The sequence below is a fragment of the Eptesicus fuscus genome, chromosome 13 (genome assembly GCF_027574615.1).
Source record: "Eptesicus fuscus isolate TK198812 chromosome 13, DD_ASM_mEF_20220401, whole genome shotgun sequence".
Classification (NCBI taxonomy): domain Eukaryota; kingdom Metazoa; phylum Chordata; class Mammalia; order Chiroptera; family Vespertilionidae; genus Eptesicus; species Eptesicus fuscus.
The window spans coordinates 27,134,176-27,206,264 of record NC_072485.1 but is presented as its reverse complement, the minus strand read 5'-3'; the positions used below and the strand labels follow the sequence as shown (position 1 = coordinate 27,206,264).

At 41.6% G+C, this 72,089-nt stretch overlaps 3 protein-coding genes across 3 annotated transcripts; all 3 read left to right on the top strand.

Moving 5' to 3' along the window:
* Positions 1–14,031: 14,031 nt before the first annotated feature.
* LOC129151169 (tripartite motif-containing protein 64-like) lies at positions 14,032–20,343 on the top strand. The gene is made up of 6 exons (XM_054725130.1): positions 14,032–14,442; positions 15,018–15,113; positions 16,425–16,655; positions 17,412–17,434; positions 18,301–18,398; positions 19,850–20,343. The coding sequence occupies exons 1-6, from the start codon at positions 14,032–14,034 to the stop codon at positions 20,341–20,343; spliced, it is 1,353 nt and encodes a 450-aa protein (XP_054581105.1).
* A 16,408-nt stretch (positions 20,344–36,751) lies between these two features.
* Positions 36,752–37,849, top strand: LOC129151168 (speckle-type POZ protein-like). The gene has a single exon (XM_054725129.1). It carries the CDS (start codon positions 36,752–36,754, stop codon positions 37,847–37,849), a length of 1,098 nt encoding a protein of 365 aa, XP_054581104.1.
* Positions 37,850–47,427: 9,578 nt separating this feature from the next.
* LOC103304654 (protein FAM170A-like) lies at positions 47,428–63,921 on the top strand. The gene is made up of 6 exons (XM_054725127.1): positions 47,428–47,615; positions 53,229–53,378; positions 58,395–58,544; positions 60,046–60,174; positions 61,835–61,984; positions 63,302–63,921. Exons 1-6 carry the CDS (start codon positions 47,546–47,548, stop codon positions 63,919–63,921), a joined length of 1,269 nt encoding a protein of 422 aa, XP_054581102.1. The 5' UTR covers positions 47,428–47,545.
* Positions 63,922–72,089: the final 8,168 nt, after the last annotated feature.

Below are 72,089 nucleotides of genomic sequence, written 5' to 3'. Positions count from 1 at the left end.
AAAAATAAACTCAAAATGGATAAAGGGCTTAAATGTAAGACGGGAAACCATAAAAATATTAGGGCAATCCACAGGCAGCAAAATCTCAGACATATGCTGAAGATACAGCTCCTAGGGCAATGGAAACTAAAAAGAAAATAAACAAATGGGACTACATCAAAATAAAAAGCTTGTGCACAACAAAAGAAACCATCAACAAAACAACAAGAAAGCCTATTTGCCAATGTTATTTCCGATAAGGGTTTAATCTCCAACATTTAAAGGGAACTCATACAACTTAACAAAAGGAAGATAAGCAATCCAATCAAAAAGTGGGCAATGGACCTAAATAGATATTTTTCAAAAGAGGACACAAGGAAGGCCAAGAGACATATGAAAACATGCTCAAAGTTACTAATCATTGGAGAGATGCAAATCAAAAGGACAATGCAGTACCATCTCACACCTGTCAGAATGCCTATCAACAAATCAACAAAGGACAAATGCTGGATAGGATGCAGAGAAAAAGAAACCCTAGTGCAGTGCTGGTGGGAATGCAGACTGGTGCAGCCCCTGTGGAGAACAGTTTGGAGTTTTCTCAAAAAACTAAAAATGGAACTCCCATCTGACCCAGTGATTCCCCTTCTAGTAATATATCCCAAGAAACTGGAAATACCAATTAGAAAGGATATATGCACCCCTATGTTCATAGCAGCACAATTTACAATAACTAAGAATTGGAAACAGCCGAAACCGATTTGGCTCAGTGGATAGAGCGTCGGCCTGCGGACTCAAAGGTCCCGGGTTCAATTCCGGTCAAGGGCATATAGTTGGTTGCAGGCGCATCCCCAGTAGGGGGTGTGCAGGAGGCAGCTGATCGATGTTTCTCTCTCATTGATGTTTCTGGCTCTCTATCCCTCTCTCTTTCTCTCTGTAAAAAATCAATAAAAATAAAATAAAAAGAAAAGAATTGGAAACAGCCTAAGTGCCCATCACCAGATGATTGGATTAAAACCAGTGGTACATCTACACAATGGAATGCTATGCTGCTGTGAAAGGAAGGAACTCCTACCATTTGCAACAGTATGGATGGAGCTGGAGAACATTATGCTAAGTGAAATAAGTCAGTCAGAGAAATGAGTCAGGATCTCATTCATTTGTGGATTATAATGAACAACATAAACTGATGAACAAAAACAGATCTAGAGACAAAGAAGCATCAATCAGATGCTCAAACATCAGAGGGAAAGTAGGGAAGGGTGGGGTAAAGGGGAGAGATCAACCAAAGACTTGCATGCATGCATATAAGCATAACCAATTGACAGAGACTGCAGGGGAATGAGGGCATGTATGGGAGTAGGGTGGTGGAGGCAATGGGAGGATATGGACACATATATAATCCCTTAAGCAACAACAACAACAAAATAAATAGAAAAATGTAAAAAATTGACATAAAACTGCTTTAAATGATGTGAGAAGTCAGCTCAAATAACCTCTTAATTTTTAAATTACTTTGTGAAATACATTTATTTCCCCGATTGAACATGAAGCTTTCAGTACAATGTTACAAATATGCTCATTTTCAAAGGACACTCATCTCTTTTGTTGTGTCGCCTAGCATTAGCTACAGTTTGTCACTTGCTTTTCTACACAACTCTACAAGTTATTCAAAACTTATTACATCATACAATTAAAGCTGATAAGTCTATCAAAACAGCTAAATAGAAAGCATGTTACCATTGTAAAAAATGTAGAGAAAGATGAAAATAAAGAGAAAGGGGAATAAAAGAATAAGAGAAAATGGAAAGAACAGATCACAGATATCATAGAGTTTTGGGGTTTGTACCTGATTCTGGGCTTTCTGTATTTTTCAAGCTGATAAAATCACACACACACACACACATACACACACACACACACACACACAAACAGAATAAAAACCAGACTATAGCCAGGCCCAACTGCGACCTTCTGGCTGACATCTATGCCACCTATCTCTGCTAGGGCCTCTGTAGCATGGCCAACACCAGGCGGTTCAGATGCTCCTGCAAGTGAAGCAGGGGGAAAGGACACCGTTCCAGGTGCTCAGACACATCACCAAGCCCTCCTCCTGGATCCACTCTGAGCCCTGGAGAGTCTGAAGGCACTTCACCTGGAGGGGTGGCTAGTGGAAGTGAAGTTTGGCCATGGAGGCCGAGAGCATATTCCACAAGTTGTGTGTTTTGCAGAACCTGCTTCAGGTCAGTCAGGGGTATCCTGAAGGTGAGGCTGAGATCTTGATATCTGGGCGGCCTTCTTACCAAAAGGATGTGTCCAAGATGATCCTGACCTTGGCTTACTAACACAACCAACTCAGAGTGCAAAGCTGAGAGAACAACGGTGTCCAGGAGACAGAGGCCCAGAGCTCCCCTGGCTGCTGTCCTGGAGGCACAACCCAGAGAGTTCCCCAGACACTACCCAGCCAGGTTCCCAGGTTATGAAGGCATTTATGGGCCCTGGAGTGAGAACCAGGCAAGGTTCAAGAGCAAACCCCTATCTAGAGCCCTATGTTCTAGGTCCTGCTTCTGCAGCAGAAACTGGGGGAGGATGGTGTGAGTTGTTCTGGTCTCCCCTCCTGAATTCTATTCCTACCAGGATCAGCACATTGGGTTGTGGTAGGGTTTTTGAGGTGTTCAGAATCTAAAGACTCAGAATTACTTTAGGCAAAGCACGATGTACTAAAAATTGGGTAAGTCTATCCATAAGTACTTCAGGATTATTTAGAATATACTTTAGTTAAATCATTCTGAATCAAGAAAAGTGACTAGAGGAATTTGAATCAGATGGACAGAGTCTCAATGGTTAAAATGGTGCTACTACTGGGGACAGTTCCTGCATCTGGTGTCCTGAGCCTTGTAACTTAAACTTCCATGTACTCGCTTAAATATTTCTTTCGTTTCATTTAGTGGTATTTCATTCACTGAGCTATTTAAACAAGAAATGTATGAATTGTCTTTGGTTCCTCTCAACCCATTGTCATTCAAAACCAATCTCATATCAAGACCTGCATACATTTGAATTTTTATTTAATTTTTTGCTGCTTCTGTCCCTTCACTCTAAGCATATGGGCTGCTATATCAGTCAAAGAAAGACCCAATTCTGACATCCTGAGTGGCAACTGTGCTGCTGAGAAATGCTGATGCTCCTTCATTGCCAACTTATTAGTGCAAAGTCCTCAGCTGACCATTGAAGGGCCTCCACCGCCTGATCAAAGCTTTCTCCAGCTTTCTCTCTTGTGCTTTCAGTATCTCTCCATCAGACGTCAGCCAGACTCCTATTTCTGAACACACCTTCTTTGTCCCTTTCCTTAATGTCATTACCTCTGCAAAGAATTCTTTTCTTCACTTCCATGTGGGAAAATTCTATTTATCTGGAATAACAAATATTGTAAAACCATCATTTTAGGATTATTTCTGTATAAAGTCACACAAATAAAACATAATTTGAACATATTTTTAAGATGAGGAAAAGTAATGTTTAAACATGAAGGATTTTTTTTAAGGTGGAATTTTGTGGGTGAACATCTGTGTTATCTTAAACACCTTATGATCACACAAATATCAAATCCTTGGGGATCAGTGCACAATTACATAGAAAGAGCTCTGCATCGAAAGGTTGCTGGTTTGATACCCAATCAGGGCACATGCTTGGGTTTCAGGCTCCATTCCAGGTAGCAGCTGACAGAATATCTGTTTCCCTCTTTCTCTCCCCTCTCTCTAAAAAATCAATAAAAAATATTTTAAAAACTACATGCAAATATAAGAATAGATGGTCTGGAAATAAGCTAGTGCTCTATAAGGATGTATTTGTAATGAAGGATACATAAAAGATCAGTGGGGAAAGAAAGACATATTCAAACATAATGTTGTATAAGTTTCTTTATCAACTGATAGAAAAGTGAATTCCAAGTCTCACTTCACATTGCATCCAAACATAAGCAACAAGTGTGGAAGAACTCTTTGGTCAAATTTTAAAAATTGGAAGTAAAATTTCAAGTTTAGAAGTCACAGGGAAATGACAGTACAACCAGTCTTGAGCACAAAGCAGTGGTTAATTATATGAAAACTAATGATCAAATCCTATATAATAAAAGAGTAATATGCAAATTGACCATCACTCCAACATACAGGATGGTCGCCCCCATGTGGTCAAAGATGGCTGCCCCCATGTGGACACAAGATGGCTGCTATAAGATGGCCTGCAGGGAGTTGGGAGAGACCAGGCCACCAGGGGAGGGCAGTTGGGGGGACCAGGCCTGCAGTGGAGGGCAGTTGTGGGGACCAGGCCAGCAGAGGAGGGCAGTTGGGGGTGACCAGGCCGGCAGAGGAGGGCAGTGGGGGACGACTAGGCCAGCAGAAGAGGGCAGTTGGGGGGGACCAGGCCTGAAGGGGAGGGCAGTTGGGAGGGACCAGGCCTGCAGGGGAGGACAGTTGGGGGGAGACCAGGCTGGCAGGGGAGGGCAGTTACGGGCAATTGGGCTGGCAGGGGAGCAGTTAGGCATCGATCAGGCTGGCAGGGGAGTGGTTAGGGGGAATCAGGCTGGCAGGTAGAAGCAGTTATGTGCAATCAGGAATGCAGGCAGGCAAGCGGTTGGGAGCCAGCAGTCCTGGATTGTAAGAGGGATGTCTGACTGCCTGGTGGGATCGGGCCTAAATGGGCAGTCGGACATTCCTCAAGGAGTTCCAGATTGGAGAGGGTGCAGGCTGGGCTGAGGGATACACACCCTCCCCCACCCCCGTGCACAAATTTCGTGCACCAGGCCTCTAGTACAAAGATAAAAGAGTGGGAAATCTCTTCTGAACTCCCTGATGGACAGCCTGTCTCCTCACTAATGCCAGAGGATGGAAGAGGGGGATCTCACATTGTCCTAAGAGTCCCTGCTCCTTCCCCTACCCCAAAGACAGGAAACCTCCTTTTCAGCAAATATGGTTACAATAAAACCATTACAAAAACATTTTTTTTTTTTGTAAAATCAATAAGAAAATCCAAAAGCTCAAAGTTCGAAATACTACTGGCCATGACCAATACCAATATAAACAAATCTAAAAGAGGATGCCACCAGTACAGAAACAGATATTAAAAATATTCAAATTCATTAATAATTCAAAAATACAAATGAAAATAATGTTCTATTATGTGGATTTCAAATTAGTAACTATTTTAAAAATATATATATTTGTATTGATTTCAGAGAGGAAGGGAGAGGGAGAGAGAGAGATAGAAACATCAATGATGAGAGAGAATCATTGATTGCTGCCTCCTGCATGCTCCCTTCTGGGCATCAAGACCACAACCCAGGTATGTGCCCTTGAATGGAATTGAACCCAGGACCCTTCAGTCTACAAGCTGACACTCTAACAACTGAGTCAAACCAGCTAGGGCTAAAGTCTTAATATTAACTTCAGAAACACAAGAATTCAATTTCCAAGGCTTTAGAAAAAATTCCTTATGAAGGTGTTACTATTACGTTCTTTGTTAGACTGGTAATTGGAGCACTTTTGATATCATTTCATCATTTCACCCCGGATCCAGTGCCTGGATAATTGGCCAGAAGTAGCACATGGGATTGTGGATAAATGAGAGTCTCATACTCATATTAATCCAAACGTAGTAAGTAAATAGCACTTGTTTCCCGTTTAATGAAATGCAGTTTCTTTTACTATTCATGGGAGCAATAAGCCTTTAGATTCCCATTTTCCCCAGACAGAGAAGAGCCACTCAAGTGCCTTTGTCCTAATACCTTTGAGTTTTTGTCAGGAGCTAAAACACTGGCTGCAGTATCACCACAGGACTCCTTATCTGATGCCCATAAAAAGGTCTCAGAAGGTGCTTTAACCCTATATTTGGCTCAGTGGATAGAGCATCAGCCTGCAGACTGAAGGGTCCCTGGGTTCAATTCTGGTCAAGGGCACATGCCTGGGCTGTGGGCTTGATACCCAGTAGGGGGTGTACAGGAGGCATCCCATCAATGATTCTCTCTGACCGTTGATATTTCTCTCTCTCTCTCTCCTTCTCTTTCATCCCTGAAATCAATAATATATATATTGATATATATATATATATAAAAGAAGGTTCTTTACTCTGTTCTTTCATGTACCAAATTTACTTGGCTGGTCACAGGTAGGCAGGTAGAAAAGGGGTAAAAATTTTGCAATTCACAATAAATTTGTACCCAAGTAGGCTAAGATTGTTAGTGTAGGCAAGGCAGAAGCACCTGAGCCAGCAGTCTTCTCCAAGGAGGCCTTGCACTCTGAAGTCCTGACAAAAGCCATCCCAGCGGCCTTGTGTCTCCAGCCAGGTGTGGGACTGCCCCATGAGCCAAGCTCACAGCAAGGTCACCAGGCTCTGGCAGTCCTTGTCAATGGTGGCTCCCCACTCCTTCAGTGCCCACATGTGGCATGGCCACTGTCTTTCCAGCAGGAACCTGTGAAAATCAGGAGTGCCAGCACTGGGCCCCAGTTGGGGCCTGGGCAGTGTTGACATAGCACCTGCATGGCCTGTGCCACCAACTCCACATGGTTTCTCTGATTTAGGCGATCGCGGGTCCAGGAGAGCTGTACCCGGGAGGTGATGCAGCACATCACAGCAGTCACAGGCCTGCACAGCAGCCCCAGGGCAGTGGCAGGCCTCCTGGGGCAGTCTCCAGGCAGTGGGTCATCTGCCAGAGGGTGCGTAACCTTAACTAGTTCTCCATAGCCAGGTGTCTAATCAGCTCAATATTCATAATTCAATTCCAACTCTCTCCCCTAAGGGTGAGAGTGTGGTGTGTGTGTGTGTGTGGGGTGTGTGTGTGTGTGTGTGTGTGTGTGTGTTCACGTTAGGAGATAAAAACAACAGGAATAAGAACATAAAGCCAAGACACAAAGAAGCATAGAATGGAAATGCAGACTGTTAAGACCTCTACCCTTGAAATTCAGTCACAGCCATTCTAGAAAGATAGAATTATATATATTACCAGGGGATGCAAAAACTATCATAATAATTAGATTAAGACAATAAGATTGCCAGCTTAGAAGCAGAGTAAAGAGGATTACTGAACAAGAATAAATTAGGAGGATGAGAGGATCAGGTCACAGTAAGGGTTAATGTAGTGACCCAGAGTTGAAAGGACACCTTTACCAAAAGACACTACTCAGCCTGACCCACCTCATCGAAAATGTTTTGATTGCTTCTTGTTTTTTATAGTTATAGGAAATTTAGATAATCTTCAGGGAAGCTCATCAGCCCTCTGCAAACTTTTGATCTATAAAATCATTGTGCTCAGCGATTTCAGAATTTTTCTAACTCACTACAACTAATTTATGCTTCAAGATACAGGTCCCATGATCCACAATGGTTGTAGTTTCAGACCAATAACTCAGCACCCATAGATGGTACTGCTATTGAGGAGTAAATATGTCATCAAAGTCATTCAAACTCTTCTTGTTTTGTGACATGTTTCTAACTTTTAAAATGTTCACAAACAAAAACAGTTCTTTCAAATAAAACTTATACATTCCAAGTGCTTATAAACCACTTCAACCTAAAGGACTATTTTTTGACAGAACTCAGAGTTTGTTATTTTCATGAGAAAATATCTCATTAATATTTTTAATATTTATTTTTAATTGACTTATGAAAATATTCTCCACTATAAAAAGATTTATAATTAAATAATGAATTCAAGTGCAGCAGAGAGAATTTTTAGGATAGTGAAATTATTCTGTATGATACATTATGGTGACTATATTTCATTTTAAATTGTCTAAACCAATAGAATGTATATTGCCAAGCGTGAACCCTAAGGTAAACTATGGGTTCATCTATGGGACTCTGGGTGATAAAGATGTGTCATTGTAGAGTCACCAATTATAATAAATATACCACTCTGATGGGGGATATTCAGAATAGGGTGGTCAGTGGGCATATGGGGAAACTCTGTATTTTTCCCTCAATTTTACTGTGAATATAAAACTGTTCTAAAAAGTCTATTTGGAAAAAAAATCTGTGCAAAAGACCTATTGTAGTTAATATATTTTATGTTTTGAGTGAAGGGTCATTGAAAGTCATACATGGTCACCTTATATGGGTCTAAAAAATGTAAGATCAAGCAATGGAATGAAACCAACTGATCTCTTTATCTACTGCCCGCAGGTATCTGTTCTTTCCATTTTAAAAAGAGAAAAAGATTACGCAAATCCCATCATATTGAGAAACTCCTGTTTGCACCTATCATAACTTCATCTCTGCTTAAGAATGTAGCTCAAAACGTTAAGAAAATTATCTAGTCTTTGGAAATTCTACAGAAGAACCAAGGAATAAAATTCAGTCCTCCACATTTTCCAGAAAACAAAGACCCTCACTGGGGGTTATTAGGATGCAGAGTTACATCGTCCCGTGAATCATGCTCTATATAGCAACCATGCTGGCTAACTGTGACAAAGTTTCCTCCAAAATTATTACCATAAGACCATTTATATTGGCCTTCTGTGGAATTCAGAGAGTGTGGGTTTCTACCTGCCCTCTCTTACTCAGAGTCCTTGAAGTTGTCCTGTCAGCTAAGGATTGGAAAACCAGGTGTCCCCAGTGTGGATGGGTGGTTTGCCTAACTTGGTTTTGTCTAGTTGGGTGGTCACAGCAGATCTTGAGCACTTGAAATGTGAGTAGTCTGAATTGAGCTCTGTTGTAGGAGTAAAATGAATGCAGAATATCAAAAACTGTAGGAAAAAAGGTAAAATATCTCAATATTTTTAATAGTAATGATATGCTGAAATGATAATGTTTTGGATGTATTAGGTTAAGTATATCATTAAAATGTATTTTAAATGTTTTTTTTATGTGGCAACTACAAAATTAAAAAATACATATGGGATTCAGAATATTTTTTTGTAATAAATTTCATGATTTCAATATTTAAATGAATTAAGCATTAAGTTCTATTTTATTAAATCTTGTAATTAAATCCACCATGTCTCCCAAATTATTTGGTGTTTGCCATCCTTCTTATTATACAATTATTCTCCTTGGGAGAGGCCTCAGTTGTCCTATTTTGGTTCACTCCAGATGCATAGAACCATGCTAAGATGAAAACAAGTGTTTCATATAAATGGGTTGATTGTGTTAAATCAACTGGGAATACAGGTAGTGAAATGAAATTCTTCATATATCTTTAAAATCTTTAGTTTGTAGATATAGCTTAAAAAAGACTTTCAAACTTACTGATTCAAAGCTCACAGTTATGCATAAATCAAATCTCTGACAAGCCCTATCTGGTTTGGCTCAGAGCCTCAGGCTGAAGGTCCCAGGTTCAATTCAGGTCAAGAACAATCTCCATTTCAGGCTCCATACCCAGCTCCTGATGGGGCATGTGTAGGAGGCAACAAATTGATGTATCTCTCTCACATCCATGTTTTTCTCTTTGTTTCTGCTCCTTCCTTGCACTTTCTATAAAAATCAATTGGAAAAATATCCTCAGTAGGTATTACAAAAAAAATGACCAAAAAAAAGAGGAGAAACAAAATATGTTTTCATCTTGGAAATACAAATAGCGTACACTGAATTTACTTTTGAACAGATTATAGCTCAGCATTTATTTTATTTTTTAAGGTATAATTTGTTACACAGTGCTGTATCTCATTATAATTTGTCTTGAGGCTTAAAAATATGGAAGGGAGCCGAAACCGGTTTGGCTCAGTGGATAGAGCGTTGGCCTGCGGACTGAAAGGTACCAGGTTTGATTCAGGTCAAGGGCATGTACCTTGGTTGCGGGAACATCCCCAGTAGGGGGTGTGCAGGAGGCAGCTGATCAATGTTTCTCTCTCATCAATGTTTCTAACTCTCTATCCCTCTTCCTTCCTCTCTGTAAAAAATCAATAAAATATAGTTTTAAAAAATATGAAAGGGAGCTAGATTCTCTAAGAATCTAAACAACAAAATGAAAATTAATCAGGGCATTTAAAAGAGGGGATATAATGCAAGGAAGTGGTTATACTGGTGAAGGAAGAGTTGAGAGCCAAACAAGAGACAGGGAAACAACCAGACACTAGCATCAGCAGGGAGACACTACCATCCCAGAACATGGAATAAGAGTGTAAACGTGTTACCAGCCCTCAGGGCCAAAATCCAGGAGGGAACCTGGAACTTTGAAGGAGATGGTGCTCCAGGTAGAGAGGGAGTGGAGAAATACAGTGCCTCTCCCTTCCTCTTGTCTTCTAATGTCCTTCCAGTGTCTGCTAGAAGCCACTTGGTGAAAAGCTTGGGAGTCTCAGCCTGTACTGTGGGACTACCTGTGATAAGGAGCAATGGAGGTGAGGAGAGAGGCTGAGCTCATACAAGTCCCAGCCTGGCATAGTCTATCCTTGTTGGCACAACATTTATTCTATGTGGTTCTCATGGAACTGCATGGATTAAAGGCAAAACAATGATGCAAATATATGTTGGGAATATTTTTAATTGAGTAAAATTAAGGATGCATCTAAACAAAATTTTGAGTTGCAATTAAAGCAATGCTTAGAAAAAAATGTGGGGTACTAAATGAATTCTATCTAATAAAAGGGTAATATGCAAATTGACTGTCACTCAACACACAAGATGGCTGCCCCCATGTGGACACAAGATGGCTGCCACAAGAAGGCCAGCAAGGGATCGCAATTGGGAGGGACCAGGCCTGCAAGGGAGGCAGTTGGGGGTGATCAAACCTGAAGGGGAGGGCAGTTAGGGGTGAGCAGGCCAGCAAAGGAGGGAAGTTGGGGGTGACCGGGCCTGCAGGGAAGGGCAGTTGGGGGGACCCAGGCCTGCAGGGGAGAGCATTTGGGGGGGATCACGCCTACAGGGGAGGGCAATTGGGGGGGGACCATGCCTGCAGGAGAGGGAAGTTGGGGGTGACCAGGCCTTCAGGGAAGGGCAGTTGGGGGGAACCAGGCCTATAGGAGAGGGCAGTTGGAGGGACCAGGCCTACAGGAGAAGGCAGTTGGGGGGGGACCAGGTCTGAAGGGGAGGGCTGTTTGGGGTGACCAGGCTAGCAGGGTAGGGCAGTTAGGGGTGACCAGGCTGGCAAGGGAGGGCAGTTATGGGCAATCAGGCTGGCAGGAAAGCAGTTAGGCATTAATCAGGCTGGCAGGGAGTGGTTAGGGGGTGATCAGGCTGGCAGGCAGAAGCAGTTAGGGGCAATCAGGAAGGCAGGCAGGCAAGTAGTTGGGAGCCAGCAGTCCTGGATTGTGGGAGGGGTCCCAGATCGGAGAGGTTACAGGCTGGGCTGAGGGACATAACCCCCATGCACGAATTTCATGCACCGGGCCTCTAGTATATTATAAAAGAAGAAAAGCCTGTCTCAAGGAGTTGCAGAAAAGCAAACTTGCCTGGCCAGCATGGCTCATTGGTTGAGTGTCAGTCTATGAACCAGGAGGTCACAGTTCGATTCTAGATCAGGGCACATGCCCAGTTGCAGGCTTAATCCCCACCAGCAGGGCATACAGAAAGCAGAAAATCAATGATTCTCTCTCATCATTGATGTCTATCTCTCTCTCCCTCTCCTTTCCTCTCTGAAATCAATTAAAAGAAAAAAAGGAAAGGAAACCCATGCCAAATAAATTAGGAATAAAATTATAATAATAACCACAGAAAATACTGAAATTGAAAAAAATGCAATAGATAAAATGAACAACTTAAGAAATTGGCTCTTTGTATAGAGAAGTTAAATTGATAAACATCAGAGAAAAAGGAGGTGTTCAAATTAAGAACATTAGACCAATAAAAAGAAGGCAAATATTAATGAGGTAATATGAGGATTTTATGAACAATATTTTGACTATGCAATTGACAATTTAGATGATTATAAGCATATTCCTTGAAAAACATATCTTACAAAAGCTATCGTTATTTGGGGTTTTTGAGTACCTCTGAAACATATATCTATATATAAATTTGTTATTGTTGAAAGTATTACATATGTCCCTTTTTCCCCTTGTTGTCCTCTCCCAGCCTGCACCTGCTCCCCAGCCCTGGCCTTCACCCCCACACATTGTCTGTGTTCATTGGTTATGCTTACCATATATGCATACAAGTTCTTTGGTTGATCTCTTCCTCCCCTCCTCAACTGCCCCCTCGCCCTCTGCCTAATCTCCCCTGCCTTCCCTCTGAGGTCTGTTCAATGTTTCTGTGTCTTTGGATCTATTTTTGTTCATCAGTATATGTTGTTCATTATATTCCACAAATGAGTGAGATCATGTGATACTGATCCTACTCTGGTTGGCTTATTTCGTTTAGCATAATGCTCTCCAGGTCCATCCATGCTGTTGCAAATGATAAGAGTTCTTTCTATTGTACAGCAGCGTAGTATTCCAGTGTGTAGGTGTACCATGGTTTTCTAATCCACCCATCTGCTGGTGGGCACTTAGGCTGTTTCCAAATCTTAGCTATTATAAATTGTGCTGCTATGAACATAGTGGTACATATGTTCTTTCTGATTGGTGTTTCATGTTTCTTGGGATATATTCCTAACAGTGGAGTTACTGGAGTTTCCAGAAACAAATTAAAAGTTGAACTCACATTTAACCCAGAAAAACCTCTGAAATATTTTCAATTGAATCCCAAGTATGCTAGTGAGCAGTAAGTATTTGCATAGCTGATCTATTATGAGATATGCTAGGATTTACTGTGCTCTGAAGAGATATGAAATAGCATCTGAAGATGCGTAACATACTTTACAATGTTCACCTGAAACCCAGTCCTGATAGAGCTTGAAGCTCCTGCCTTCAGGCTGTTGCTACCAGCATATTGAGGACGCCAGGTTCATAACTGGCTTAAGGTCTGTTCTGGATCTTCCAGTCAACAGTGGCTCCTATCAGCTGAAAATCAGATGACCAGGTGAACCTGATGGGGGCTGTTTTTCCTAAGTATCTGTTCACGTCTCTCTATTTTCCCAAGGAGTCCTGAGAGGAATTTTATAACTTGTTCACTCATCCCTCCAATCATGCTAATATCAACTGGAATTCATCAATGGTTGTTAATAGCAAAGTCAAGCGGCTCTGCTCAGGGTGTGCGGGTGCAGAATGTGAAGGGAGCCTTGCATTGGACTTGTTAAAATCCTTGTTCTAGTTCAAAGGGCTGTGTTGCTGCTTCTGCCCTGGGTTCTCAGAGCACTCCCCACCTGTCCCCTCCCTGCCATGTGAGGTGAACTGAAGGTCCCTTTTTATTGACCTGGTGCCATGGAGCTTGGTGCTTCTGTTAAAAATGATTTTCTACAGCATCTATAAGATAGTGACTATAGTTAATAATACTGTATTGCATAATTGGAAGTTTCATGGATATTATCTCAAAACACACTTACATTTTGTTAGGGTGTCAGCCCCCAAGTGTTGTTTTCTGTAAGTTCTAGACTTAATCAGTTACCCTAAAATCCCCGTAATCATACTAACCCAGTAACCCTACTATCCCAGTAATCATACCATCTCATTACCTTTTGAAGACATAACCAATCTCAGCAAGTGGGTGTGGCCTTTGGTGGTTATAAGAGGTTAGTCTTTCCAGAGGCCACTTCACTTCTTCTCCAGGGTAGACTGACTATCGTTGGAGCTGCAAGTTGAGCGCAGAGTTCCTACTGACTCTGATTTCAAAAGAACTCCCAAAGGTGAGTCCACTAATTTTAAAATCTGGTGAGTATGGAATTTAAAGTAAATATCTTCATGCCTATGTTCTCTCATGAAAATACTTCCAATTTATCTGTTGGAATGCATGGATTTTCTCCCAGCTAACAAGTAGATTTCCTAGTTAATTGAATTGACATCAATATTTAAAATATCTGTGATTAGAGCATTGCAATATATTGATATTTGCTATAATAGATTACTTAATTATTTTTTATTTTATTACCATATGGCTACTGGATTTTTTTTTTTTTTTGCTGATTAAAAGTATAGTTTGAACATTCACCAACTCAAAAGGTGACGAACTAAATAAACTGACTTGGAAAAAAATATTTTCCTGAACTAGAAATAATAGTTCATTTTGTCTGCCTTTTATTTTAATTTTAGAAACATGAATCCAGACACCTTGCAAGTCTTGCAGAAGGAACTCACCTGCTCCATCTGCATGAACTACTTCCTAGATCCGGTCACCTTAGACTGCGGGCACAGCTTTTGCCGTTCCTGCCTCTGGCTCTTCTGGGAGGGGTCCCCATCTCCAATGTGCTGTCCTAATTGCAAACAAGTGTCTGAGAAGCCAAATTTCAAAACCAACATCCAACTCAGGAACATGGCTTCCCTAGGCAGACAGGCCAGAGCTGACTCCATCAACAGCTCTGAGGAGCAGATCTGTGTGGCACATGATGCAGGAAATTTGGTCTTTTGTGACGCTGAAAGGAACCTGCTCTGTTGGAACTGCTCTGATTCCCTGGAGCACATGTTTCACAACCATCGCCCAACACAATGGGCTGCTGTGGAATACAGGGTAAGTGGTGCCTCTTATGCAATTTGGTAGTTGTATGCTCCTAAGTGAGAGAGAAAGATGAGGATGATGATAAAAAAATATTGATGAGAATGGAGCTGATAGAGGTGGTGATGTTTCAATGTAAATTGCAAAATATAAGTATATCCGGGCAATGCTATTGGTCAACTTGGACACTATAATCATAGTGGTGCTTTCCCTTTGCTAAGGGAGATTTCCTTAGATATGTTGTCCAAATATGTAGAATTGGTGCTCTTGTGGGGCAGGCGGCTAGCACAAAGAATACTGGCTTCTGATGCAGGTTTGACTTCTTCATAGTCAGGATAGATGAAAATCTGGGTGCCAATTTCTCAAGAAATGGTTATTTTCTGTAAGGTCTCCCCAAACTCATTGTTATGTTTCTGTCACTGCTGATATTCCAAATATAAGAATAAAATTAGATTAATATGAAAAGATCAGACCTCTCCATTTTAACTTAAGGTGACAGTGCTATCAACATCTGTCTTTAACCATAAAAAAGACGATAAAATTTACAATAACCATCTTAGGTGTCACTAAATCTCATGGTTATTTTGCAGGAGGAACTTCGCAAGAGAATGGGCATCTTATGGAATATGGCTCAAGAAATGCAAAACAATGTGAAGATAGAAGGCAGCAAAGCTGAGTCATTGAAGGTAGGAATGAACATGTTCACAATCCTGGACTGCTGGTTCCTAATTGCTCACCTGCCTGCCTGCCTGATCATCCTTAACTGCCCCTCCCCCTCCATTGGCCTGATCGTCCCTCATTGCCTCTGCATGCTGGCCTAATCTCCCCTAACTGCCCCCCTGCCAGCCTGGTTGCCCTCAACTGCCCCCTTGATGGCCTGGTTGCCCCTAACTGCCCCCCATAGGCCTTAATGCCCCTGATAGCCCCCCACTGGCTTGGTCGTCCCACCCAGCCTGCTTGTTTAGTCGTTTGGTTGTCCTTCACTAACCCCCCTGCCGGCCTGGTCACCCCACACAGCCTGCTTGTTCAGTCCTTTGGTCATCCCTCTCTAACTCCCCTGCTGTCTGGTCATAGGCAGCCAGCCATCTTATGAGGGCATGAGGGTTAATTTGCATATTACCTCTTTATTATATAGGATTGTGTAAAACCATGCACACAGTTGACCCTCTGCATTAATGGATTTGCAACATCAGGTCAAAGATATAGTCTTTGGTCTTCCACGGATACATCTTTGAAGGAAACCCCCACACATAGGTATTGTTCAAGGGTTAATCAACTGTGTGTATGCAAGGCTTGAGAAGTATTCCCAGGTAAAATATGAAGGTTTGATAAATCTTTTCAGAAATGGAGTATAAGACAAAACCACACTAAGTTTGACTGTGAAGGAGAGGAGAGAAATAAAGTAGGACCAAAAGAAAAAAAATAGAGAACTTAAAAAATTCTGTATATTATGGTTTATGCCTAAATACTTAATAGAAAATTCAAGCAAAGGAACAATAGAAAAAGAAGGTAATGGAGAAGAAATAATTGATGCAGTAAGAACTGTGAAGAAACATCCCAGGGACTATTTATTTATTTATTTATTTTTAAATTTTTATTGATTTCAGAGAGCAAGGGTGAGAGAGACAGAAATGGCATTAATGAGAGAGAATCATTGTTGGGCTGCATCCCTAACCACCCCTACTACAGATCAAACCCTGGCATGTACCCTGACCTGGAATTGAACCATGACTTCCTGGTTCATAGTGGACACTCAACCACTGAGCAATACAGGCTTGGCTAGCATTGGAGCCTTAATAAGGCTTGATTTAACAAGAAAGGAGACCAGGAACATAGGGTCACGGTGAGCAGAAGGTCTTGAAAATACTCAAGACACTTTGAGGTATGAGGCAAAAAGTTTCTCAAATATTTTCTTGAGGAGACTAAGGAAAAAATGGAAGTTTGACAATCTCTTCAGAGTGAGAATGTGTAATCCCTTTGAGTCTCTATCGGTGCAGGAGTATGTGGCCCTTAGGAAGGTGATGATCAGAGCTGAATATCAGAAGATTCATAAGTTTCTATATGAGGAGGAGCGCCTCCAACTGGACACGACAGAGAGAGAATCAAAGGAGATCTACCAACAACTGGAGGAAAGCAAAATCAGAATGACCCGACAGACCGAAAACCTGAGAGAAGTGTTCAGAGAGCTGTTGGAAATATTCCAAAAGCCAGATGTGGAAATGCTCCAGGTGAGAGGGGAGGGTCCATCAGTTGAGTCTGGAATCCTTTTCTGGACAATGTGGCTATGACACCAAAATGATATCTGCATATACCATGACCTTCAGCTAAGTGATTATGCTCCTTGACTCTCATAACCATGTCTGTCCAGTCAGTCACTTATTTTCTTGTATCCTGGTAATCTTTGGGAACTCTTTGGCCCAAGTAGCTGACGTAGGAGAAAGTGATGTCAGTGTAATCTGAAGCACCTCCTCCACAGACAGATTGTCCAAATTCAGGCAATCTCTGAGCAGGGCAACATTAACTTTTCTGTGGTAATTTTTCTATTTACCTTCTCCTAATCCACTGTCACTCTCTGCTATTGCCATAAAGCAACTTGCTAAAAACATTGAGATTTTGACCCTTGCCTAGACAAGATTTCTAGAATTTGGCAATCAATTTTACAGATCTCTCTGTTTTTCATTGGATGCCCTGTTTTGCTTTCATCGTTATAAATGGTCAGATCTCTCCTTGGGAATAACAGGGCAATGAGTGATATTGGAAACCTAGACCTGGTTGCATCACTTCACTTCTCTGCCTGACCTCCTTCCATCCTCAGAACACCTTGAGGAAGCTCTGAGTGTTTTAGTTTAAGTGCTATTATTAAGATGGCCTCTGATTGTTCCTTAAAGGGGAATAGGAAAAAGTACATGATAAAAACAAAATCTAGAAAATATGTAAAAGGACACAATTTGAACGTTTACCTGCTTTTTTTGTTTGTATTGCAGGATTTGGGAACTGTGATGGAAAGGTGAGTTTACACTAATATTTTATGAGAAAGTCATTTTCTTCTTGATGAGGGTGCTGTACATGTTTTGACCTAGAAAATTATCCTCTGTAGCTATTTTCTGTTTTCTTTCAAAAATACCTAAAACATCTGACCTTCCGGGTTTTCTTACAGCACGTCACTCCCATCCTCTCCCTATTTAGCACAATAAACATTACAGGAGTGATTTTTTAAGGTATCACAGAAAAAGTACCTACACTGCAGAGTTGGAAGGTGAAAAAGGCAGGAAAGAGGGAGTATTCCTATGAATGGATTGGGGTGGCTTTTGTTCCCATGACTAGCAATGACTCAGCCTGTTCCATTACTGCATGTCCCCCTTGTAGGCAGAGCTCAGGGGAATGACCTCCTGGTGCCCCCTAAGAAGTTAGACCTTCAGGAACAGAGCTGCCAGGCGGGAGTTAGGTTTCCTTGTTTGAAAAAAAAAGAGCAAACCTATATGACTCTGTGGACACTCCCCTTTCTGACTCTGAATGTCTCATTGGTGAGGACTCAAGTCCCAAAGGCTTTGCCTGGATATTCTGCTCCCTGTCAGATACCCAGGGGTTTGATTCCTTGAGGTGGAGTAGATGGAGGAAATGATTCTCAATCATTTTAGAAATGCAATAAAATCTGAGAAGAATAGAGAGGTAGGCACATGATATAATTTATAAATTTAGAAAAGAAGTAAGGTAACATTTCTTATATCCCCAAGAGGGTAGGCTATAATGTATACTCCATTAGCGCAGAATGAGAGGATCCTGATGAAATACCTTGGATGAAAAGCTGTGATTTTTAGACTGGTTTTGTGATTAACCTTTGCCTCCAAATGTCACTGATGTCATTCTTCACAGGACCGAATTGGTGCGGAATCAAAAGCCTCAACCAGTGAATTCGGACCTCACTTCCTGGTGCTGCAATGGACTCCTGGACTTGCTGAACAAGTTCAGAGGTAAGAGCTTGCCTGTGGCATTAGGCCTCAATTTATTTTTGGTTCTTAGGTTTATAAGGTTGTTTTTTTTCTATTTTAACTTTATCTTTTCTGTCATGAAGGCAGTCCATCACTTTCCAAAATTACATCTTCTTCCCTTGTGTAGTCATATCGCAATGAACTTTGTAACTTATATTGATATTTTCAATATAAGCAAGATACCTATTTTTATTGATGTTTGGTATACATAGAGGAAGAGAAGAGCAATGAGGTTGACCATGTGGTCACAAGGAGATAGAATATTTAGTTCTCAGAGTAGCCATCAATATTGTATGTTTACTCAGTTACCCCACTTTTGAATATTTTAATATGACACTGATGGATTTAACCTGTTATATATTATCAATGCATTTATCATGCATTGCACTAAGAATATTTATTACTTATAAAATCAGAAAGTCCAAAAAGGACTGAAAATGTCACAAGCAGAATAATTTTAGTGCTGTTAGAACAATGTCAAAACCACTGAGAGAGAAGGATCTGTGACCATGGTGCAAGCATATTAGGCTCATAGTAGAGAGCAGGTCTAAACCTCAGAACTGAAATTGAGATTAGACTTAATGCAGGGTCTGAACGGATAATAAAAATCCAAAGCATTTTCTTCAGGAATTACTAACTTATGCCTAATATGTATTTTAATCAAATACTTATATTCTTGAAAATGTAACAGATTCCACAAATATTCCAACTAGAGGCCCAATGCATGAAATTCCTACAAAGGGCTCGGCCCTCCCAGCCCTAGCTTTGTTTGGAAGGTCGTCTGGATGGTTGTTCTGCTGTTCAGTCTAATTAGCATATTAGCTCTTTATTATATAGGACTAGAGGCTGGATGTGTGAAATTAGTGCAAGACTAGGGTTTCCTTCCCCTGGCGGCTGGCACCAGCTTTCCTCTGGCACCAGGGACCCAGGCTTCCCTCTGGCCACTGGCAGGCACCTAGGACCCGGGCTTTCTTTGCAGCCCCAGCTTCGTCTGGAAGGACGGTGGAAAGACGTCTGGTCTAATTAGCATATTACTCTTTTATTATTAAAGATAACCCACATAATAGTAAAGTGCTGTCTATTTCTTAAATAGTGTCAGGGACAATTAACACAAGAAGAGTTTTCTAAAGGAAAGAAAAGGTTTTATGTGTGACCTGAAACAAACTACCCAGAGGTTGACATTAAATCTCTGCTTCACACTGTCACACTCTTTGTGATATGTGTGGAGGTATTGTTTTCTTCTTCTGTGTACTGTGAAGAACTTCTGTGTGCTGTAGACATAGTGATAACCTTGTTCTTTGTAGATGAGCCAATCTGCACTCTCTTTGCTGTCTTTATTTTGTATTTTTTTGGAGGAGGGACAAATGAAGAGACTCTGCCCCTCAGGCCATGGAAATTCCACTTATTGACCTTATTTTTGCCTCTCTCTGCAGTGGATAATGTCCTGAGTCATGGAACCATCAGTATGTGCATGAACCTTTCTGAGGATGTGAGGGGTATGCTGTTTGGAAATGGCCAGCCCAACACGTCCAGGGAGCCCCAGAGAGTGCGGAGCTTTGCGACATGGGGAACGCATACCTTCACCTTTGGTAGACATTACTGGGAGGTGGATGTGCCACGCAACTTGAGTTGGGTTCTCGGAGTCTGTAAAGATATCATCAAAAGAGATACCAATTTCATTATTGATTTTGAAGAAGCTTCTTTTCTATTTTCATTGAAGCTGAATGGTCATTATTATCTCTCCACTAACCGCCCACTCTTAGTTCATCATGTGAAAATGCCTGTGGGTAAGATTGGAGTGTACCTGGATTATGACAAAGGAATTGTGAGCTTCCATGATGCTGGCAATGGGTCCCTCTTATGTAGTTTAGCTACTTCCTCCTTCTCTTCTCCTCTGAAGCCTTTCCTCTGCTTTGAAGCTTCATGAAAAGTTATGTTTTGGCCATTTATTTGATGAATTTCCATGTCTCTGGAAACTACTTTTATGAAATGTCCTGTGAGGCACCAGGGGGATACCTAACACATTGTACTTTAAGGCACCAGGGGGATACCTAACACATTGTACTTTAAGGCACCAGGGGGATACCTAACACATTGTACTTTAATACATAATTACTGCACGTTTATAAAATAGCATAACCAGAATAAAGGCATAAGTGTGCTAATAAACTGTCTTTTCTGTTTTTTTTTTTAACATATATATAATAAATTAATTATATTATTGACTAAAGACCCTGTGCATGAAATTCATGCACGGAGGGGGGGGGGGTGTCCCTCAGCCCAGCCTGCACCTTCTCCAATCTGGGATCCCTCTCACAATCCAGGACTGCTGGCTCCCAACTGCTCACCTGCCTGCCTTCCTGATTGCCCCTAACCGCTTCTGCCTGCCAGCCTGATCACCCCCTAACCACTTCCATGCCAGCCTGATTGATGCCTAACTGCTCCCCTGCCAGCCTGTTTGCCCCCAACTTCCATCCTCTGCAGGCCTGGTCACCCCTAACTGCCCTCCCCTGCAGGGTTAAAAGCCTCCAACTGCCCTCCCTTGAAGGCCTGGTGCCTCCCAACTGCCCTCTCTTGCTGGCCATCTTGTGGTGGCCATCTTGTGTCCACATGGGGGCAGGATCTTTGACCACATGGGGGCAGCCATATTGTGTGTTGGAGTGATGGTCAATTTGCACATTACTCTTTTATTAGATAGGATAGAGGCCTGGTGCATGGGTGGGGGCCAGCTGATTTGCCCTGAAGCGTGTCCCGGATCAGGGTGGGGGTTTCCTTGGGGCATGGGGCAGCCTGAGCAGGGGCCTGTGGTGGTTTGCAGGCCAGCCACACCCCCTGGCGACCCAAGTGGAGGCCCTGGTATCTGGAATTTATTTACCTTCTACAATTAAAACTTTGTATCCTGGAGTGGAGCCAAGCCTCCTGCTCACTCTGTGGCCGGCAGCCATTTCTGTTGGAGTTTATTATCTTACCTAATAATAGACAAATATGTAAATTGACTGTACCTTCACTATGCCCACAGTCAATCAGAGCGAGTGAGTATGCAACTTAACGCACCAAAGATGGCGGTTAATTTGCATACGAAGGCAGGGCGGGCAGCCCCATGACCTGCTTCCGGGGGTACAGGTCCATCGGGGCCAGAGGAAGCCCTGTGGGCAGCGCCAGACACCGCCCACAAGGTACCAGTCCATCGGCTGGGGAGGCGGTGGAGTGGGAAGCGCCAGACGGCACAGGAGGGGTCCGGGTTCATCACAGGCCCCAGGAGGGACAGCGGCCTGCCTAGCTGCTCCCCGGGGTCCCTGGGAACATCACCACCCCAGGGAGGCGAGGCCGGACCCGCCTAGCCGCTCCCCGAGGTCCCTGGGAACATCGCCGCCCTGGGGAGGCGAGGCCGGCCCCGCCTAGCTGCTTCCAGGGGTCCCTGGGGACATTGCAGGCATGGGGTTGCTGAGACCCAGACCTGGCCTCTGGCCACAGATTCATAGCTTCTCGGAGACCGAGGGGATCTCTCTCATCTGCAGAGAGACAGAGGTTCTGCAGTTCCCCCAAGACACGGGTTGGCCCAGCCAGGGATTAAGGGGCATGGAAGGACTCCTGGGCCACGGGGCAAGGACCCTCACCCCTGAGGTGGGGGTTGAGGGGTGGTGCCACAGCACTGCAGGGTACTGGACTGACTGATGTGATTCAGAGAAGCTCCCAGTGCTAAGGGGCCTCGCTCAGGCGGCCTTCACACTTCAGAGGCAGTGACTCCTGCTCCTGCCTTGACCCAAAAGCAAGCCCACTATGCCCTGCCCCATGGCAGAGCATGCCTAGGCAGTGAGTGGGAAGCCTTCCACCTGCTCCGGAGAAGCAGGGGCAGTAAAGAATGGGGCACAGGGAACGGGGAGAGGAAAGAATGTGGAGCATCCGCAATGAAGAGGTGCTCGAGAAAGAGGCTCTGAAGCCTGACTGGAAGGTTTGTTTTGTTTTCCGGGCGGCTGCCCCTTAGGAAGGGCAGAGAGCATTGCTCTGAGGGCTTCCTGTGTGCTGAGTCAAGTTCCACAGCCAACTGGAATTGGCCTCAGTTTCCTGGTCTGTAAAATGGAGGAAGCGTGTCCCAGTGCCTTCACTGAGCTTTGATGGCCAATTGAGATACTATATAAAGAAAATGAGGGAAGAAGTGAGAAAGAAAAGGAAGGATGAGCAACACAAAAGAAAGACTGAAAGGAACCTGTAAACCCATTGTCACTTAAATAGGGAATATAGTCAATAGTTTTGTAATGATGGTATGATGCCAGGTGGGTACTAGAAATATTGGGGAACACTTTGTAAAGTATATGATTATCTAACCACTATTTTGTAACTAATATAAAACCTGAAACCAATACAAAATAATATTGAATGTAAAGATATGAAAATTGGAGTGAAATTTTTATAAATTTCAAAGTTTAAATAAAAGCTGTAAAGGAAGGAAGGGGAGAATAAAAATAGTGTTTTTCATTTTACCACTTCATTAAAAAGACAGTTGTCTTTATATGGTGTTTTTATACTTTTATACTTTTCTAAGTCATCATCTCATTTTAATTTCTGGGCAACTTAAAGACAAGATAATTATTCCCTCCACTATTCAAAGAAAGGAAATCTTGGTGTCTGGTCCCAATGATTCAATCATCAAGCCCTATTATAAAGCAGGGTTAGTAAAATTTTCTGTGCATATCTATACTAATAAAAGCCTTGGGGGTGATCAGGCCAGCAGGGGAGGGTATTTGGGGGCAATCAGGCCCACAGAGGAGCAGTTAGGTGTCAATCAAGCCAGCAAGGGAGCAGTTAGTGGGCAATCAGGCAGGCAGGTGAGCAGTTAGGAGCCAGCGGTCCCAGATTGTGGAAGGGATGTCCAACTGCAGGTTTAGGCCTGATTCCACAGGGATCGGGCCTAAACCTGCAGTTGGACATCCCTTGAGGGGTCCCATATTGGAGAGGGTACAGGCTGGGCTGAGGGACACCCTCCCCAGTGCACGAATTTCGTGCACCAGGCTTCTAGTCCTTCTATAATTGAAACTTTGTAGCCTTAAGTGGAGGCTTGGGCTGGCCAGGGTGTGCAGAAAGCTTTGCTTCTTCCATTGCCGGATGCAACCCTAGTCTCCCTCTCTTTCCAGCTAAGTAGCTGCCACTATTTCTGTTTGGTTTTGTTTACCTTCTATAATTGAAACTTTGTAGCCTTGAGTGGAGGCTTAGGCCGGCAAGGGCAGGCGGAAAGCTTGGCTTCCTCCATTGCCTGGGAAACCCAAGCCTCCCTCCTGCTCTCTGTAGCTGTAGCCATCTTGGTTGGGTTTATTTGCATACTTGCTCTGATTGGCTGGTGGGCGTGGCTGGTGGGTGTATCAGAGGTATGGTCAATTTGCATATTACTCTTTCATTAGGTAGGATAGTATTACAGATGTCTCCCATTTCCCCCTTACTCCCAGCCTCCCGGCCCCTATCCACAACCACTACCCCGGTCTTCACCACAATATTGCTCCTGTCCATGGGCTATACATATAAGTACATAAGTTATTTTGCTTTCTCTTCTCCTTCCCCCACCCCCACCCCCACATCGAGGTATGTCATTCTTCCATGCCCCCATGCATCTGGTTTTCTGTTGGTCAATTCATTTTGTACGTTAGATTCCTCAAAAAAAAAAAAAGTGAAATCATGTGATATTAGTGATATGTTCACATCATTTGTTCTCCTCCCAAACAGACATGGTTGTAGAGACACAATAGCAAACAAACAAACAAAAAAACAACAACAACCCACCCACACAAAGCAAACAATGGCAATTTAGAAATAATTTTCTAATTTCCCTTCATCTATCTATATTCTACATGCTCTTGTCTCAGTTTAATAATCCATAGTTTGAAGTAACGTTATTTAATAACCTGTGCTGTGTATTCCTTTATAATTGTCACCATATTTATACATACTTCAATGTTATTCGTATTCTCTACTAGATGAAATTTCACAGGATGATCAGACCAGTACTCTCCTCATCTTCCCTAGTATCTCGATTTAGAGCTAAATCATTCATAGATTATACTGTCTATATACTAAGTACATGACATTATATCATCATCGTCATATCTCAGTATTCACCCCCTGCCTTTCCCTCTGTTAGTCTAGCTGTGAAGGCCTCTGTGTCATTTCCCCACACTTATCAAATAATCCACTCTCTTTTCAGCTGTGATTTATCTGCTGGTTAAACTGATTACCAAATATCAAGTCTTTATAACATTTTTAAAATTTATATAAACTTTGTTTTTTCATCAATATGGTGGCCACATTCCACCTAATTTTTTAGTTGTGTGAAAACTCAACTTCAAAATAAGATTGTATTTTTGTAATTCAAACAATGAGGCCCCTGTCATATTATAACGTTAAAGAGCCCCTTTTAACTTAATTAATTATATTTAATGTATTTTTCATTATGTGTTAATGTAAATAATACATTTTACAGTTTTAGTTAAATATCATTATTCATTACCCATTTCATTGAATATGCTGTAGCTATTCCCTCTTGTTTGAAATAGCAGCAGGTTAAAGAACACGTGTGTGTTTATAAATACAAAAGCTTTTAGTATATTTTAATTTCAATACCTATTGCTGATATTTCAAAATAAGGTTCTAATTTTACTTGATATTTTTTGTTTTTCTTTATGATTTTACTAGAAGCCCAGTGCACGAAATTCGTGCACAGCGGGGGCTTGTCCCTCAGCCCAGCCTGTACCCTCTCCAATCTGGGACTCCTGGAAGGATGTCCGACTGCCCGTTTAGGCCCGATCCTGGTGGGATCGGACCTAAACGGGCAGTCGGACATCCATCTCACAATCCAGGACTGCTGGCTCCCAACTGCTTGCCTGTCTGCCTTCCTGATTGCCCCTAACCGCTTCTGCCTGCCAGCCTGATCACCCCCTAACCACTCCGCTGCCAGCCTGGTTGATGCTTAACTGCTCCCCTGCCAGCCTGTTTGCCCCCAACTTCCCTCCTCTGCCAGCCTGGTCACCCCTAACTGCCCTCTCCTGCAGGGTTGATCACCTCCAACTGCCCTCCCTTGCAAGCCTGGTCCCTCTCAACTGCCCTCCCTTGCAGGCCGGGTGCCTCCCAACTGCCCTCTCCTGCTGGCCATCTTGTAGTGGCCATCTTGTGTCCACATGGGGGCAGGATCTTTGACCACATGGGGGCAGCTATATTGTGAGTTGCAGTGATGGTCAATCTGCATAGTACTCTTTTATTAGATAAGATAGAGGCCTGGTGCATGGGTGGGGGCCAGGTGGTTTGCCCGGATCAGGTGGGGGTTCCCTTGGGGCGTGGGGCGGCCTGAGCGAGGGGCCTGTGGTGGTTTGCAGGCCGGCCAAGCCCCCTGGCAACGCAAGCAGAGGCCCTGGTGTCTGGAATTTATTTTCCTTCTACAATTGAAACTTTGTAGCCTGGAGCAGAGCCAAGCCTGCTGCTCCCTCTGGGGTGGGGTGGCAGCCATTTCTGTGGCAGTTAATTCACCTTCTACAATTGAAACTTTGTAGCCTTAAGCGGGTGAGCCCGACCAGGGTGTGCGGAAAGCTTTGCTTCCCCTGTTGCCGGCGGCAACCCTGGCCTGCTCTCTCAAGCTCCATTCTGCCGCCATTTGTTTGAATTTGTTTACCTTCTATAATTGAAACTTTGTAGCTTGAGTGGAGGCTTAGGCCTGCAACAGCTGGCAGAAAGCTTGGCTTCCTCTGTTACCTGGGAAACCTTGCTCTCTGTGGCTGTAGCCATCTTGGTTTGGGTTAATTTGCATATTCACTCTGATTGGATGGTAGGCGTGGCTTGGCTAGTGGGCATGGCTTATGTAGCGTAGTGATGGTTAATTTGCATATTACCATTTTATTAGAGAGGATATTGCTTAAGTTATAATGTACAAACTGTGCTTTAATAAAAATACTAGTGGTCTGGTGCACAAACTTTGTGCACGGGCAGGGGGTGTGTCCCTCAGCCCAGCCTGCACCCTCTCCAATCTGGGACCCCTCAGGGGATGTCCAACTGCAGGTTTTGGGCCTCAACAAGCAGTTGGACATCCCTCTCACAATCCGGGACCACTGGCTCATAACCGCTCACCTGCCTGCTGGCCTGCTCGCCCCCAACTGCCATAACCTGCCAGCCTGCTTGCTCCCAACTGTCCCACCCTGCTGGCCTGCTCACCCCCAACTGCTCCCACCACTGGCCTGATCACCCCCAACTGGCTGCCCCTGCTGGCCTGCTTTCCCCCAACTGTCTCCCTTGCCAGCCTGATCACACCCAACTGCCCTCCTCACCTGGCCTGATCGCCCCTAACCACCTCTGCCTTGGCCCCACCACCATCGCTTTGTCCAGAAGGACGTCCAGAAGGTCTCCCAGTCTAATTAGCATATTATGCTTTTATTAGTACAGATACAAGTAAACAATATACACCAAAAGCTCTCAACTTTCTCATCACTGGTGGTGTTTAATTCATATTTTGGTCAAGTGTTTATGCCAAAGTAATTAATCTGTGGTAATTTTAGTCTCATGAGATTTCAAAAAGAGTAATTTTATTGTGCAAAATACAAAATAATAAATATAATTGGAACTGTGCCAAACACTGTCAGTTTTTAACTGAAAGTTGATTTTTATACTATCTATAAACATCAATACAGCCATCATAAATGTCCCCATCCACAGCTTTTCGGTAACTTGAGGCCTTTTTCAGTAATCTGGTCAACCTCTGACTAGGACAATGAAACCCTTAGTTACCACCCAGTAGCGGGTGACAGTGCTGAGAAGAAAGAGAGACAAACCCAGGTTGACCCCTGGAGAATTTCCTGTGGTGGTTTTGCAGCCAGGAGCCATAGCCCCATGCCACCCAGAGACAGGAGTTGGAGGTGCCCAGTTGTTTGTTCCTGGCTCCTCCCACTGCAGAAGCCAGCAAAGAAACCTGAACTTCAGTCCCCTGTAAAGCTGCTGGTAGAACTGGTGTGTGTAGGGTGCAGGAATAACCCTGAGGACAATTTGTTTGAAATTCCACCCCCCTCCTCTGACCACACCACCACTAACAGGAGTTTTTATCTTTTTTCTAATCCTGCTGCCTACATTCCTATGCTGTCAGGGTATCCATTACCTCCACCATTGCTGGCTGTGGCCACACTGTCCTCCCTCCTGAGCTTTTCTGGTCACTGTGACTACACCCTCCAGAGTCCTTATTTTGTAAGGACCCTGTTCCCATAAGAATGACAAATGCCTACAGATGGAGCTGCCCTAGCTGCTGGTCCTGGAGAGCTGCAGGAGCCCTATATTCTCTTTCTCTCCCCTTCCCTGGGTCTGACCTGTGTCCACCTCACCACTCTTCTCATTCAGCGGGTGGTTTAGGGAACCTGCTTAGAAGCCCCAGCCAGCCAGCCAGAGCAGGACCATCTCAGTCTGTATCAGGACAGCTCAGTGATAAATTCAAAACCTTATATCCACACATAAGCTGAATAAATAAATAGAAAATAACTTAAAAGTTTCTGAAATATGGGGGGTTTATTTCATAAAATATGCCCCATTTTATTAACCCAATAAATGACATATTGTATAATTACTGATTTAGTCCATGATATGTTGTATGCTTTTAACTAATGTATTTTACTAATATTCTAAAACAAATACTTCCACATGACAAGCCTTTATTATGTTGATATATGCTTCTTCTATTTCCTCTCCAAAGTTATGGATTCATACTCTCTCTCCAATCTCAGGTTTTTTTTCTTTACTTCTTTTCCTCAGTTTTCTTTTACTTTAACATGTTACAGTTTCTTCTACTTAAAGCAATATCATTCTCTAGCTCCTGCACTCTCACTTCTCACCATGTAGGCACACACCTTAAGTTGCTGTTCTCAGATCCTTTTCCTGTCATGTCTATGTCAGCCTGATTCACAGGGAAATGCAGTCTCATACTTACCATCCAATAGACAGGTATTCTGCCATCTTTACTGAGGGTTTGTTTTTAATTTCTTGAATCTTTTCTCGTAAAGATCTCATTTGATTTGAGAGGTTTCTTTGTAAAAAAAATAAAGAAAATTGAATTTTAGCACCATAGAAGCAAACACATTTAAGTTTCAGATCCTAAGCAATGGAGATAATCAGGACAGGTTACATTAAAGTACTTTAGGTAGAGAAGGATCATGACGTTTCCCTACATTCCCTCACTAATGATAAATTTAAGGTTTTAGCCTATAGAACCACACAATGCAACGTAGTCATTTGTCCTGAGAAACTTACCAGAAGTTTACTTAGTATGGCTACTTCCCATACTAAGTAAGGGAGGCATCTTGCATCATCATTTAGAGCTAGTGATACTAGTACTTATCCCCTGCTAATTCCAATATACATTATCCTATTCCTTTTGTGGAGTGTTAGCAAATATGTACCCCATAGTAAATCCTTTTGCATTTGTAGTTTTCACACCACCAACTCTTTCACAAACGAGGCCTTTCTAGTGCCTTGAGTACAATGCTGCTTCATCAAAGTAACGATGATCATTAATTTAATTACTCTCCCATTAAATGCAATGTCCATGAAGATAGGTAAACCAGTGCATTTTCTCAAAAGTCATTATTGATTGTGAAATACGTATCAATACAGTCAGAAAGGAGAAGATTGAATCCTCATCTCTTTGCTGTACTCTCCTCCAGCATTCAAGGTGCTCTGAGGGGCACCACTCACCCTGTGTTCCTCAGCAGCCTCTTCCACGGAGCAGTGTCTGTGGGCCTCATGCTCCTGAGAGCTGGAGCAGGGCAAACAGAGCAGGCTCCTGTGGTCTTCACAGAAGATGTGCTTCATTTCTTTGTGCAGCCCACACCTATTGTCCTCAGAGCTCAGGAATTGCCGCAGACTGGCTTTTCTGGCCATGGACACCAGATTTCTCAGGGTAATATTGGTTTTGAAGATGTTCTGCTCTGATGGTTCCCTGCACACAGGACAACAAGTAGGGCTTTCAGCTTTCTCCCCGGATACATAGAGACACGAACAACAGAAGCTGTGCCCACAGCCCATGGTGACTGGGTCGATACAGTGATTCAGGCAGATGGCACAGGTGAGCTCTTTCTGGAAGTTTTGTGGGAGGTCTGAGCCCATTTTTTCTGAGGGAAGAAAGTCAGGAGTTTACTCCTCTGCCCTGGAGACACAAAGGTCTAAGCAAAGTGCCTCAGGTTGTGTCTCAATGACTCTGTGTCTAGAGCAGAACAGGCTTGGTAGGCATGTGACACACATGGAAAGCAGACACAGGAAAGCTCCCACAACCTGTGGAAACCATTCTTAACTATTTAACCAACTCTATCCCCTTCCCACACCCTTTTCTCCTGCATAAAGAACCATCCCTCTTCTGCTGACATCCTTCCTTTTCCAAATAGCTTGAGTTTCAGGTGTTTCTCCCAAATCTATAGCTCCAGGTGCTGGGTCCTGAAGGCTCTAATATCCCAGCTAACACTCAATGCCAGTCACTCACTTGGCTCAAGATATTTGACTTTGATTTTCATTACGTCATGCAAGTTCAGGCAATTTAACTTTAACTGTACTTTTTGATCTCAATCAGAATCTGTATCTCAGAACTTTTAAAAAAATCTTTTAATTTTGATAAAGAAACCTCTATGAGAGACAAACATTGATTGGCTGCCTCCTAAACATCCCCCAGTGGGGGGAGCCTACTCCCTGGGCAAGTGCCCTCATCAGGCAAAAAAGGCCTTTGACTTTGTTTTGAATAATTATGTACCCCCAGGAGAGAATAATTGTGGTTTTGGAGATAAAGACCATTTTTACCAATCAGAACTGTACAAACTCATTAACATCACCTACTTTAAGTATATGTACATATGTTGGAAATGTTTAGAGCAGTGGTTTCCAACCTTTTCTTAACCATGTCCCATCTAAGCATCTCTAACATTCTGATGCCCCTGCTGTGAAATCTTATTTAAAAAAAGTGAACTCCTATTCACCTGGAGGAAGCCTAAAAGGCCATTATCTTGATCTAAACAAGCTTTCAAAGAACATGCCATCCAGGAAAGAAAAATAAAGGACAGATGAAGTACTGAGGAAGAAATCACTAAGAAATTGTTTTAAAAAAAATCAATAATAGGAAGTGATATAAAAAAATAGCAAATAAAGTTTCAAAACATATAATAGAGAACTGAAATGCATAAATATGTTACAATATATATTTATATACTGTATATGAGGCCCTTAGAACCATAAGAAATGAAAAAAATTCACTGGTAATTACTCATTCCCGAATTGCCCCCCTTAAAAATCAAATTGCCACCGTCTGGAGCATGTGCCCCACATTGAAAACCACAGGTTTAGAGTCAAGATAACAATTCCTGTTTCTTACAAAAATCTCTGCATTCCCACAGCTGGCTTATTTAGTGAGAAATATATCAGGGAAAGGATGCATTCAGCTTTAAATAGCAAGTTTTGGCAGAGTCCAGATAGGAATTATTTGTTTAAAAATATTCTGTCTTTGTCATTTTTGCCCATTGAGGTGGGTTTCCATCATGTTATAGTGAGTCATAAACCAAGTAGTTAAAGGAGACCAAAGTGATTTTCAAAGTAGCTGCCTTGGCAGCAGGCAGCAGGCTGGAGAGAGGTGGTGTCAAGGGAAAGCTTCACTTAAGGACACATGCAGGGAGCACCCAGATGGCTAATTTGACTGTAATTTTAACAACATGTTAACAATATCTGTGATGTCAAGGCCATGGCCACAGCCACAGCAGGACAGAGCAGTGATTTTATTATTTTTACTGCATTTTTATTTATTTCAGAGAGGAATGGAGAGAGAGAGAGAGAAAAACATCAATGATGAGAGAGAATCATGGATTGGCTGCCTCCTGCATGCCCTCCCCTGGGGATTGAGCCTGCAACCCGGGCATATGCCTTCACCCCAAATTGAACAATGACTTCCTGGTTCATAAATTGAGGCTCAAACTGAACTATGTTTAAAGCACCAGAGCAGCAATTTTAGAGCAAGAGTCATGATCTCAGGACAATAATTTTATTTCTGGTCAGGGCACATACCCAGGTTTTGGGTTATATCCCTGGTTACAGTGAATGCTGGAGGCAACCTATCAATGTTTCTCTCTCACATAGATGTTTCTCTCTCTCTCTCTCTCATCAATAAACATACTCTTGAGTGAAGATTTAAAAAAAAATAGTAGTGGCCAAGGTATTCTTACATTAAAATAAGAAAACAACCCTGGCTGTTTTGGTGCAGTGGTTACTGAATCGGGTTTGATTCCCAGTAAAGGTCAAGCACGTTGATTGAAGGTTTGATCCCTTGCCACCCTCCATTCTTTTAAGAATAATATATGGAAAATTTCGTAAGGTGAGAATTAAAATAATAATAATAAAATTATAGCAACAAATAAAGCACTTCCTATGTAACAGAACATGGTTAAAATATTTCCAAGTAAACACAATAAAATAATTTCCAAGTTATTGGACATTTGCTGTAGTCACTTGTTAATGAAATAATCCATTGTATCTGTTTGTGAGATAAAAATGGAAATCTTTTTTTTTTTTTTAATCCTCACCCGAGTACATTTTCCCATTGATGTTTTAGAGAGAGTTGGAGGCAGGAGGAGAGGCAGAGAGAAACATCAATGTGAGAGAGATACATCTGTTGGTTGTCTCCTGCAGGGGCCCCGAACAAGGTCTTGGATCCAGCCTGCAACCAAGGCATGGGCCTTTCACCTGAATCGAACCAGAGACACTTCAGTCTGAAGTCCTACACTCTATCCACAGAGCCAGACCAGCTAGAGATAAAAGTAAAAGTTCCTGATGGCCAGAAATGTAGATATAAAGGATGCTGGTGAAGGTTGCTTTGTTGTGAAATTGGTGACTTAATGAGATTATGTTGGTAGAGGCATATTTAGGGAGATTAGCAAAAGTGTTAAACTAATCCTTTCCCCCTTAGAAAAGAGCAGCTCTTTGAAGACCTCTCAAATCCAATCACCTGGAAAAATGGGTGTGGTCTTCACAGACTCAATATAAGGAGCCAAACTCACAGTTTCCAGAACACAAGAAGTGTATGTGGATCTTACCTGGTCGGGGAGACTTCTGAGAGCTACTGCCACCAGGCTAAGAGGGCTTTGATGCCTGAGCTGACCTCTTTGTATTAGTACTTCTCAAGCAAGCATTGGTGAGTTTTCATTTATCAGCAAACTGAGGTTGTTTCTATAATATCATTGATTCCATTACTGTTTTGTTCGGTATTGTGTTTTGTAATTAATATGATGGCTAATTTTACTTCTCCTATTTATATAATCTCTAGAAGCCTGATGCACAAAGATTTGTGCTAGAATGATTTTTTTTTTTTCCCCTGGCTGCCAGCACTGCCTTTCCACTCTGGCCCAACCCCTTTCCACTCAGGCCTCAGAGCTGCCTCTTTACGCTCCAGCCCTGCCTTCCCACACTGCCCAGAGGCCCTGAGAGACCAGGGGTGGGGCATAATGCCTGCGTCATTGCCATGGCATGCATCCTGCCCCTGTCACTTGGTGCCTGTGTACGTCATCTTTGTTGGATTAATTTGCAAATCACTCCTGATTGGCTGGTGGTGTAGCAGAGGTACGGTCAATTTACATGTTTGTCTATTATTAGGTAAGATTAGTTATTCCTAGGAATCAGAAAATGATGGCCAGATATCTTGTAATTTTATACATGATTGTGTATTTAAAAAAATTTAAGAGTATTTAATTCTATATGTAATACACATTACAGCCTACTCTAAACATGGTTAATACTTCTGTGCACAAGAGAGATAGATGCTATTCTATAATATCTAGTCAGATAAGCATTCAATGATTTGAAAAAATATTTTACATATATCAATATTTCACTTTGAAGTGAAATAAATGTTTCTTAAGAAACATGGGCTTCCTAACTTCAATTTAAAATTCAGAACAGTCCTGTAGTCTGTCAACATAACCTTTAACCCAGCTATATCATCTTTAGCAGTCTTTCTAATAGAATTTCCCACAAACAAAAATATACACAAAATTTGTATTTTGTAGCATTTTAAGTAGCTGAGTAAATAAACAAATGGAAAAAATATTCAGAAATATGTAGTATCATTTAAGAAATATACCACATATTATTGGTCTGTTATTCAATTGACAATATTCTATAATTATTGATTCTATAATTATTGATTTAGTCTATGTTATCTTGTATGTTATTAACTAATGGAATTTATCAACATAATAAAACAAATGCTTGTTTCTACATGAACAGAAAAACCACAGTACTGAATAATACCACATTAAACATAAAAACCCACCAATATCAGTCAAAATCACAATGAGTGACCTTATAGGCTAAAATTTTAATTTATTGCTAATAAGAAATATTTATTAACACTAACAATTTATTGAGTTAGAGAAGATACATCCAGAGCATTTACTCTGTGGATGATGCAACATGGTAAACCTAGAATGGAACAAGGAGACCTATTCTTATATTTCTTAAATTGAATGTCATATCACCTTATGATAGCTTTTTAATGTGTTGACTTGATTAGGCAGAACTATAAGGATGGAAATGAGGGCAGCACGCTTTTTTTTTTTTTTTTTAACAAACATACCTCTTGCTAGTTATTCAATCAAAGGCTAAACTACTTGGTGCTGTGACAAGATAGCAGGTGTAACTAAAGTCCCTTATTTTGATTGTGAGCTAAAGAAATTCTCAAGTCCTGACTTCATTATAGAAGTCGGTTCTCAACCTGTGGGTCACGATTTTTCAACCTATGGGTCCCACAGGTTGAGAACCACTAGCAGGGTTGCCTAAGACAATTGGAAAACACAGATATTTACATTATGATTCATAACAGTAGCAAAATTACAGTTATGAAGTAGCAACGAAAATAATTTGATGGTTGGGGGTCACCACACCATGAGAAACTGTATTAAAGGGTCGCAGCATTAAAAAGGTTGAGAACCACTGGCTTAGACAATCCTTAAACACTCCAAACATCAAATGGGCCTGTATTGCTCCAGAAATGCTTCACTATTTAGCAAATGACAAATGCTTTGTCCCATGACTATTGGGGTCCAGCCTGCTGGTGATTTCTCTTCCCAACTTACTCCACCACAGATCTCACAATTGCTTAACTAGTCCCTATGATCATGTAAGCCATTTCTTTGTAATAAATCTGTATATGGATCTCTTCATAGGTGCTTCCATATTACTGGTTCTGCTTCTGTAATTGAGCCTTGATTGACAGCACTGATAGATTCTTCTTCACTGCTATGACAGTTTTGACCATAAATCTTGTGGTCCATCTGCAAAGAAATTCTTCTCTTAGAAAATGTTATGTCCTGGCCACTATGGAGCAGTTAACTGGGCATAATCCCTTGCCATAAAAGGTTGCTGATTTGATTCCTAGATGTTCCTGGGTTTCGGGCTCAGTCCCCAGTAGGGGGGGGGATATGCAGGAGGCAGCCAATAGATGTTTCTCTCTCTCTCTCTAGGCCTTTCTCTCTCTCTAAAAATATGAAAACATACTTAAAAAAAAAAAAAAGGAAATGCTGGGATAGCTTCTACCCACATTTTGTTCCCTTTTTAAAAAATTTTCATATGAAAACATAAAGATATGGCATATCAAGAAAAATATAGTCAGTCCTTCCTCTTTATTTTCAGATTCTGTATTTTCAAATTTGCATATTCACTAAATTATTTGTAATTCTAAAAGTTATACTCATGGTGTTTTCCTAGCCATATTTGGACTTGCACTGAGGAGAAATTTGAGTCCTGCCAGTTGAATGTTCCAAGCAGAGTTTGAATAAGAAGAAGCTCAAACAATAAGTGTCTTTTCCATGGTATATTATGCCAGGTTTTTGGCATTTTGGTACCCCTTGTTGGTGACTTCACTGTTTAAAATAGCCCCCAGCCTTCCATAGCACTGGGCTATGCTTTATGGAGATAATGTATCTGTTAGATAAGCTTTCTTAAGGAATGAACTATAGCACTATAGGCCATGAATTAATGTTAATAAATAAACAATATAGAGGTAAGATGTCTTTAAATAGAAACACACATAAAACAAGGTTATTTACTAACTGATGAATGGGCATGCTATGACCAGAGGCTAGAAGGAGACTAACTCTGCATTTAAGCCAGGAATAATGCTTCAGTACTTGCTAGTAGAGTGTTTGTGCCACTTTATAGAGCATGAAGGGAACTTACTATCAGCGTGTAATATCTGTCCTTTTAATCAGAAAGTAATTTGTTTTTAAAATGCAATGAAGATTCTATACTTACAGATAATAAAAGTAATAGATTACCCAATAGAAATATAATCAATTTTATGAAGAGCTTATTTATGGCAAAGAAAATTAAAGAGCAAAGAAACAGGAAAAGATGCTAACTCTAATTACCAATGGGGAGAAAGCAGTTCTATTCATAATAATTAATTTTTACACATGAGATTGACAACATTTTTGTAAATTTGATCATAGTCCCCAAGTATTGGATAATTTGTGATTTCTTTTAAGTGTTGGAAAGGGAAAGTAATTGGATTTTTAGTGTTCCCTGTGGGTCTACTCCAGGGACTATACTGTAGTATAAATACATTAGATTACAGGGATGAGGAACCTTTATTCTACCAAGGGCCATTTGGATATTTATAACATCATTTGAGGGCCATACAAAATGAACTGCAATTATTAACAATTAGCCTGCTACATTTGGTCAAACATTTAACTTACCCCTAATGCCTTGGGAGGGCCAGACCAAATGATTTTGGGGGCCTTATATGGGCCTCAAGCAGGATGCGCCCCACCTCAGGATTACAGGATTTCTTTAAGAAAGGCCTGCCACTCACAAAAAAAAAACTCAATAAATATTATTAAATGAATCTTAGGTAATTGTGAGCATCTGTCTACTATGATAGTATTTATGTTTTATTTATTTTATTTCTATTTCAGAGAGGAATAGAGACATAGAAACATCAATGAAGAAAGAGAATCACTGAAGTGCAGCCTCCCGCCAGCCCCATTCTGGGGATCAAGTCTGCAATGTGGCCATGTGCCCTGACCTGGAACCGAGACCTCCTGCTTCATAGGTTGACACTAAACTACTGAGGCACACAAGGCAAGCGCATTTATGTTTTTAGAATCAAAGCCTTGGTGTTGTAGAGAGCATGCAAGGAATGCAGAAGGACAAATACCCTCAGCTGTAGGCCCAGCTCTGAGATATTTGCTGTTAGACAAGACAACTTCATCTTCCCACTACTGACTTCACTTGGGTGAAAAGAGAATAGAAGTCTTTGCCCTCTGATTTGGAAATCTTGTTTAACCTTCAAAATGGCGATGCCAAGGGTTCCAAGTCCTCCACCTGCAAAAGAAATGTCCAGTGGGCCTGTAGCTGAGAGCTGGTGCCACACACAGATACAGGTAGTGAAATTCTCCCACATGTGGACCATCAGTAACTTTAGCTTTTGCCGGCAGGAAATGGGTGAAGTCATTCAAAGTTCAACCTTTTCATCAGAAGCCAATGATCAACTGAAATGGTGTTTGAGAGCATACCCAAAAGGGCAAGATGAAGAAAGCAAAGATTACCTGTCACTTTACCTGATACTGCTCAGCTGTCCAAAGAGTATATTTTTGGCAAAATTCAAATTCTCCATCCTGAATGACAAGGGAGAAATAACCAAAGCAGTAAAAAGTCAGAGAGCATATAGGTTTGTACAAGGCAAAGACTGGGGATTCAAAAAATTCATCCATAGAGATGTTCTCTTGGATGAAGACTACAGGTTTCTCCCTGATGACAAGCTGACCCTCTTCTGTGAGGTGAATGTGGTGCAAGATTCCGTCACCATTTCTGGCCAGAATACCAGGAAGATGGTGAAGGTTCCCGAGTGCCAGCTGGCCGATGAGCTAGGAGGACTTTGGGAGAATTCCTGGTTCACAGACTGTTGTTTTTGTGTGGCTGGCCAGGAAGTCCAGGCTCACAAAGCTATCTTAGCAGCTCGCTCTCCAGTGTTTAGGGCCATGTTTGGACATGCAATGGAGGAGAGCAAAAAGAATCGGGTGGAAATCATTGATGTGGAGCCTGGAGTGTTTAAGGAAATGATGTGCTTCATTTACACTGGGAAGGCTCCCAACCTGGACACAATGGCTGATGGTTTGCTGGCTGCTGCTGACAAGTATGTCCTGGAGCGTTTGAAGGTCATGTGTGAGGAAGCCCTCAGCAGTCACCTGTCTGTGGAGAATGCTGCAGAAATGCTCACCTTGGCTGACCTCCACAGCGCAGATCAATTGAAAACTCAGGCAGTGGATTTCATCAACTCTCATGCTGAGGATGTCATGGGGACCTCTGGGTGGCAGGCGATGGTGGCGTCCCATCCCCACTTGATGGCTGAGGTGAACCCCTCAGGACCCCCACACAAGCGCCTAAAGCAGTCCTGAGATCCTGCCTGTTGTGAGACTCCCTTGACTTTCCAGAAGCAACAGCCACTGTTGCTGCCATTGAGCACCAGGTAGACAACACAATCTGTGGAGTTTTTCGTCTGCTGTGGTGGGAAGTCTGCATCTTGGCCCCAGATTTTTAGTTTTATTATTTTCTTTAAAGGAATCACATTTTTAAAAATATATTTTATTGAATTTTAAAGAGAGGAAGGGAGAGGGATAGAGAGTTAGAAACACTGATGAGAGAGAAACATCGATTAGCTGCCTCCTGCACACTCCCTACTGGGTATGTGCCTACAACCAAGACACATGCCCTTGACTGGAGTCAAACCTGGGACTTTTGAGTCCGCAGGCCGATGCTCTAGACACTGAGCCAAACCAGTTAGGGAAGAATTATATTTTTGAATGTATCTTTATTGAATTCAGAGAGGAAGGGAGAGAGAGAGCGAGAAAGCCAAGATAGATGCATTGCAAGGGATGGAAACTGCAACCCAGGGATGCCCCTTTGAGTGGAATCAAACCCCTGATCCTTCATGTCTGAGCCAAAGCTCTAACCAGTGACACAACGGCCAGGATGAGAAAAATCTTATATTGGACCATTTGAATTTTAAAAATGTTCAAATGTGTGCCTTTAGGGTTTTGCTTGTTCTGCAGATGTTGTGGTCATCTCTGTACTTTATTAGACGTGACAACCAAAACTGCTCTTGTTGTTGTGACCTCATAATAAAGTGACATCATGAAAGACCAACTTTTGCCTCATGACTTTATTTGCAATGTGTCCACATGATTTCTTTTTCTTTTGCAGTGACTCTCACTTTGCAGCCAGGAAGAGCTAATAGTCTTGTCTTCCTACCTCGAGGTTTGATAAGCCTCTGTGTGGGATGTGGTCCTCACGGTGCACATGGGTCTCTCTTGGATCTGAGTGTTTTCATGACTAGAGTGCTCAGATTTTACCTCTTGGAGACATTACTTGGAGATAGAAGTGGGAGACACTTGGAATTGGGCTTCTGGAGGATGTAGTGATGATTGGAAAGAGCGGAATATGAATGTCCAGAAGGGACTCTTTCTTCTTGGCTGTGCTAAAACCCACATCCACTGCAATGTCTTCACCACCTCCCCACTTTTACTGCAGTATGTGCCCAAACCTGTTGGCCAACTAGGGGTATTACTGGATTATGAAGGTGGAAGTGTGACCTTTATAAATGTAGCTCAAAGTTTCTTTAAATGTAGAATCTCCTCTTGCTTTTTCTCTTCCCATCTTAAGCCTATCTTTTTGCTTTAGTCACTGCTGACTAGAAATTGATTAGGAATCTTTCTATATGCTGGGCAACTCCAATATCTAAGGAAGGCTTTTTCCTGGTAAATTATCAATTAAGACAAATATGTTATTCTTTTTTGTTTTTAGTTTCCCTTTATGTCATAAAAATCCATTTACTGTATTGTTAAATATGATGAGAATATTTAAAACCATAAGTATCTATTTATGCTTTACTCAGTTTGGGAAAATCATCACCCATGATGCATGACATAGAATATGTTCTCTGGATTTTTCTCTATTTTGAAACTTTCATCAGGAAGTATGATAATAGATGACAGGGGTGTCTGAAAAAGGTAAAATTAAATGCAAGAGGTTGCTTATTTCACATAGCATATTCTTTAGGTCTGTTCATGCTGCTCCAAAGTTTAAGAGATCCCCTTTTACAGCTACATAGTATTCCATTGTGTAAATATCCCACAGCTTTTTTATCCATTTGCCTACTGATGGGCACTTGGGCTGTTTCCTAATCTTAGTTATTGGGCAATGGAAACTAAGGAGAAAATAGACAAATGGAACTATAGCAAAATAAAAAGCTTCTGCACAGCAAAAGAAACCACCATCTAAATGATTAGGAAACCCACTGTATAGGCAAATATATTGTCAATGTGATCTGATATGGAATATCCAAATTATATAAAGTACTCATACAATTCAACAAAAGGAAGAGAAACAATTCCAATAAAAATGGGCAGAAGGCCTGATTAGACATTTCTCCAGTAGAATGACCAAGTTGTGGTACAATCATAGAGTGGAATACTTTGAAATAAAATAATAAAAATAAGTGCTACACACAGGGGAGTACATAAATCTCACCAAAATACTTTTCTTTATTTCTTTAATTTCAAATATATTTTTTTGACTCCAGAGAGGAAGGGAGGGGGAGAGAGAGATAGAAGCATCAATGATGAGAGGGAATCATTGATTGGCTGCCTCCTTTAGGACCCTTGACCAGGGATCGAGCCTGCAACCCGGGCATGTGCTCTTGACTGGAATCGAACTTGGAACCCTTCAATCCACAGGCTGACACTCTATCCACTGAACCAAACAAGCTAGGGCCATATTTGACTTCTTCATAGTCAGGATAGGTGTAAATCAGGGTGCCATTTTCTCGAGAAATTGTTATTTTCTGTAGGGTCTCTCCAAACTCATTGTTATATGGTTCTTTCACTGCTGAAATTCCAAATATAAAAATAAAAGATTAATGTGAAAAGATCAGCCCGCTCAATTCTAACTCAAACTGACCTTTTTTTTTTTTTTCCAACAGCTGCCTTCAACCTTAAATAAGAGGACAAAATATAGAATATTATTTAAGATGTCACTAAAGCTCATGGCTATTTTTGCAGGAGGAACTTCTCAAGAGAATGGGCTCTCTATGGAATATGACTCAAGGAATGCAAAACAACGTGAAGCCAGAAGCTACCAAAGCCAAGTCATTGGAGGTAGGGATGAACATGTTCTGTTTATTTTTACTTTAATATATTTATGCAGCTTGAGAAATCCTGGCATATAGTTTAGATAAATTGAAGTTAAAGTGTAATGGTTAAAGGATAATAATTTCTGCCCAGGAAAAATGTAGTCATTTTAAGAGATATATCAGCAATCACAAATATAGTGGCCAAATATACATATGGTTTAAAACAATGCATACAATTAACTCTCTGCACACATATGGAAACTAGTGGAAAGAATGCTAATATAGTTAACTCTTGAACTGGGGGTGAGGGGAGGCCAATTCTAGGGTCTTACCTGCTTGCAATCAAATATCCATGCATAACTTTTGACTTTCCCATAATTTTCTTATTCCTTCTTATCTATGAGGCATTATTTGCAAACTCCCATGGAAACCAAATTCCAGGGATGTTCAAGTCCTATATTTATATAAAATTGTATAAAACAATGCATATAGTTGACCCTCTGCATTAATGGATTCGCAACATCAGGTCAAATATATCATCTTTGGTCTGCCCCGGCATGATTCTTTGAAGGAAACACACACACATAGATGTTGTTCAAGGGTCAATCTATTGTGTGTGTGCAAGGCTTGAGAGGTATTCCCAGTTTAACTAAATCTTTTCAGAAATGGAATATAAGAAAATACCACACTAAGTTTGACTATGACACAGAGGAAAGAAATAAAGTATTACCAATAATATGGAGTATATTTAAATATTTTTAAATATATAATAAAAGAAAGCAAAGGAGCAATAGAAAAAGGAGGTAATGGAGAAAAATAATTGATGGAGTAAGAACTGTGAAGAAGCATCCCAGGGAACCTTTATTTATTTATTTTTTTAATTTATTGATTTCAGAGAGAAAGGGAGAGAGAAAAATATCAGTGATGAGAGAAAATCATTATTCAGTTGCCTACCTTCATCTGCCCTCTACTGCAGATCAAGCCCTAAACTTGGCATGTACCATGACCTGGTATTGAGTCATGACCTCCTCGTTCATAGGTGGACACTCAACCACTGAGCCGTATCAGTTTGTCTAGCCTTGTACCCATAAGAGAGTTTGATTTAATAGAAAAAGAGACCAGGAACATAGGGTCAGGGTGAACAGAAGGGCAATACTCATGACATTTGAGGTATGAGGCAAAAAGTTTCTCAAATACTTTCCTGATAAGTCTAAGGAAATAATGGGAGTTTGACATTCTGTTCAGTGTGAGAGTATGCAATCCCTTTGATCTGCTATCTGTGCAGGAGTATGTGGCCCTTAAGAAGGTGATGATTAAAGCTGAATATCAGAAGAGGCATCAATTTCTCTATGAAGAGGAGCGTCTCTATCTGGACATGATAGAGAAAGAATCAAAGGAGATCTTCCACCAACTGGAGGAAAGCAAGATCAGAAGGACCCGATAGACAGAAAGCCTGAGAGAAATGTTCAAAGAGCAGATGGGCATGTGCCACAAGCCAGATGTGGAGCTGATCCAGGTGAGAGGGGAGGGTCCATCAATAGAGACAAGAATCCTTTTCTGGACAATGTGGCTATGATACCTGCATACACTGTTACCTTCAACTAAGTGATTATGCTCCTGGATCCCCATCATTGTGTCTGTTCAATCAGTCACTTATTTTCTTTGGGAGCTCTTTGCCTAAGTAGCTGACATAGGATAAAGTGATTTCAGTGTAATCTGAGGCACTACCTCTACAGAGGGATTGTCCAAATTCAGTCAATCTCTGAGAAGGGGAACATTAAGTTTGCTGTGGTGATTTTATATTTACACTAGTGGCCCAGTGCACAAAATCCATGCACATTAAAAAGGAATTAATTAGAGGAAATATTTTAATATTGCTATTTGCCCTTTCTCTATAAGAGAAATATAAGAGATGAAAGAAAATTAGGAAAATGTATATGAAAATCTTCCTCCTGTCAGAGTCTGGGGCCTGCTGCAGGACCCAGAGTCAAGTCATCGTCCACCCACACATGCCTTGAAATCATGCGAGACCCAGGCCTGGCCAGCCCCACCCCCATCAGACCCCGCCGAATGGAGGGTGCAGCCTCAGGTCCCCTGGCCCAGCGCTGGGCCAGGGGCACAGCCTCAGGTCCCCCATCAAGTCCCACTGGGTGGGGGTTGAAGCCTCAGGTCTCCTGCCCAGGCCCAGCACCACTCATCCTCAGGTCCCTGCTGATTACTCATTGAGGCTCGTTATGGGAACTCAGCCTCCGATGTGGGTGCAGCCATCTTGTGTTACAGAGACCCCACCTCTGCTGTGGGTGATGCCATCTTTGTGATGGTGTGATAGTCAATTTACATATTCCCTTTTTATTAGATAGGGCTAGAGGCATGATACATGAAATTCATATTACAGTAGGCCTTCCTTCCCTTATCTGCTGGCACCGGCTTCCCTCTGGCACCTGGGACCCAGGCTTTCCTCCCACCAGCCACGGGAAGGCAGCTGGGACCCAGGCTTCCCTCGCAGCCCTGGCTTGGGAGGACGGAAGGACGTCCGATATAATTAGCATATTATGTTTTTATTATTATAGATTCCCTTAATCCACAATTACTCTATTATTACCACAAAAGCAACTTGCTAAAGACATTGAAGTTTTGACCCTTGCCTAGGCATGATTTCTAGAATTTGGCAATCAATTTTAAAGCTCTCTCTATTTTTTGTTGGATGCCCTGTTTTGCTTTCATTGTTATAAATGATCAGATCTCTCCTTGGGAATAACACTTGGAAATGACTGACATTGGAAACCTAGACCTGGTTGCATCATTTCCCTTCTCTGCCTGACCTCCTTCCATCCTCAGGACGCCTTGAGAAAGCTCTGCATGTTTTAGTTTAAGTGTTATTATTAAGGTGGCCTCTGATTGTTCCTTAAAGGGGGAATAGGAAAAAGTACAATATTAAAACACACCCTAAATATATATCCTACCTTATAATAGAGAAACATGCAAATTGACCGCACCTCCGCTATGCCCATGATTGGGCCTGCGAGAGGCTGGGGGTGGGACTCCGGGTGGCCTATCCGGCCTTTGAGAAGACCAAGATGGCGGTGCACATCCTCTTAGTTCCGGGGGTCCCGGGGCGATCGCCACCCTGGGGGGGCGTGGCCAGGCCGAGCCAGCCGCTCCCCGGGGGTCCCGGGGGTGATTGCCACCCTGGGGGAGTGTGGCCGGGCCGAGCCAGCTGCTCCCCGAGGGTCCCGGGGGCGATTGCCACCCTGGGGGGGGCGTGGCCGGGCCCAGCCAGCTGCTCCCGGGGCAGTGGTCCCCGGGCTATCGCCACCCTGGCCTAAATGGCTGGTGCTGAGAGGGATCAATGGGGCCGGCGGAAGGAGCGGGTGGTAGTTGACCACCAAGGGCATCTGCAGCAGCCGGATGCAAAGCTCGGGTCCGAGTTCTCCAGGTTGGCCTCCGTGGGGTCCACGTTGCACCCATAGTGGCCGAGTGGGGACGCTGGCATTGTAGCCCCAGCACAAGGCCAGCTTCCCAAGCCAGGCTGCAGAGGGAGGGAGGGCCTCTGGGCTTGGAGCACTCCCCTACCCCAGTGGACAGGGCACAGAGAGTGAGCAGCAGAGAGCTATTAGGGGTGGTGGGTGTGGTGGCCTGGCTTCCAAGAGGCTGGCTTCAGCTGCTGTGGCCTGCGCTGAGGTGGCTGGTGGTGGGGACAACTGCGGGGGCGCATCCGAGGCTGGGGCACTGGGAGACGTGGGACTGCAGCCCAGAAAGCGAGGCTCCGGAGGAGCTGGTCACCGACCCCCGGCATTGAAGCCGCCTCCTACAAGATGTATCCTAGCCTAGGTGTGTGGGAAGCAGGTTCAGGAACCTCTTCCTTTGCGGCGCCAGAGCCCAGGCCTGCCAGCGCCCCAGAGGAGACCCCAGCCAGAATCGGGGCCTTGACCAGTTTCTAAACCAGGGCGGCCATTAGCCCAGGCCTGCCAGCACCCCAGAGGAGACCCCCACCAGGATCGGGGGTGTGACTGGCCTCCAAACCGCCAGTGACCCTAACCCAGGCCTGCCAGCGCCCCAGAGGAGATCCCCACCAGGATCGGGGCGTGACTAGTCTCCAAACCAAGGCGGCCATTAGCCCAGGCCTGCCAGCACCCCAGAGGAGACCCCCGCCAGGATCGGGGGCGTAACTGGCCTCCAAACCGCCAGTGACCCTAACCCAGGCCTGCCAGCGCCCCAGAGGAGACCCCTGCCAGGATTGGGGTCATGGCCAGCCTTCAAACTATGGTGGCCCCTAGCCCAAGGAGGCCTCCTGGCCGAGGACGCCTGAGTCTGTTCTTGACCTAGGGCCGGGCTCTCCCCGCAAGGGACTCAGAAGCCGCCAGAGTCTAACTGCCAGTCTCTGGGAGTGCATCCACTGTCCACCAAAAAGTAGGGCCATCAAACTATTCAGTCTCCCTGGATGGAATTGGAGAACATTATGTTAAGTGAAATAAGCCAGTCAATGAAAGAAAAATACCACATGATCTCACTCATTTATGGATAATAAAGAACATTATAAACTTGAACAAAAAGACAGATACAGAGACAGTAAAGCATCAAACAGACTGTCAATTTACAGGGGTAAGGTTAGGGAGAGGTGGGGGAGATAAGAGATCAATCAAAGGACTTGTATGCATGCATATAAGCATAACCAACGGATGCAAAACTCTGGGGGGTGAGGGCATATATGGGAGTGGGGTGTGGGGTGGCAATGGTAAGATATGTACACATATAATACCTTAATAAAAAAAAATTGGAAAAAAAAAAACCATTCAGTCTCAGTGCAGGCACAGGTCCGTGGCTGACGGGGTGGAGGCCAGACCAAAACAAAACAGCAGAAACACCCTGCCCACCTGGGCGGGTACTGCTGTAGTCCACGTGGCCTGGGCAGTGTAGAAAGCGCTACCTTCTCCCAGGTCCTGTGCTGGCACCGCCGCCTCGCTCACCCTCAAGCCCCCCTGAGTCCTGACAGCAAAGTGTGTGGGGCATTCTGCAGGAGTTGTGCCGTTCTGGGTGCTTTTGCCCAAAGACACACTTTGGGATGAATTCAGAGCCACATCTCATTTCCCATGAGACTGGAAGAACCATGTAAAAGGATTTTGACAAAAGCTTTCCACATCTCTGTTTATTCTTTTGAATCCATAAAACGACCTTAAAAAAAGCATTCGGGCCACCTAAGAAAGAATGCACTTTCTGGCCAGAGCACGCAGGATTCTTTTGCCCAACAGGTTAAAGGGAGCAGAGCTGGCACAGTGGGAATGGCCCTGGTGCCCTATGAGGAGACCGGGGGAATGGGGTTGCCGAAATTCCATAAGCCTTTTGCCACCTTCTCCTTTGCACACCACACCATCCAGATCCACCAGGACTGGAGGCAACTGGGAATCACAGCCGTGATTTGGGACATGGTAAGCAAATCTTGAGGGGCCTCTGAAAACATCTGCAACTGATGATAAGACTTGTCTTTATTTAAAAAGAAATAAAAGAACAGCTTTGTTGAGATATAACCCATATACTGTACATGTCACCTAAAGTGTACAATGAACTGGTTTTTTAAAGTAAATTCAGAGTGGTACAACCATCACCATGCTCAATTTTTAAATATCTTCATGACCCATCCCCTCCAAAAAAAACTTCTACCCACTGGAATCATTGAGAAAAGTAGAAGAGCCTGGAAGTAACAAAATACTTTGAAAACAATTTTTAACGACATCTATTGTTTTATAGTTTATTTGTATTGAGATTACTGGAGTCATATTGGTTACAAAATATAAGTTTTAAGGGTACAATTCTATAATACATCATCTCTATTGTGTTCACCACCCCAAGTGCACTCTCTTTCCACAACTATTTATAATAGTGTGTTGGTGATAGCATTGGAAAATATTGCCCTGCGTTACATGAGGTAAGGACCCAGAGGCAGGGCCTACTGGGCATAAGGAAGACAGAAGGCTAAGTCATGGCCAGGTTCTAATGTAACTGCTAAGGTTTGGAAGTAAATACATATTGCTCTTAAGGGAGGAGGCATAGTCTGTGGTGGGTGGGATGTAGAATGGAAAAAGTCTATAGAGTTCAAACCTTGTTTAGAGCCTAGCTGTTTCCAGAAGATGTAGCTGGGGGCCTAGAACAAGCCTGGAAATGAGACCTTCTGGCTTGACAAGAACACAATTCATGACAAGAGCCAGAGGCTCCCTCTTTTCCCAAGCCTCTGGGGCCATGATAAGGAAAAGCGTAGCCAAAGAGAAAATGGCTTGTGGTAAAAATGTAGGAGACTATTCCCCATAGTGGGGGGTACTCGATAAATGATAGAGTTGTGTGTAATTTTCAAATCCACACATATACACCAATATATACCTCATATATATCTCATGTTTATATATTAGTTAAATAGAGCTGCCAATAGCATATATATATATAACAATACCACTTTCTGTGAGACAAGCATGGTTCTAAGCCTAATTTTCTCAGGTATTGCTTAGCCTCACCACTGGAGATAATTAACAATGTGCTTATCCTACACATAAAATAATTGCCTTTTTCCATTCAAGTCACTATCCTCTAGTTTAGATATGAAGTAAACAATTTAAAAAATTCAAGATAATGGTAGTGTTTCCATTGGATAAAGGAATCACTCTGGCCTGTGGATGTGGTGGCCCTGCAGTCCTGTGAATACTAGCTGGGTGCCTAGAGTGCACTGATGTCATGCATTGGTCATAGAACACCGCTGAAACCATGGTGATGACTTGCATCATAACTGCCCTGGTGGTGTCCTAAGCACTGGTCAGAACAGTAATTTGGTGAGAGGAGAGGTCTCTCAAGCGTCTTATTATTGATAGTAATTTGTTTATATTGATTGTATTTGTTAATTTGATTCTTTGTCATCACCAACTGACACACTGAGAGCAGAGTTTGGGGGAGAAAGGTATCTGATTGAAAGAGTTGAACCATGAAGCATAAAAAGAAACAGAAACATCTGGAAAGCAAGTATTTCATCAAAACTGCAAGGATGTCAAGAGGTATGTGTTATGCACATTCTCAGGGCATAGGGTAACCACGTACTGTTTTCTAAAGAAAGAGAGAGAGAATTCCTAGTTTTGATGATGGAGGGAGAGAGTGAGCGAGGGAGGAAGGAAGAGGGAGGATGGGAAGACAGAGGAAGGGGAGCGGGAGGTGGGTGGGAGAGAGAAGAGAGAGAATGAAGAGAAGGGGAGAAAGAAGAGAAAGGAGGGGAAGAGAGAGAGGGTGGTGGGAGGGAGGGAGGGAGAGAGAGACATTGAGAGACAGAGATGTATGTGTGCATGTTGAGGGCTCAGGGAGTCTGAGAGTAAACTCAGATGCCCGGGTCCTTGTCACTGTGATTTAGGACGTGTGCTACCTGTACCTTGTCCCTCTGGGTTACTCTGTTAGAGACATATTGGTGGATTAGTATGATATTTCTTAGAAAATGTATTTCCCTGTATTTGATTTCTGCCTAAAGGCGTTGGTAAAGTAAATGTTGTTATTAGTTATCTAATAGTATATTATCCTGTTAATCAAGAAGAAAGTCTGGCTCTTAGAGGTGAGGAATAAATTGGGGGGGGGGGGTGGACTTTGAACACATAAACTCATTGTGTAGGGATGAGAGTTTAATGTCAGATAGAAATTATTTACGCAGGGGTAAAAAAAAATTTGTTTTAGATTATGAAGATGTAAATGTGGGCCTCTTATGTGAGATTTAAGAAAAAATGGGGTACACACATGCAACACACACACACACACACACACACACACACACACACAAATAAAATGACTATTAACAATGATGGTTAAATTAAGGAGAAAGTTTGGCTCTTTCTGAAAAATGGAAAACTGGAATATTTTGGTTACTATGGAGATTACAAGTAAACAAGTAACCAGTATATGGAAGAACCGTTGGTCAGGGGTGGGAGGGAGACGGATTGGAGCCAGCCCCAAAGTTCCAATGGTAGCTCACATTCCTCAAGAGAACTGGTATTTCCAACTTGTTTGGGATGTCTGCATCCTCCAGGGGACCTTTGGAAAAGGCTGACTTCATTTCACTTTCAAAAAATAATTGAACATATTTAGAGATGTTATTGAGCATAAACTATGAGACAAGCAAATGTACATTCACACCTTTTCACATATACACACACATATAGAATATAAATAAGCCAGGGAAAATATATCTTAATGTAACATAATTGCCCACTAATTATGTACCTGGCTCACTTTTTTGCCTCTCAAAAACACCTTATATCTCTACTTGGAGTAGATTAGGCTTTAGTGACTAAGACACAAATGAATCTATCTCTTGCTTATATGTCAAATCAGCATATAGGTGCAGGCTACTAGGGCAAGTCTCCTCCATGGGATAATTCATGGACCTGAGCTGATGTAAACTTTATTATTAACATGCAGCTTTCAAGTAGACCCAGGATATCAACATCCCAGTCATCTAGGAAAGGGCGGAGCCGAGAGTGGCACATGGGAGGTTTGTATGGTGATGCCTGGAATTGGCACTTGTCATTTGCACTCATTTTCTATTGCCCAAACATAATCACATGGTCAGAACTACCTTCAAGGGAAGCTGGTAAATATAACATAGTTGTATGTCCAGGTAGGAATGAGACAGTAGCCTCTGTTCCATATAACCTTCTTTGTGCAATCCTAGTCACTCATGATACTTTTTAAAAAATATATTTTATTGATTTTTTATAGAAAAGAAGGGAGAGGGATAGAGAGAAATATCGATGAGAAAGAAACATTGATCAGCTGCCTCTTGCACACCTCGTACCGGGGATGTGCCCACAACCCAGGTACATGCCCTTGACTGGAATTGAACCTGGGACCTTTCAGTCGGCAGGCCGACACTCTATCCACTGAGCCAAACTGGTTAGGGCTCCCATGATACTTATTGACACAATAAATATTGCTGTGCATTTAATATTTTCATAGGAATCGTATTACAATATCTGTGAAGGTGGAGGCAGTGTGTGGTCACTGAACTTGGCACATAGTAGACACTTTTATCATTATTATTATTAATTTTTATTGCTTTACATATTTTAACTTTATTTATTGTTTGTACTAATACAGATGTTGTCATTGCCCAAATCCCTTAAGTCTTGCCCACCTGCCCCCGTACCCACTCCCCCTTTCCTGTGGCCATCACAGCACTGTTTTCTGTGTCTATAGACTATGCATATGTGCTCTTTGGCTAATCCCTTTACCTTCTCTCATCCCATCTCCCCCCTCCTCCTCTGTGAGAGGTACCAGTCTATTCTATGTGTCCATGCCTCTGTTTCTCATTTGTTTGTCAGTTTGTTTTGTTCATTAGATACCACATATAAGTGAGATCGTATGGTATTTGTCTTTCTTTAAATGGCTTATATCACTTAGCACCTTAATCTCCAGGTCCATCTATACTGTCATAAAGGTAGGTTTTCCTTCTTTATAATGGCCACATATATTTTATTATGTAAATGTACCACTTATCTTTTTAAATTCATCTGCTGATGTGAGCTTGGGATGTTTCCAGATCTTGGCTGTTGTAAATAACGCTGCAGGGAACAATAGTGCATTAGGGTGCCCTTTTCTCCACATCCTCACCAGCACTGATTGTTTGTTGATTTATTAATGGTTGTCATTATGGCAGGTATGAGGTGATACCTCACTGTGATTTTTTAAAATTGATTTTTAGACAGAGGGAGAGAGAGAGAGGGAGAGAGAGAGAGAGAGAGAGAGAGAGAGAGAGAGAGAGAGAGAAGAAACATCGATAAACTGCCTGCTGCTTGATCCCCAAACCAGCATGAAACCCCCAAAATGGGTATGTGTCCTAACCGGGAATCAAATCTAACCAACTGAGCCACACCAGCCAGGACTCATTGTGGTGACTCTGTGCATTTCTCTGATGATTAATGATGTTGAGCATTTTTTATATGTCTATTGGCCATTTTTTATATATCTATTGGTCCTCTTTTTTTTTTAATAGATTTTTTTAAATTAATTTCAGAGACAGGAAGGGAGACAGAGAGAGAGAGAGAGAGAGAGAGAGAGAGAGAGAAACATCCATGATGATGAGAGAGAATCATGGACCGGCTGCCTCCTGCACGCCCCCAACCGGGGATGGAGCCCACAACTTGGGCATGTGCCCTTGACCGGGAATCGAACCCGGGACCCCTCAGTCCACAGGCCGATGCTCTATCCACTGAGCCACACCAGCCAGGGCTGTATGTCCTCTTTAGAAAAGTGTATATTCAGGAATTTAGCTTTTTTTTAATTGGGTGATTCTTCTCCTGGTGTTGAGTTTTATAATTTCTTTATATATTTTAGAAACTAAACCTTTTATGATGTATCATGGACAGATATATTCTCCATTAGAGTGGGTTCTCTTCATTTTGCTGATGGTTTCTTTTGCTATGCAGAACCTTTGTGTTTGGTTAATGGGCAGATAAATAAACAAATAAAAAACATGGACCACTCCTCTATTATTTTTAATTTTTCAGCAAAGCTGAATTTACAAGAAGATGCTTTGCAGCATAGAAATAAGGCAGGGGCTCTAACTGAGGGCCAGAAAGCATGGGCGCCGCCTTCTTCCTCTGATGATTTATCCTGCATCCCATCTAAGGACAAGCTAAATGCTGCTGTAAGGGGAGACTACTGAATAGGATGCAAAGGGAGGGTGGGATCTAGACAGAACTCTGAGTTGAGCTAAGTGGTTCTACCCCTTAGTGGACACAAGGCTGCACAGTACAAACCTCAAATGCTTCTGCATCTTCTTTAATGTAATCATCAGGGGAAGGAATATATTCCAAGGGAAAAACACTGAAAAGGAATGGAACAAGTCCAAGGAAATCACTGGAGAACAGTATTCTGTTTGAGGGTAGAATGGGAGAAGGGCTAAGTGAAGACAGTTTTAATCAGAGAAACAAAGAAGAATATGTCCTTATGAGCCAGACAAGGGCATGGCATGTCACCGGGAACATGTGAAAGCACCAACAACTTAAAACACACCAAAAATGGTAGGATCTCCCCAAACTGAACTTTGAATGGAGTAGGGATATCCAGTTGAAGACCCCATCACATCCATATATTTTCATAGCCCATGCTTTCACATTCAGACCCCTTTGCACTCACTGTCCCATCATTCATTTCATTGAAATCATCCACATGCATCTGAATTCCCCACGCTCTATACCATACAAAGAGTTATAATTTATCTGACTCCTAACACACTAGATTGGTATCCCTGTTTTTAAATTTTAAGTAAACAGAAGTGCACAATATATATTTTGTGTCTGGTTCCTTTCCCTCTTTGTTATATTTGTGATATTCATCCATGTAGCATTTGACTTTAGTTTTTTCATTCTTGGTATCTGTATAGCATTGCATGAATATAATTTCTTCATTAATTATACTTTTCTGAGCATTTTGGTTGCCTTGTGTCTGAATTACATGAAAAGGTGATGTTCTGGGCATTTGATTGCAAGCATTTTTCAGTATGGACACATTTCTACTTGTTGGATGCTGAAGAGCGGGACCACTGGGCCTAAGGTGCCATATTCTATCTTAACCCCTTCAGAACTCAATCCTTCATACTTCCAACTTCTAAGGCAATCACATGTTACTGGTCTCCTAATTTACACACTCTTTTTTATACTCTTTGCCATCTTTTTTAAAGCAAAGCTACTCTTTCTCTTATACACCTTCATTTTCACATCTTCACATTCTTTAATTATGCCCTCACATTTTGCAATTCCACTAGTTTCAAAGAGAACATTCTCAGTAATAAAATTCCATATGTAAACCACATGATATGAAAAACACACAAATCCTTCATTATAGGAAATGCAATATACACACATAACTATGTGCTGAACTAAAGCACAAAGAGCACATATACCCTCCTCAGTCACAAAAAGCCCAACCCATATTCAGATTTGCAAACGCCAAATCAATCACACATTAAACCTTAACCCAGTGTTAACCAACACATTATAAACTTAAACACCACACACATTACCGTCACCATAGCATTTTGCTACAAATATGAATAATACACATAGCATACACATTCATGAGACATGGTGATAATAATGAGAATTGGCCTTGTTGAAACTGGGACAGTGACGTAATAATATAAAATAATTTCTTCAAAAATAAAAATTGATCTTTTTGTATCTCTGTTTGTATAGGAAAGCACTATAGGTAGCAATATATTGTAAATATATGGGTACATGCAGAATGCTTCATGAAACTCACACCACATACTTCCAAATTGTACACTTTTTCCTGAGGAAATTGGGTTGCTACCCAACGTTTAGTTCCTGCACACTGTCTTTCAGACATGATATTAAGTTGTTGATAATCCATATAGATCTCCAGAAGTATCACATACAAAATACCCAATCCCATTGACATCCACCAAACATACCATATAATAACTATTTACTAATAGTTTGGAGTAAATGGAATTTTAAGTGTGATAGTCACTTTTATTTCTGTGAGAGCAAGTGTCTTTTGAAGTGAGCATGCCTGACATGTAATATCCACTCAACATGTAGTTGTTGAATTGACACAGACCTCAGAAAATGCCTCATGTCAATGTTCTTCTTTATTCCATTGCCCAGGACCATGCAACACCCAAGAGGACACGCCTCAGCGTCTGTCACCTGTGGAGGCTGCAGCCTGTAGTCAGGCAGCAGGAGAAAGGCCTGACTTCTCTAAAGGTTTCATCGGTGTCTTCTCCCCATTGAAGCGTCCCCGTCTTGATAAGGATGGTAAGGAATACACAAAGATGGGATCTGAGCTTGGTCATGAGATGTAGCTCAATTCTTCAGGCTATTCTCTACTTAGTTCACTTTCCTCTTAAAAACAGGAAAGGGCTTCAGGGAAGAAGGACCAGTACTAATTCCTCTGCAGAGGGACAAATAGGGAGTGTGCCTTCCGGAACTGGGCAAAGTCTTTCAGCACAAATCCCCAACAAACAGCACTGGGACAGCTGTGGGTGAGGTAGAAGACCATGCCAAGAGGTATAAGAAAGTTTAATTAGAACCTAAGAATCAAATGAGTACAAACAAAGATTCTCACAAACTCACACTTCTGTCCTCTTTCATATCCAGTTAGGCTTCATGCTCCTCCTTTTCCCTAGTTCTCTCATATACACAGGCCTTCACTACTCATCTATCTTTCCCCCTCTCTAGCAGCATTACCTAGATACACTCTTGTCTTCATTTCTTCAAACAATCATTTTCAGACTCACCCATTTACACATTAATTCTATAAATAATCCACACAGGTAACCTAACATGCCCTGAAAGAAATGAAGTTTCATCTGTTGTGTCTCTAACCATATGGTTCTTCAGTGACCAGGCCTTCAGTCCTTCATAGAGCTGAACATTCCAAAAGTGCACACACATGTCCTCTAACATGCTCCCTCTCAAAATCTCAAGTAAGAACATGTACCACTCCTGCACATGTTCACATGTGCTGTCACACTACGTAGCAAAGATGCATACCCTCAGTCACCATTCCCTTTTACAGACATGGAAAACACTCACAGATAAGTCCCAGAATATGCATACCACTCGGCAAAAACTTGCACACAAACTACATTCTCATTCGCACATTGTTATACCATGTAATCACATCAAACAAAGTAACCCACACACAGGATTCTGAAATAAAATATATACATGAACTTTCACTCCACATGCTCACGTAGGTCATGGCCATCTTAACTCCTACCACCTTCACACACAGCTTCTAGTTTTCTTATGTTTGAAAATTTCTTTCTGAGCATTCCAACAATCACAACAAAATATTGCCTGTCCTGGAACCTGTAACATGCCTGCATCCCAGTCAGCTAGGAAGCAGTAGAGCCCGGGGAAGCACAAAGGAGGATTGTATGGTGATGCCTGGAAGTGGAACCTGTCATTTCCCTTCATTTCCTATTGTAGAAATGTAACCTCATGGTCAGTACTACCTGCAAGGGAAGCTAATAAATACAACATAGTAGTATGTCCAGGTTGAAAGGAGACAGCAGTCTCTGTCCATTTTCAAAGAACTCTTTGTGCAAACCCAGTCTCCCATGACATATATTGACACAATAAATATTTCTATGCATTCAATATTTTCATAGGAATCATATTACACTATCAATGAAGATGAAGGCCATGTGTGCTCACTGAACATGGCACATAGTAGACTCTCCTTGTTTGTTAAATAGACAGATAAATACACAAATAACAAGCATCGACTATATATTATTTTTATTTAATTTCTCAGCAAAAATGAACATACATAAGATGCTTCACAGCACAGAACAAGGCAGTGGCCCTAACTCAAGGACAGAAAGCATGCAAGGCCTCTTCTTCAGGCAGTTTATCCTGCATCTCTTCTAAAGATAAGCTAAATGGTGCTGCTAAGGAGGGACTATCAAATAGGATGCAAAGGGAGGTTGGGATCTAGACAGAATCCAGGGTTGAGCTGAATAGTTCTGCCTATTAGTCAACACAAGGATGCCAAGGGCAAAAACAGGAATGCTTCTGCATCCTCTTCAATAGGATCAACAGTGTAAGCAATACATTCCAAGGGAAAAACAAGTAATAGGACTGGAGCAAGCCCAAGGAGATCAGTGGAAAACAGCATTCTATTTGAGGAAATAGTGGGAAAGGGACTATCAGAGAAACTTAGAAGAATATTTTTATCTGAGCTGGAAAAGGGCATGTTGTGTTACCATAAATATGTGAAGCACTAATGACTTAACATAGGTCCAAAGTGGTAGGATTCTCCAGAACTGAACTTGAGGTAGAGTGTAGAGATAACCAAGCAAAGATCCCATCATATCTATATATTTTCATAGACAATCTTTCCCATTCCCATTCATTCCATATCAAACTCCTATGAACTCACTTTCCCCATCATCTATCCTATCTAATAAAAAAGAAACATGCAAATTGACCGTACCTCCACTCTACCCACAAGCCACGCCCACCAGCAAATCAGGAGAAGTATGCAAATTAATCCACCAAGATGGTGGTGGCCATGGAGCTGGAGCCAGCAGTAGGCTTGGGTTGCCCTGGCAATGGAGGAAGCCAAGCTTCCCGCCCACCCTGGCCAGCCCTGGCCTCTACTCAAGGCTACAAAGTTTTAATTATAAAAGATAAATTAATCCCAGATACTTGCTTCCAGCCAGCCCTGGCCTCTGCTCAAGGAGGCGCTTAAAAAAATAATAAAGGAGGGGCTGGGAGCTTGGGTCACCGGGGGGTGATCAGGCTAGGAGGGGACGGCAGTTGTGGGTGATCAGGCTGGTGTGTGGCAGGGCCGTTGGGGGTAAACAGACCAGCAGGGGGGCCAGTTGGGAGTGAGCAGGCCATCAGTGGGGGTCAGTTGGAGGTTATCAGGACAGCAGCGGGGGGGGCAGTTTGGAGTGAGCAGGCTAGCAGGGGAGCAGTTAGGGGTGAGCAGGCCAGTGGGAAGGGAAGGTGGTGGTGAGGAGGTCAGCAGGAGTGGCAGTAGGGGGTGAGCAGGCTGGTACAAGGGGCAGTTGGGGGTGGTTAAGCTGGCAGGGGGGCATTTGGAGGTGAGCAGGCCAGCAGGCAGAGTGGTTAGGGGCAATCAGGCAGGCAGGTGAGCGGCTGGAGCCAGCAGTCCCGAATTGTGAGAGGGATGTCCAACTGCTGGTTTAGGCCCCATCCCTGTAAACCAGCAGTAGGACATCCTTTGAGGGGTCCCAGATTAGAGAGGGTGCAGGCTGGGCTGAGGATCACCCCCCACCCTCCCGGGCATGAATTTCATGCACCGGGCCACTTATAATATTCCACAAGGATCGAAATTTCGTACCATGTAGAGAGTTATAATTTCTCTGACTCCTAAGACCCTAGATTAATATCCCTGTTTTTGAATTTTATGGAAATAGAGAGGCACAATAATACTTTGTGTCTAGTTACTTTCACTCATTATTATATTTGTGTAATTTATCCACATTATACCTGATATATATCATTCATGAATATTATTTCTTCATTGATTATACTTTTCTGATCATTCAGGTTGCTTTGACTTGGAACTACTTGAAAATGTGATGTTCTGGGCAATCTATTACATTTACTGTATTTTTCAATATGGACACAATTCTATGTGGTGAATGCTACAATTAGACTATTAGGCCATAGGGACCATATCCTATTTTAACCTTCTCAAAAGTCAATCTTTCACATTTTACTTCCTAATGTAATTTCTTGTTATAGCATACTTAATCCTACATAATAAAGGTTAATTAAGCTAATATGCAAATTGTAATCACACCCTCACTCCCTTGCGCCAGTGCCAGGGGACCTGAGGCTGGGCGGGGAGACCTGAGACCGCACCCCTCCGCCTGGCAGGGCTTGACGCGGGACCTGAGGCTGCACCCCCTACACAGTGCCGGGCTGGGTGAACTGAGGCTGCACCCCCCTCACAGTGCCGGGCTGGGTTAACTGAGGCTGAGCCCCCCACCCGGTGCCTGGTTTGGGGACCTAAAGCTGCAACCCTCACCCTGCGGGTCTTGACGGGGGTGCAGCCGGCCGGGTTTGGGTCTCACGCAATTTTGAGGTGTGAGCGGGTACAAGGGGACTTGACTCTGAGTCCCGAGGCATGCCCCAGACTCTGACAGGAGGGAGATTTTCATATACATTTTACTCATTTTCTTTCATCTCTGACACTTATATTATAGAGAAAGGGCAAATAGCAATATTAAAATATTTCTCTAATTAATTCCTTTTTAATGTGCACACATTTCATGCACTGGGCCACTAGTATTCCAGAATATTCTCTGCCATTATTTTCAAAGCACAGGTATTCTTTCTCTTATACACCTTCATTTGTACATCTCCACATTCTATAATTATTCTCTCACATTTTGGAAATACACTAACTGCTCTAGTCTCAAAGAGAACATTCTTAGTAATAACATTCCTTTTCTAAACAACATAATATATAAAGCACATAATTATTATTGATAATTCAATCCATACACGTAAATATATGCTGAACTCACAGACACAAAAAGCACACATGCCCTCCTTAGTCACACAAAGCTCATCCCACATTTACATTTGCAACACCAAATTAATAACACATTATACCTCAACCCGGTTTTAACCAACACATTATAAACTTAGACATCAAGTACATTACAATTCACCATGGAATTTTTCTAAAAATGTGAATAATACTATAACACACACAATCATGGGACATGATGATAAAAAGTGAATTAAGGAGCAGTGAGCTTGGCTAAAATTGAAACGGACAGTGACATAATAGTGAATAATTTCTTCAAAAATAAAACTTTATCCTTTTGCAGCTCTGTCTGTATATCTATATCAGTATAGAGAGCAATGTAAATATATGGGTATTCATTAAGAACTTAATAAAAGTCACATCATAAATCTCCTGAATGCACAATTTTTCATGAAGAAATTGAGTTGATATCCACCTTTTAATCCTTGCATACTGTCTTCAGGCATGATACAAAGTTGTTGATAATCTATATAGATAGACCTCCAGAAATATCACATGCAAGATACCCAATCCCACTGACATCCACCAAACATACCATTTAATAAGAGTTTACTTATCGTTTGGAGTAAATATAATTTTAAATAGGAAAGTCACCTTAATTCCTGTGAGAACAAGTAACAAGTGAAATGATCATGCCTGATGGGTAAAGTCCACTCAACATGTAGTTTTTAAATTGACAAAAACCTCAGAAAAAGCCTCATCTAAGTGTACTTTTTTATTCCATTTCCCAGGACCATGCAACACCAAAGATGATGCACCTCTCCCCAAGTCACCTGAGGAGAGCCCATCCTGTAGTCAGGCAACAGGAGAAAAGTCTGCCTTCTCAGAACATCTTGTCAGTGTGTCCACACCATCCAAGCGTCCCCGTCCTGATGAGGATGGTAAGGAATACACAGGTGGGATCTGAGTTTGATCGAGAGATGTAGCTCAGTTTCTCAGTCTAGTCTCTGTTAGATCACTTTCCTCTCAAAAACAGGTAAGGGGCTTTAGGGCAGAAGGACCAGTACTAAGGCTTCTGCAGAGGGACAAGTAGGGAGTGTGCCTTCCAGAAGAGGGCTAAGTCCTTCAGCACAAATCCCCATGCAGCACTGGGACAGCTATTGCTGAGGTAGAGCACAGTGCGGACATGTGCATGGGAGTTTACTCAGAACCTTCCCCTCAGATGAGCACAAACACAGATATTCACACCCGGACACATCTGTCCTCCTTCAGAGCAGGTAAGGCCCCATTTCTGCTGCTTTCCCATTGTTCTCTCATATACACAGGCTTTCACTCTTCATCTGTCTTTCCCATTCTCTAGCAGCATTACGGAGTATACGCTTACCTTCATTTCATCACCTAATCATTATCAGATTCACCCATGCACAGGCTAATTCCATAAATAATCCACATCCCCTCACACAGATAACCTTTTTAGATCAAAGTCTAATAAAGTTATATGCCCTGAAGAAAATTTCCTTTCATCCGTTGCCTTTCTAATCTATATGGCACTTCAGATACCAGGCCTTCAGAACTTCACTGGACTGAACATTCGGAGATCATATACACACCTCCCCTAATATTCTCAGTCTCACAGTCTTAGAGTAAGAACATGTACCAGTCCTGCACCATTCACATGTGCTGTCGTACCACATTGCAAACATGCACATACTCATTCCCCATCCCCCTTACCAACATGGAAAACACTCAACAGAAATATTCTAATATATACATACAATTTCAAAAACACTTGCATACAGAACTACGTCCGCATTCCCACATTGTTATACCAGGTAAACACCTCAAAGTATCCCACACACTGAATTCTGAAATATAATCTGTGCATGGACTTTCACTCCACATTCTCGTGTGAACATCTTAACCGCTATAGCCTTCACACGCCTCGTCTACCTTTCTTATGTTGGAAATTTTCAAACACATCGAAAAGTTTCCTGTACTGGAGCCTTTGAGAAGCCTGCACTCCAGTCAGTTAGGAAACAGAAGAGCACACAGGGGCACTTACAAGGTTTGTATGGCAAAGCCTGAAATGGCACATGTCATTCCATTCATTCTCCATTGTAGAAATGTCATCTCATGGTCAGATCTACCTGCAAGGGAAGCTCACAAAGATAAGATAGTTGTATGTCCAGGTTGAAAGAAGACAGCAATCTGTTTCAATTGCAAAGAAGCCACTTTGAACAAACCCAGTTACCCAGGACCTATATTGGCACAATAACTACTTCTGTGCACTAAATATTTTCATAGGAACCACATTACACTATCCACCCAGGCTGTGTGTGCTCAGTGAATGTGGTACCTAGTAGACTCCTTGATTAATGGACAGATGAATACACAAATAACCATCATGGACTGCATATCTGTGATTTTTATTTAATTTCTCAGCAAAGCTGAATTCACGAGAAGGTGCTTTGCAGCGCAGATACAAGGCAGAGGCCCTAACTCAACGCCAGAAAGCATGGAAGGCCGCTTCCTCAGAAAGCATCTCTTCTAAAGACAAGGGAAATGATGCTGGTAAGGAGGGACTATTGAGTAGGATGCAAAGGTAGGTGGGATCTAGACAGAACCTGGAGCTGAGCTGAGCGTTTCTGCCCATTAATCAACAATAGGCTGCCCAGTACAAACAGATACTCCAATGATTCTGCATCTTCTCAGCGGGATCAGCATAGAAGCAATACTTTCCAAGAAAAAACATTGAAAACAGCTGGAGTGAGCCCAAGGAGATCAGTGGAGAACAGTGTTCTGTTTGAGGAAATAAAGAAAGAGGGCCTAAGGGGATGAGAGTTTTATCAGAGAAACATGGAAGAATATGTTCCTGTGAGCTGGCCAAGGGCATGTCATATTACCAGGAACCTGAGAAGCACTAACTTATCAAAGGCCCAATGTGGTAGGATCCTCAAGAACTGAACTTGAGGTAGAGTGCAGAGATACCCAGGAAAGACACCATCAAATCCATGTATTTTCATAGCCAGTGTTTCCCATTCACATTCATCCCTTATAAGACCCCTTTTTGTCACTGTCCCCATCATTCATTTCCCTACAATCTTCCACATGCATCTAAATTCTCCATGCTGGATTTTTGTCCATACCATGCAAACAGGTCTAATTTCTCTGACTCCTAAGACCCTAGATTAGTATCCTGGTTTTTACATTTTATGGAAATAGAAGGGCACAATATATACTTTGCGTCAGGCTCCTATCACTAATCACTATGTTTGTGGAAGTTATCCATGTTGTGTGTGACGTTAATTTTGTTCCTTTTTGGTACATGTATATCATTGCACGAATATTATATTTTCAGTGACTATAATTATCTGATCATTAGGGTTGCTTTCAGTCTGAACTGCTTGAAAAAGTGATGTTGTGGGTATTCTATTGCATGATAGTTTTCACTATGGACACATTTCTATTTGGTGAATGCTTAAGAGTTAGACTGCTAGGCCTTCCTTCCCATATTCTATCTTAATCCCTTCAGAACTCAATCTTTCATACTTTTAATTTCTAATGCAATCATGTGTTACCACACACCTAATGTTACACAATCTTCTCTGATCTCTATGCCATTTCTTCAAAGCACAGGTATTATTTCTTTTATATGCCTTCATTTTCACATCCCCTTTCATTATTCCCTCACATTTTGCAAATGCACTCACTGCTCTCATTCTCAAAGAGTATATTCTCAGTAACAACATTCCTTATCTAAACAACATAATATATAAAGCACACAAATACATCATTATTGATAATGCAATCTACATACATAAATGTGTTCTGAACTAACACACAGACAGAAAGCACACACAACCTTAACCTTTTCAGTCACACAACGTTCATCCCATGTTCACATTCGCAAACACCAAATCAACCTTACAAAAAACCTTAACCCGGTTTTAACCAACACGTTGTGCACTTAAACAGCAAGCACATTACATTCAAATAACACTTTGATACCTAATCTCACTGATATTCACAAAACACACCATTTAGCAAGTTTACTTATAGTTTGGAGTTAATGGAATTTGAAACGGAAAACCCGTACTAATTTCTATGAGAAGAGGTGTCATGTGTCGTGATGATGCCTCACATGTCATGTCCACTCAACATGTAATTTTTGAATTGACACAGACCTCAGCAAATGCCTCATCTCAATGTTCTATTTTATTCCATTGCCAAGGTCACTGCATCAGCCAAGACAACGTGCCTCAGTCTAAGTCACCCGTGGAGGCCGCAGCCAGTAGTCAGGCAGCAGGAGAAAAGTCTGCCTTCTCAGAACATCTTGTCGGTGTGTCCACCCCATCCAAGCGTCCCCGTCCTGATGAGGATGGTAAGGAGTACACAGGTTGGATCTGAGTTTGGTCAAGGGATGTAGCTCAGTTCCTCAGTCTAGTCTCTGTTAGTTCACTTTCCCCTCAAAAACAGGTAAGGGGCTTTAGGGCAGAAGGACCAGTACTAAGGCTTTTGCAGAGGGACAAGTAGGGAGTGTGCCTTCCAGAACTGGGCTAAGTCCTTCAGCACAAATCCCCATGCAGCACTGGGACAGCTATTGCTGAGGTAGAGCACAGTGCATATATGTGCATGGGAGTTTACTCAGAACCTTCCCCTCAGATGAGCACAAACTCAGATCTTCACACCCTGACATATATGTCCTCCTTCAGAGCAGGTAAGGCCCCAATTCTGCTGCTTTTCCCTTGTTCTCTCATATACTCAGGCCTTCCCTCCTCATCTGTCTTTCCCATTGTCTAGCAGCTTTACCAGGTGCACTCTTACCTCTATTCCTTCACACAATCACTTTCATACTCACCCATTTACACACTAATTCCATAAATAATCTACATCCACTATATTTGTGGAATTTATCCATGTTGTGTATGGCATTAATTTTGTTCCTTTTTGGTTCATGTATATCATTGCATGAATATTATATTTTCATTGACTATAATTATCTGATCATTAGGGTTGCTTTCAGTCTGAACTGCTTGAAAAAGTGATGTTGTGCGTATTCTATTGCATGTAGTTTTCACTATGGACACATTTCTATTTGGTGAATGCTTAAGAGTTAGACTGCTAGGCCTTCATTCCCATATTTTTTCTTAATCCCTTCAGAACTGAATCTCTTTAGGTCAAACTCACATAGATAATCTGTTTAGGTCAAACTCACGTACCCTAAAGGATAGGAACTTTCATCTCTGTGCCCCTAACTAACCATATCACTTCATCCACCAGGCCTGAGACCTTCATAGAGGTGAACACTCTGAGAGCACATACACACCTCCCCTAACACTCTCAATCTCACTGTCTCACAGTAAAAACATGTACCACTCCTGCACTGTTCACACGTGCTTTCACACCACATAACAAGCATGCACTCACCCATTTGCCATCCTCTTTTAGCAACGTGGAACACTTCCCAGATATGTCCAGGAATAAACATACAACTCTCCATGAACATGCTAATCATCCTCATTCTTACAGTTATACCATGTAAGTACCTCAAATATAGCACACCACACATAGAATTCTGAAGTATCACATATATATCTATTTTCACTTCACATGGTCACATATTGCATTTGTACCTTCACTCCTACAGTCCTTACATATGTTTTCTAATTTTGTTTATGTTTCAAATTTTCTTTCCTAGAAATCAAGGAAATGCCTGTATCTCAGCACTCGGAACAAACGGAGGACTCTTCTGACTATTTACATACCTACATTCCTTCCCGCGCAGTTAAAAATAACGAGCCCTTTCTGTCCCCAGCACATGGGACAGATGTAAGGCTCATGAAAATTTACTATATGCGTGTACAATTGAAAAGGGGCGTGGCCGTCTTATTCCATACAAAGGAAGGGTTGGTGCCTCCCTCAAAAAAGATCAAAATGGAAGAAATGACCTATCTTGGAAAGGTCCATAAAGATGTCCCTTTCTCTCACATGTCTGAGAAGAAACACCTAATTTCCTGTGAGCCAATGTTAGACAGCAGAGCCCAGGAGAAAAGGGGGGAAGCTGACAGTCCAGCACAGCCACCAGCTCTGGACGGGTATCCCAGTGCTAAGACGCCTGAGTGGCTGGTGGCCCTGGACAGTGGGTTCAGGTGCATGGCCTGCTGCCGGGTCTTCTCCAGCTTAGAAGTCCTCCAGGAGCATGTGGAGTGCGGGGTCAGGGAGGGCTTCAGCTGCCATGTTTTCCATAGGGCCATGGCTCATCTAAAGTACAAAGAGCGTATGAGGAAGAAGAAGGAGAAAAAAAAAAGCAACGTTTAGATTCCAGAAGGAAAAACATTTTGGCATGAAGACAAACTTGTACAACTAAGTAGACTGTTTTTCAGCTCCTGAAAGAGAGGAAGTGAAGGTTAGACTCGACTGAGGAGGCTTCATTCCCTTCGAGCAGACATAGTATCCAACCTTTTTACTCATATCTACCACCACCATCTCCACACCCCTACCACCTGTCCCAGCAGACAGCCCCTTGTAGTACCATCCACCACTTTCCTGAGGGACAAGAAGGCAGACCACATCATCCCAGATACTGCCTTTCCTCTATCCAAGTTTATTATATACCATCCTTGATGCATGTTTGATGCAAAAGACTATAAACACTATAAAATTTTGATAGTATAGATTATAATTCCCCTCTCCTGTACCCACCCCCACTTTTCCATGAAATTGGTCTTTGTTAAAAATTATTACATATTTTTCTATATCCCTTTCTTTAAATGAAGATATACCTTTTTCCAATATCTCCCTCTGATGTATTCACCCTCACAATTATTTGGCTGGAAGACAGACATTATGGAGGTATAAAAAGGTACTGCATGGATGAAAGCAAAAGCAACTATAATCCACCTCTAACCGTCTATGAACTTGTGGAAACACAGGTGCATATACACTTCTTATACATACATATCCATAGGGAAGGATGGAGCACACAATGAACAATTACAAGATACTCTAATATTTACATTAATATATGTGTATATATACAGGTTTCTAAAATGTCATAGTGCATACTTAAGGTTAATAACTTTAGAAGGGTGAGAGCTACCAACTTGAAAAACACTTTCCATTTTTATTTACATGCATGTCATTTATACTTTCTTGACTTTGTACATTTTTAACTGTCAATGTTAATTTTTCTCTCTGCCATCTTCAGAGGGTAAGAAAAAAATGAAAATTCAAAAAGTATTATTTCTAATTCTCAAAACTATAAGGGAGAATGAAAATTAAAACAGATCTACTTTTAAATGATCTTTAAAATTTGTAGCTTTTACCCTTTTGAAATTATTAAAGCTTAAACCTGTACTATGATATTTTGGATACCTTTATGTATTCATATTAGATTTTTGTGCTGCATCCTTCCCCATAAAAACACATGTATAAGAACTATATATGCACCCGTGTGTCCACAAGTACACAGAAGCTAAGAGATGGATTACAATTGCTGTTGTTTTCATCTGAGTATGTTTTACTTCTTCCTTTGAAAAGAGGCTCTGTTTTCTGCCAAATATGTGGGCAATTCATACTAGTCAAGTGAAGTCATTACTTCTCTGCCTTCCTGTCATCATCCGACCCAGTTACCCCAAGTAAACATCTATCCCTGACTAATCTGTACTGATAACTTGGAAGGTAAAACAGGAGAGAGAGAGAGATTGGGGTGGTGGTGGTGGTGGTGGTGGTAGTGGTGGTGGTGAGTTATCCTTTGTTTACAAATCAAAGTTTTTCCACTCTTAAAAAAAAAAAAAAGTTTTTCCACTCTTCAATTCCTCTCTTTTGAAAGATCAGGCTGTTTAAACTGTGACTTTAAGTCATTAAGCCTCAGCACTAACTCTTCAATAAGTTGTTGGTGTTTTTTTTTTCTCAATTAGCCTAAGCCATTGCCTATTGTTTGTAACATGTTCTTTAATTAATTAGTTTTAACATAATAATTTCTTCCATTTGAATAGCTGAAATGACATAACCTAGAAAGGAGGAACACATTATATTCCTCTGACTTCATATTGAAACACTAAGGGATATACTGGTAGCCAGTACATATAGTATGTCCTTGATTAATTAGGAAAGTGCATTTAGCATAGTAGCCAACATTTTAATGCACATCTACCACCACAATCTCTTTATATTTGTCCAAACCCATGACATACACTATCAAGAGTGAACCCAAGGTTAAACTATGGACTCTGGATGACTAAGAGGCATCAGTGTACAGTCATCATTTCTAAGAAATGTACTGGAAGACGTATATCATGGAAGACGTATATCATGGTGGAGACTATGCAAGTGTGGAGATGGGATATATGAGAAATCTCTGTACCTTCCATTTAATTTTGCTGTAAACCTGAAGCTACTCTAAAACATAAAGCCTATTAAATCGTTTTTTAATAAAAAGAGAAGTTCTAATTTGATTGCACAAACCACCTTTATCTTTGAGCAGATAGCCAGAATTTTTATTATATATTATCATTAATTCACCTAATCTGAATACATATTTCATACTATTCTCTTTTGCCCATTAAGTGGTAAAATTAATGTCAAATGTTTAACATTTTATTTAGCATTATCATATTAATTTAGAGTTTTTTTATTTCATTTTAATTTCAGTTTTTATATAAATTCTTTACATTGATTGAGACACAGAAGTTTTTGTTAAATTGAATTACATATATTAGCCTTCAAGTGTTCCTTATTCAAAGACAACACTAAAAAATAATAATATTAAGAATACTATTATCCTGATCTGTTATGTTTATGTGTTCTTTTGCATCTTATTTAAGTTTATAGATTTATATATGTGATATATTGGACATTATCATTTCTTTTCATTCATTTTTCTTCTACATATAGTATTTTTAATTCAATTCTCACAAATCTCAGTTTAGAACACATTACTTATACTTTTGATATTTCATTAGTTTTAATAATTACAATTTACCCATTACATGGAAACTTAGTTTAAGGCTACTTAAAAACAATTATTCTGGTCTACTGTGGTACTTCAAAATTGGTTCTCTTTGTCTTTTCCTCTAGCTTATTTCATTTCAGTAAGGTGCTCCTGCCTGTTTCACAGAAACATAGTCTCCTTTTGGTTTGTTTTTAAGGTCATTCATAATTTACACTTTTATTAAAAACTGCCATTAGTGACATCATGGGTGGGCCTTGAGAATATCATGCTTAAGCAAAATAAGACAGAAAAAGTTAAGAGCCACATGATTTTACACATATTGGGATATAAAACTTAAAGCAACAAATAAGCAAATAAGAAAAACAAAAACTCACAGACAACAGTATGGTGCTTACCAGAGGGAAGGGAAGTAGGAGACGGGGTAGAAAAGGGTAAAGGGGGTCAAGTATATGGTGACAGATTATTTCAGTTTGGGTGTTGGGCATATAATGATCATGTATTATAGAAATGTACACTTGAAACCTCTATGATCTTTTTAACCAATGCCACCCCGATACATTTCAAAATAATAAAATCTGACCTAACAGCCATCTCATTTTGTTATGTATAGGTGCATATCTTTTTTATTTTTAATGCTCACCTGATTATATTTTTTCCATTGCTTTTTACAGAAAGTGGAAGGAGGGAACCCACAACCCAGACACATGCTCCTGACTGGTAATCCAACCGATTACCCTTGGGTGGGTGTGCCGATACTCTAATCCTGTGGTCAGCAAACTGCGGCTCTCGAGCCACATGTGGCTCTTTGGCTGCTTGAGTGTGGCTCTTCCACAAAATAACACATGCGGGCGCACACGTATAGTACTATTGAAACTTCGTGGCCCATGCGCAGAAGTCAGTTTTCGGCTCTCAAAAGAAATTTCAATTGTTGTACTGTTGATATTTGGCTCTGTTTATTAATGAGTTTGCCGACCACTGCTCTAATCACTGAACACACCAGCCAAGGCTGTTGGGTGCATATCTTAATCTTTGTGGCTGGCAGAGAAATCCCCTTTTCTTACCAAAGGCCAAGGTTGCCCAGACTTCTAGGTTTTAAATTTAAAATAGATGTATTATTTGTATCTCCCTCAATTTCTTTAATATATTATAATTTTCCAAATACCTCCTTAGTTAAATTTATTCCTAGGTACATTATTACTATTTGCAATTGTAAATGGGATTGTTTCTTAATTTCTCTTTCTGATAGTTCATTACTGGTGTATAAAAATGCCAACATTTCTGAATATTAATTTTGTAGCCTGCTACTTTATTGAATTCATTTATCACTTCTAGTAGTTTTTTGGTGGTGTCTATGGTTTTCAGAATATAATATCATGTCATCTACAAATAATAGCTTTACTACTTCTTTCCAATTTGGATGCCTTTTATTTCTTTTACTAGTCTGATTGCTGTGGCTAGAACTTCCAGGGCTGTGCTAATTAAGAGTAGTAAAAGCAGACATCACTCTCTTATTCCTGATATTAAGGGAAACAGTTATTGCACAATGAGTAGGATGTGAGCTGTCATATATGGTCATTATTATATTGATGTATGTTCTCTCTATTCCCACTCTCTTGAGCATTCTACCTTATGACCCAGCAATTCCACTTCTGGTAATATATCCGAGGAAACCTGAAACACTGATTCAAAAGAATGTATGCACTCCCATCTTCATTGCAGTATTATTAACAATAGCCAAGATTTGGAAGCAGCCCAAGTGCCCTTCAGTAGATGGTTAGATAAAAACCTTTGGTACATTTACACAATGAGATACCACTCAGGCATATAAAAGAAGAAAATCTTACCTTTTGCAACAACATGGATGGAAATGGAGATTATTACACTAAATGAAATAAGTCCATCAGAGAAAAACAAATGCCATAAGATCTCACTTAGATGTGGAATCTAATGAACAGAACATTTAAACAAACAAAATAGAAACAGAAGCACAGCTACATAGATCAGATTGACAGCTGGGTGGTTGGGGGCCAGATAAAATAAGGAGGTAGATGGAATAAGGGGGAGATTAAGGTAGTAAGGAAGGAATAAATGGTGACAAAAAGTGACTTTAGTTTGGGTGATAAATATGCAGATGATGTTTTATTGAGTTATAGAACACTTGACACCTGTATTGTTTTATTAACCACTGTCAACCCAAAAAATTCAATAAAAATATTAAAAATTACAAAAAAATAACTCATTTCTGCCTGGCATGTGTGGCTTAGTCTTTGAGTATTGACCTATGAACAGGAGGTCACTGTTCCATTCCTGATCAGGGCACATGACCCGGTTGCAGGCTCCATCCCCAGGGAGGGAAGGAGGTGCAGCAGGCAGCTGATCTAGGATTCTCTCTGATCTTTGACGTTTCTATCTCTTCCTCTCCCTTCTACTCTGAAATCAATAAAAATATTTTTAAAAAAATAATAAAAAATAGCAAACTCTTTCCAAGTCACTCTATCTTCATCTATCTCTCCCTCTCCTTTCCTCTCTGAGATCAATAAAAATAAAATTTTAAAAAATTAATAAAAATAGTAAACTCTAAGTCACTCTATCTTCAAGAGAAAACTTTCAAAACATTACTATGCTATGATAAATAAAAAATGTACAATATAAAATTACTATGAATTTGAAACAAAGGCACAACTCAATAATAAGGGAAAATGTTTTTTTTCAGTGTCCTCAATTTTTAACTTGTAGAAAATTAAAAGCTATCCTTATTATACAAAACATAATTTTAGATACTGGAATCATTCTTGGGTAGACTCTAGAAAGTACTAGACTTTTTAAGACGTATTTTATAGTGTACTTAGTATTAGGTATACCTGAATGAGGCAGAAAAGGATGACAAGCATAGAGAGGATTTTGAATCTCAACAGGATATATACATGCTTTTTTTTTTTTTTATTAGAAAATGGGGAAAATAACTTAGTGTAACATATAGAGATAATAGACTTATTAGCCATCATATAGAAAATAAGGACAAACAGTGAATGCCAAAAATGGAATTGATAGCATGTAAGAAATTTTATTTGCTTTACTCATTTAACAAAATTCCCTATGGAACAGATCAATATATGTTACTTTTCAAATACATTCTAGGCTCCAGCACATGCTATCTTAACAAAACACTTTCATAGAAATATGAGGGCTGAGTAGAGGGGAGGGATATTACAATCTGTATTATTAAATTTCTAAGGTGCTTACAGTCTTTTGCATCTAGCTGGTATTCATGGATGACATATGTAGGGGGTATAATAAAGTTGGATAGAGGGTAGGACAGTATCTAGAATGTGTGGTCTGCCTTCTTCCTCAGGAAAGTGCTAGGTGGTATTAAAAGGGGCCGTCTGCTCATATTGCTGGGATGGTTGTAGGGTGTATCCAACATGATAGTGTCGTATGGGGTAGTTTTACTGTTCTAAAAACCCTCTGTGCGCCAAAACCGGTTTGGCTCAGTGGATAGAGCGTCGGCCTGCGGACTCAAAGGTCCCGGGTTCGATTCCGGTCAAGGGCATGTACCTTGGTTGCGGGCACATCCCCAGTAGGGGGTGTGCAAGAGGCAGCTGATCGATGTTTCTCTCTCATCGATGTTTCTGACTCTCTATCCCTCTCTCTTCCTCTCTGTAAAAAATCAATAAAATATATTAAAAAATAAATAAATAAAAACCCTCTGTGCTCTGCTTATTCATCCCTTCCCTCCTCTATCCCCTGGAAATCATTGATATTTTTACTGTTGCCATAATTTGCCTTTTCCAGAATGTCATATATTTGAAATTAAACAGGGTGTAGCCTTTTCAGATGGACTTCTTTCACTTAGTAATAGGCATTTGTTTTCTCCATGTCTTTTCATAACAATAGCTCATTTCTTTTTAGTGCTGTATATTTCAATGTCAAGGGTTTATTTGGCCATTCACTGACAGAAGGACATCTTGTTTGCTTCCAAGTTTTGGCAATTATAAATAAAGCTGCTATAAACATCCATGTTCAGGGTTTTTGTGTGAACATAAGTTTTCAACTCCTTTGGTAAACACCACGGAGTATGATTATTGGTAAGAGTATATTTAGTTTTGTGAGAAACCATCAAGTTGTCTCCAAAGTGAGAATTATTTTTTTAACAACATGAGTGAGAAGATTTATAACATCTCCATGGTTCATTAAGATCATTTAATAAAAATTAATAAAAAAACCCACAATTATTAAAATGTCTCACTTGCATTTCACTGCGCAATCCTACATAATAAAAAGGCAATATGTAAATTACCATCACTCTGCTACGCCCACGATTGGGCCAGCGGGAGGCACAGGGGGTGGGACTCGGGGTGGCTGGGGTGGTGATTGGGCCAGCAGGACGCTGAGCTTGCGTCACCAGCGGCAGTGCGAGCTCAGCGTCTGCACCATGGCTGTGCTGCGGCACAGAAGGGGCCTCTGGGGCAGCGATCCGGGAGTTTGGAGGCCCCGGCTGATGAGGCGGTGCGGGCGGGAGGGCGGCGCAGCTCCCGGGGGAGGAGTCTGGTGGCGGTGTCTGCAGAGGACACGGGTTTCCGCCCAGCCCCGCCAGCCGAGGAAGGGCTCATGAGGGAGCCGGAAGGCAGAGGAGGTGGCGGCGGCCCCAGCCTTCCTGGGCAGGAGGCAAAGGCAAGACCCCAGCCTGGGCTCTGGCCGCCGGAGGACCACGCCCCTGCCCTAGGGGCCTAGGGACTTCGGAGCTGCTGGCCACACAGGGTCCCGACCAGCGGACAGACAGCCTACAAGTGCATGATTTAATCATGCACTGGGCCTCTAGTTCTTTTCATAAAAAAGACTTATGGAGATCAAAAAATTAAACTTCAACATTTTCCCAAAGAATAACCCATTTCAGAAAGTGGTGGAATATTTTATATTACTCATGCAGAGAATTCTACAACTTAGAACTTATTTTCCTGTTTAAAACATATAGATCTATAATTCAAAGGTTTTTCAATGAATATTATAAAGAGCTTACATCTATATGAACAATGTGAAATGAACAATTGAATTTACAAACTGAGAACAAATATTATATTGACATACCGAGAAGTTACAATTCAACTCATAATTTGGTTTATGAACTACATCTGTAACTTATTGGAAGGGTTTAACACAAATTATGAATTGAGCCCTTTCATTTGTCTCATTATTGCTATATATGATATATTTCCTAGTGGCAGAGCAAACTGAGTCAAGTGTGTTTAAAACAAATACTACTCCCTCCCCACCCCCACCCCCATGGACTGCCAGACAAACTTATTTTCATCCTAAAAATGTTACCTCCTTAGTGAAGATTTCTGGGACCTTTTTTTCCTTGCATCCTCCATCTGTGCTTCCAGAACAGTAAGTACAGAGTTCTGTACTTGCTGCATTATTCGGGTTGTTTGCCGGCTTGTTATTCTATGCTCCTTGAGAGCACCTCTGCACCTAGCAATCTCTATGAAATGCTTGTACAATGAGCAGGGAGAAAAATGAATAATACATTTTTCTG

Excerpts from the sequence above, each read along its gene's own strand:
- LOC129151169 (XM_054725130.1), top strand. The coding sequence starts at position 14,032 with ATGAATCCAGACACCTTGCAAGTCTTGCAGAAGGAACTCACCTGCTCC. Across the intron at positions 16,656-17,411 it reads CAGATGTGGAAATGCTCCAG|GATTTGGGAACTGTGATGGA; the intron begins GTGAGAGGGGAG and ends TTTGTATTGCAG. Across the intron at positions 18,399-19,849 it reads CTTGCTGAACAAGTTCAGAG|TGGATAATGTCCTGAGTCAT; the intron begins GTAAGAGCTTGC and ends CTCTCTCTGCAG.
- LOC129151168 (XM_054725129.1), top strand. The coding sequence starts at position 36,752 with ATGCCAAGGGTTCCAAGTCCTCCACCTGCAAAAGAAATGTCCAGTGGG.
- LOC103304654 (XM_054725127.1), top strand. The coding sequence starts at position 47,546 with ATGAAGCATAAAAAGAAACAGAAACATCTGGAAAGCAAGTATTTCATC. Across the intron at positions 58,545-60,045 it reads TCCCCGTCCTGATGAGGATG|CAAAGCTGAATTCACGAGAA; the intron begins GTAAGGAATACA and ends TTAATTTCTCAG. Across the intron at positions 61,985-63,301 it reads TCCCCGTCCTGATGAGGATG|AAATCAAGGAAATGCCTGTA; the intron begins GTAAGGAGTACA and ends TTTCTTTCCTAG.